The sequence below is a fragment of the Vigna unguiculata genome, chromosome 7, assembly GCF_004118075.2.
Source record: "Vigna unguiculata cultivar IT97K-499-35 chromosome 7, ASM411807v1, whole genome shotgun sequence".
Lineage (NCBI taxonomy): Eukaryota > Viridiplantae > Streptophyta > Magnoliopsida > Fabales > Fabaceae > Vigna > Vigna unguiculata.
The window spans coordinates 9,750,583-9,822,671 of record NC_040285.1 but is presented as its reverse complement, the minus strand read 5'-3'; the positions used below and the strand labels follow the sequence as shown (position 1 = coordinate 9,822,671).

The 72,089-nt window shown below is 30.4% G+C and overlaps 4 protein-coding genes across 5 annotated transcripts; 1 reads left to right on the top strand and 3 right to left on the bottom strand.

Moving 5' to 3' along the window:
- Positions 1-12,708: 12,708 nt before the first annotated feature.
- Positions 12,709-14,586, bottom strand: LOC114191145. The gene has a single exon (XM_028080328.1). It carries the CDS (start codon positions 14,584-14,586, stop codon positions 12,709-12,711), a length of 1,878 nt encoding a protein of 625 aa, XP_027936129.1.
- Positions 14,587-29,624: 15,038 nt separating this feature from the next.
- On the bottom strand, positions 29,625-31,131 carry LOC114191144. Its single transcript, XM_028080327.1, has 3 exons — positions 30,922-31,131; positions 30,609-30,709; positions 29,625-30,213 (listed from the first exon to the last, which is right to left on the bottom strand). The coding sequence occupies exons 1-3, from the start codon at positions 31,129-31,131 to the stop codon at positions 29,625-29,627; spliced, it is 900 nt and encodes a 299-aa protein (XP_027936128.1).
- A 1,183-nt stretch (positions 31,132-32,314) lies between these two features.
- Positions 32,315-37,687, top strand: LOC114189950 (OTU domain-containing protein DDB_G0284757-like). 2 transcript variants are annotated; one of them, XM_028078679.1, is made up of 11 exons: positions 32,315-32,438; positions 34,298-34,707; positions 34,805-34,962; positions 35,045-35,118; positions 35,381-35,435; positions 35,575-35,649; positions 35,768-35,841; positions 35,948-35,996; positions 36,581-36,665; positions 37,083-37,139; positions 37,311-37,687. In XM_028078679.1, exons 2-11 carry the CDS (start codon positions 34,380-34,382, stop codon positions 37,403-37,405), a joined length of 1,050 nt encoding a protein of 349 aa, XP_027934480.1. In that variant the 5' UTR covers positions 32,315-32,438; positions 34,298-34,379; the 3' UTR covers positions 37,406-37,687. The 2 variants fall into 2 exon arrangements, with proteins under 2 accessions (XP_027934480.1, XP_027934479.1); XM_028078678.1 differs by lacking the exon at positions 32,315-32,438 and adding an exon at positions 32,531-32,838.
- A 24,484-nt stretch (positions 37,688-62,171) lies between these two features.
- Positions 62,172-63,149, bottom strand: LOC114191143 (transcription factor TCP11). Its single transcript, XM_028080326.1, has one exon. The coding sequence runs from the start codon at positions 63,147-63,149 to the stop codon at positions 62,382-62,384; it is 768 nt and encodes a 255-aa protein (XP_027936127.1). The 3' UTR covers positions 62,172-62,381.
- Positions 63,150-72,089: the final 8,940 nt, after the last annotated feature.

Sequence of the window (72,089 nt, the reverse complement as noted above, 5' to 3'; positions counted from 1 at the left end):
TCAATTGATTTATGATTTTCCAAGCCTATAATTTCCCTTAAGATATTTAATTCTTCAATTAAATCAAATTTATCAATATCTAACGAATTATCATGTTTTAAATATTTTTTAAGGTTTAAGTATTTTTCTTTTAAAAATGAAATACACAAGACATTTGCTCTTTTTTGTTCATAGCTTTTTTTTTATTATGCAATTAAAGTCTCAATTTTTTTTTTAATTTTTAAATAGCGTGATTCAATTTTTCTAGTTGACATATCTATATATTTTTATATGAAATAAAAAAAATGATAGTATATAAAACACTACTAAAGATAAATATATAAAATGAATTAATTAAAACAGTAAAATCTGGTTGTGGTTATCAAAGAAAATAAAATTTATGGTAGACTTGTAGTATCTTGAAGTCTCAAGTTTCTTCTTCGTTCTTAAGTTTTAATTTTTTCACAAACTTGCAAAGTTGTTTGTTTTAAGATTAATCATTAATAAAAATAATTAAAAAAATATTGCTCTTAATAGTAACTCTTTTTTTTTCCCAAAACTTGAATTATCTTTCTACATAATACTCAACCTTGAATTATGCTCTAATTAATCTATCATCCATCAAAAGATTAAACCATAGTCTAATTAATAATTTTGTAAAAAAATTCAGTTTCTCCTCAAGATATATGCAAAAAAAAAAAAAAATCTTTCAAAACTCGTAAATCTAAAAGTACCGAAAAATAAAACTAAGCAAAATAAACACATTTCTAATTCTAATACAAATCCAACAAAGAATAAAAATAACAACATCAAAAATAGAAAGAAAAAACATATTAACCAGAGATGATGATGAAAAAATTGATACATACGAACAACATGAGATTCAAGAGATTTAAAGGATATAATCTGCTAAAACCTTAGAAAAAAAATTATTAGAAGAAAATAAAGTAAGGAGAGGTAAGAGAAGTTGTAAAGAGATAAAAGAATAAAATAGAATCCAGATCGATTATAAAAGAATAAAAATAGTTAATCATTCTCTTTCTTGGAAACAAAATTATAATTTAATAAAAGAATGTTCAATTCATCAATTACAATTTTTACTACCAATAAAAATTAACATACATTAATAATAATTTAATTAAATTTTATTTTCAAATATAAACTTATAATTAATTTAATAAAGCTACATTAGTAATAAAATCTTTTTGTAAAATCTTTTTTATCTTAAACATAATTTTATAATTAGTTTAATAGAAATATATTGATTAGTACTAAAAAAATTGAGGCCTCATAATTTATAATTAATTTAATAAAAAAATATTAAAAATAAAAAATTATTTTTGAGATCTTCTTATACTGGAGAGAGTACTTTATGCACTTTACTTTACTTTACTATTGAGTCGACCGTGATTTAAAATATAGTAAAAAGAAGGTTAAAATATATTTTTGGTCCCAATTTTCGTCAAGTTTTTTTAAATAAGTCCTAATTTTGGTTTTGTGTTCAGATAGGTCCCAATTTTCGTCAATTTTGTTCAATTGGATCCTTTTTTGCTAAAACCGTTTAAATCATTAACGAACCGTGACGGCCACGTGTCACTTCGTGGTTTTTTTGAATTTTTTTATTTTTTTAAATTTTTTTAAATTTTTTTAAATTTTTTTAATTTTTTTTAAATGTACACATGTCAACCCAGGAGCGTGTCACGTGTCACTTCGTGATTTTTTTGAATTTTTTTAAATTTTTTTTAAATGTTCACGTGTCAACCCAGTAGCGTGCCACGTGTCAAAGTCAATGTTCTATATTCAATTTGGTCCCTATATTTGTTATATTTGTTTAATTAGGTCCCAATTTTTGTTAATATTAACCAATTTGGTCTCTCTCCAAATTAAAATCAAATTTAATTTTTATATTAAAATTCACATTTTTTATTAAATATTTTTATATAATATATTAAAATTCACATCATTATAACGTTGATATAAAAATTAAATTTGGTCACATCTTCGATAGGGACCAAATTGATTAATGTTAACAAAAATTGGGACCTAATTGAACAAAAATAACAAATATAGGGACCAAATTGAATATAGAATATTGATTTTGACACGTGACACACCTCTGGGTTGACATGTGGACATTTGAAAAAAATTCAAAAAAAAAAATTCAAAAAATTCAAAAAAAATAAAATAAAAAATTCAAAAAAACCACGAAATGACACGTGGCATGCTCCTGGGTTGACACGTGTACATTTAAAAAAAATTTAAAAAAATTTAAATTTTAAAAATATAAAATAAAAATAAAAAAAATTCAAAAAGACCACAAAGTGACACGTGGCAGTCACTGTTCATAGCCGTTAATGATTTAAACGGTGTTAGCAAAAAAGGACCCAATTGAACAAAATTGACGAAAATTGAAACTTATTTAAACACAAAACCAAAATTAGAACTTATTTGAAAAAACTTGACGAAAATTGAGAAAAAAAAAGTATTTTAACCTAAAAAAAACACGTAATAATAAAGTTAGAACAAAATTTATACGTCTTAACTGGATTTGTACATCCGAATGGATTTGGGAAATCCAGTAAACATAAGTACCGGAAGTCCAAACCCAGTACCTTAATCAAACTGATTTAAGATTTGCAAGTAGGGTTTCGAGTTCGATTTGTCTGAAAACAAAAATTTAAAAATGGTAACCAAGGCTACTTGTAAAAATAGATTTTAGTGCCATATATCGGATTTCAGTTTAACCGTTTCATTTTGTAAAAACCGGATTTTGGATTTCGAAATCCGATTTGTATTGTGCAGAACCAATTTTTTTAAATTATTTATTTATTTTGAAATGTTTTATAATTATTTTGAATTATCTTTTTAAGTTGGGCTGATTTTGTTAGTTTTATTTATAATATTTTATTTATTTAATGTATGTGTTTTATATTTGTATTTTTAGTTTTATTAATTGGTTGAAAATTGTAATAATTTTTTAATTTAATGTTAGTTATTTATTAATTGTGTTTTTATTAATTTAATAATAGTGTTTTATGTATTGATTTGTTTAATGCTTATTTTTTTATTAATATCTTTTATTTTTGTTTCTTTTTTAGATTTTTTATTATGTATCATATAATTCTTTTTATGTAATTTTATTTTTTATTTTGCAATTTCTTTAAAGAATTATAAATATTATTTTAAATTTTTATTATATCATGTAGATTATTACAATCTTCTTATTGTTATATAAGATGGAAGATTTTTGTTTGAATTTTTTTATTCACAAATAAATTTCATATACATGTTATATTTCTCTTCTTTTATTAATGATATACGTGATAGAGACTATACACCTAAGTTTATAACTTGTGAATTTTTTTCCACACGTAAAAATTTGATTAAGTGGATTTGAGAGATTGCTTAACATATTTAATATTTAATAATTAATATATTTTACTTCAATTAGTTAAATTTTATTGGATGAACAAATGCCTCTTTTGAATGATTTGAAATGAAAGAAAAATTTAGAATGGAGATGAAGAAGAAGTGCTGTGCAAACGAAATAATATATAATTGACTGTGGCCGGATAAGTATGTGCACAAAGAAATTAACAAAGTTACATAAATTTTAGGAAACAAATATATAAAATAAGAAAAGAGAAAAGAGGAGTGTAAATAAAATAACTTATGAGAATAAAATAAAAAAATAATGTTATAGTAGTCAACCGCACATGGAGAAAGACATAAAAATCCTTTGAGATCCATAATCTTCAGAAATTTTATGAAGGAAATACTAAGTTGTGAGCATGGGAGGAACTTCATCTACATATGATTAAATAGTTCTGCCATCAGATCGAAAGACCTAGAATTATGTCAATTTTACCCTCACAAATTTAATCTATATTTAAATGAAGTTGTTCTAATCCGTTAGATTTTTTTTCAGTTCACTTTTAAAAATAATTATTTTAATTTAAAAATTAAATTAATATTATTTTATATATATAAACAATTAAAAAATTATAAATAAAAATAATTATTATAATTTAGAATTATTCTTTTACGAGATCTCATGCAGTATTGATCAAATTTATTCACATGCCAAAAAATGGAATTTCTTTCCTTGACTAGTTAATATACTTTTTCAAGATAGAATTAGGTAGTTTCTTTTTTCTTTTCCATATTTCTTCCTAGACTCTCATGTAAATTTTTTTTTCTTCAGTTTTTCGTTTTTAGATTATACCATCCAGAAATTATTTTTAACCTTTAGATTACACAATTCAAAAATACATTTAAAAAAAAAAAAGTCTTACGAATTAGATAAAGTGATCAAAGCTAAAAAATAACTTCAAAATTATGTAATCCTGAAACAAAAAATGACTACCTTCTTAATTTTATAACCTGAAATTCATTTAACTTTCTGATTGTATAATCTAGAAGTCATTTGATTTCTGAATTACACAATTTAAAAGTCATTTTATCTTTTTTCTATTCTGTAATTCAAAAGCAAATTTTCTTAAAAAAAAAAACAACTTTCATATTGTACACTTCAGAAAGGCAAAATCGTATTTTTCCTTATATTAGAGTATAAGAAGAAATATATGATGGTGCAGGAAGAAACTACCATTCAATATACTAAAAAAGTATTGAATTAGGCTGGGTTGAGTTTTTGTATTATTATTATTATTATTATTATTATTTTAAATTCAATATAATCTAATTCACTTTTGTGCGAAATAAATGGAGACAAGTCAATTGAATAAAATAAATATTTTCTTTTGTTAAAATATGAAATTCTCAAATATCAGTCTAAGTTAAAAAATAATACAAGTTTTACAAAAATCACTTTAAAATAAGTAAAGTTATAACAAATTTGTCTAAATTAATTTAAAGACATAAAAAAAATATAATATAATTTCATCATAACACAAATATAAAAATAGATAATAAATTATATATCGAATCACTGTTATAAACTCATTACTCAACCTATATAAAAACATGTTAATTTCGGTTAGTCGGTTTTTATCTTAATTATATATAATGGTAGAAAAATTTAATTGATGAATATGAATTTTAAATAAATATTATGATGTTGACAAAAAAGTATCTTCATTTTTTAGTTATAACAAGACAAAAAAATATGGTATTGTATGGTCTTTATTCAAATAAAAGGTGTAATATTATCAACCTTTGTCTTTATCAAGTGTGGTGATCTTGTGTATGTATGCATGTGCCATCACCTTATTACACGGAAACAAGAGAATGAATCACATCAGAAATGACTTTTATTCTCCCTAAGAAATTGCAAGTGGCCAAGTCAATGCATGACTCATCCCTATAATTAACTATTAACAATATCAGGTTACTATTTAAGGTCGAGATAAGATCAAACTCATGATCTTGATTCATCTTCGTGCATGATCAATACCAGAATTTAAAAAGAAAAATAGCATGCTGATTTGATTGATGACAGAAAACGAATAAATAATTTGGTAGTTGCTATTTTCTATTTGCCAAAAGTCTGTGCAGAAAAACTAAAGAATCTCTTCTATTTAAACAATAACTAATTTTAGAAGTTAAAAATAATTATTTACTATAATAACCATATTAATTTATAAATTAAAGATTTATAGTATTTAAAATAGTTTGTGAATAAAATAATTAAATTAATTTGGGAATTAAATTTTAAATTAGTTATTAATATTAATTTTAAAGTTCAAGTTGGTATGTAAATTTGTCACTAATTAATTAAAAATTAATTTAGACACTAATTTTTTTTAGTTGAAAGTTTGGTAATTAATTTAATGACTAATTTAGTGTTTAATTCACAAATTACTTATAATTTTTTTTATCATAATAGTGATTATTTTAGATACTAATAATTTTTAGTTTATAAACTAATATCTAAATTAATCAATATAATGACAAATTATTTTTTGTCTCTAAAATTGGTTGCTATAATATCCCATTTTTGTAGTTTAAACCTAATAAAATAGGACACTTTATCATAGTGTTCAAAACAGGTAATCTAGTGTATAAAGTATATTAATAGTCTTACAAATGATAAGACTATAAAAATATAATGTTTATACAAACAAACTAAAACCAACAGAGTTCAATACAAAGATTAACACTAATAAAGCTCTTGAGACATTCCATTACTCTAACTAATGGTTCCTCATCCTTCAGAGGTAGCTCTAAACATGCATTTTCATCTGAACATGCATTTCCATATGCTCACATTGATATGGTGATCATTGCAAAAGAAAGAGACAAACAAACATAAGAAACACAAAGCACACAAAATGGTAAACTAGTGTACAATGGAGTTATCTAATACTAAAAAGTCATGTTATAGATACAATTTAAGCATAAATAGACACAACATAAGGATATGGACACAAACAAGATAATTCTAGACTCAATTATCCAAATGTATGCATTGATGTTAGTCTCGGGAGGTTTTACACTTGTGGTGGTTTCTATGCTCTTTAAAGCCTAGCCTCAAAGGGTTATAACCAACCACACACAAGGCTAGTCCCCTTTCGCATCTTATGACAGTACCTTGCCTTCAAAATAGGACCTCCTGCTACTCTCACTACATAACATATTCTACTCTATATGAGTGTGAACTATTATTAGAGTATTAGGATAAATCTCTAGCCATAAACTCCCTGTCGCAACCAAAATCGCGATGGGACGGCGAACCAAAAATTAAAATTTGTAAAAGAGGTTTTGGAGTCGCCACCATAGTTATTATAGGAAACTATGGAAAACCATAAAAAAGAGCAAGGTCTGCGAAAAACCAGATTTTGGGAGGTCCGGGAGTCGGTTATACGTGGGGAAGGTATTAGCACCCCCATAACGTCCGTCCTAAGACGGTACCTTTAATTAAATGTGCAAAAGTTATGTGGTTATTTCAAAATATTTAATTTTCCCCAAAAATATTAATAAAAGAATGTACAAAAAACAACAAAACTATTTTTTTGATTTTTTGGACCGACGAAGATTAATCCTCGCTCCTACGTATCTCCGTGTGAATGGAGAATCAGGGTTACGTAGTTCTTTTTGAAAAATCTATTTGGCAAATTATTTGAAAATGATTTAATTTGTTTTATAATTTTGAAAATCTTTTTATTTAAATTTTAGTATTATTTTAAAATTGGTGTCATGCGACGCGAGCGGCTGGATAGACACTTCAAATTTTTTTTTCTAATCTTTTATTTTTTATTTTTTTAATCATTTATAAAATTTTAATATTTTTTTAAAGTTAATTTAGAGTAGTTTTGGATGTCATTGCGACGTGATCAACCAAATAGATATAAAAGAGTAAACAAAGAAAGTTATATTTTATTCTTAGATTGATATATATTTTTTAGAAAAAAAAAGGAAAAAAAGTGTAAAATAGGTGTCATGCAACGCGAGCGGTCGAACAAACACCAAAAAAATGGGAAAAAATTTTTAATGATTTAAAAAGAATAATAAAAAAATTGATAAAAATAAATCAAAAGAAAAAAAAAATGAACTAGCAGTTACGTACCTTAAAAAATGATCAATATCTCCTCACTTTTTCTCTTTTTCTTATTCTTTGCCTCCTTTTCTAATATTTTTGTTTTTTTCTAGAGAGATAAAGATGAGAGGTGTGTCTATGTGGGTGGTAATGAGAGAGTGTAGAGAATTTTTTTTTTCTTTTTTCTACCTCCTTCAATATGTTTTTTTTTTTAAAAGAGATTAAAAAGAGGTGTGTATGTGGGAGTGGTGATGGGAAAGAATTAGAGTAGTGTAGAGAATTTTTTTTCTGCTCATGACAGAGTGCGTATTTATATTCATAACTTGCAATGTCAATGCAATCTCAGCCTTAATTGTAACGAACAATATAAGGAAGAAATTGGTCATGATAGTAGCAAATTATGAGTATCAAATTGCAGCAAATCAGAGCACAAAATCAATCATCATCAATAACAAATCATAACACAAAATTAATCCCAATTAATAATATTGATTCTTACAATTTGAAGAGATATTGGTTCTAATTGTTATTATATAATTAATTTCTCTATCAGGAACAAAGGTAGAAAATATTTGAGTTATTGGGCTCATGAAAATTAATAACAAACACTACCAGAAAAACGCTAATTACTGATGGTCAGAATCCGTCGGAAATGTGCATAATCCGTCGGTAATAACGTTTTACCGACGGACTTCCAATGATAACAAATCCGTCGGTAAACCGCGCGTTGGTAATCATTTACCGACGGATTGTTCAAGTCCGCCGGTAATTACCGACGGAAACATCCATCGCTCTGACCGCCGATTATTATCGACGGATTATGTCGTCGAAAATTACCGACGGCCTTATCCGTCGGTAAATCCATTCGTGAAGTCCACGCCATTACCGACGGATAAAGCCGTCGGTAATTACCGAGGGAAACATCCGTCAGAAATTACCGACGACCTTATCCGTCGGTAATGACGTAGACTTCACGACTGGATTTACCGACGGATAAGGCCGTCAGTAATCCGTCGATAAGAGTCAAAAATTGGTCTGGTTTTATTTATTTTTTAGACATTCCACAATACCTGCATATAGAAAATTCCAACATAGACAAATTCAACAGTCCAACATTCCAGCATTCCACTATATATATATATATATATATATATATATATATATATATATATATATATATATATATCAGATGACACACTAAATTGTTTATAAAATAGAGAAAACTGGTCTGTAGCACAAGAATGTTTACATAAGCACGATCAGTACCAAGAAGGAATAATAATACACAGGTTTATTAAGTACATGCTGAAGAAAGTTTGTCTTAAGAATAAGAAAAACTAATAATCTTCATAATCAGGAGAAGATTCTTCATTTACATTATCGTCCTCTTCATTATTTTGTTGCTGAGGATGAGGTGGAGGGATTAGGAGGGAGATATTGTAGAACTAGGGATTGAAAGGATTGAAACTCAGACCTTAATTGCTCATTTTCCTCCAGGCTGCGTGAAAGTTGCTGCCTAATATTAGTGAGGTCCTCAGTATTAGAAGAGGAAGAAGGTGGTAGTTGGTTCAGACTTTCATTTGGACCAGCATATTTTGAAACAAGTTGACCAACCCCATAAAGTCTTCCTTTCTTTTTCCCTCCTACTGTTTCAATCCAACACCTAGTCCTGATAGAATCATCCTGTGTAGGATCAACAGAGGATTGCTCTTGTGTTCCATCAGCACATGAGGAAACCTCAGATTTGACTTGAGAAAGCCTAGTCTGAAATTCTTCCTGTAAGTAAACAATGAACAATTATTATTCTGTGGTGGGATACATTTAAGAGTAAATAATATTGAACAGTAAAAGAGACTTACATTTGTCTTCCTAGACCTCTCATCCACATACTCGTCAGTACCCTTCCGGATATGTGTATGCTGAAAGACTTCATCAAGAAACACATGGTGTCCCAACTCACGTGCCTGCAACAAAATGTTATAGAGTTAGATTTGATTTGATTTCAAACTTTAAAAATGTAGTTCAAATGTGACAAATACAAATAGTTAATTATTTACCGTACGAAGGGCATGCTTGTAAGTGGTAATGGATCCACCTGTGTGTAGGGTTCCACCTGTTTCAGAAGCCCTATTCTTCTTAGCTGCAATACATTTGATCCGATAACTTGGAGAATTCCAATGTTCTAGCAGCCTTGTCCACACATCATTAGGAATCCATTCTGGCCTTTCTCTAGCCATTCTAGCATCTCTAAACATCTCAGATAGACGATGAAAAGCTCTACTGTTGAAATTTCTCTTAATGGCAATTTCATGCTCTGGTGCCCACTGAACTCTCCTCTATAACACAATTTAAACATATAAAACATTATAAGTATATTAAACATGGAATAACAATTAACAACTTAATTTACCTATATATAATAAGTTAGAACACGTTACCTTGAAACGTTGCCAAAAAATGTCCTTGTCTTTTTCAGGTATTGATCCCCATGATGGCCAAGGATTAAGAAATTGTTGCTTGATTGTCTTTGTGATAGCCTGTGAAGCAACTCTAGATGGAACAAACCTATAATTCATGGAAAATTGTCAGAAGATGAAAGAAGTTACATAATATAAACAATGAGAATAACTGAATTTAAATATTACCCTTGACCAACAGGTTCAATCATCGGGCGATCCTGTAGATGAGGGTCAAGTTCTGCATCCAAATCAGGATCAACCATAGGCTGTGGGGCAACTATATCACCTACAACTGGGGATGGTGCAGACTGCTGACCAATGGCAGAAGATGGGCCACCAATCGAGGCTGGAGATGGTACAGTATGAGGTAATGGGGATGCTCCAATGTCTGTAGAAGGGGTATGTAACCTAGTGTGTGGAGTTGAGGAAGATGAGGATGGTATATGTGAGGGTGGTACAGAAGGGGCCCTGGGAGCAACAACAGGGGTATGCAACCCTATGGGTGGAGGTAAAGAAGATGAGGACGGCATATGAATCGTCGGGATAGATGTAGGGTTATGTAACCCTATGGGTGGAGGTGGAGAAGATAAGGATGGCATATGTAAGCCCGGGGTAAGGGTGATAGGTCTGAGTGGAATCAAAAGCACATAATTATTACGTCTCTTTCTTGTTTTTGCAATACCTTTCCCCTTATCAACAGGGGGTGGTCGAGGTGGATCTCCCGATGACAGAGCATATGGAGTTTAGGATCTAAGTATCAAACAAATTAAGATGGTGTATGATAATAAACAAATATATCAACTTAATAACTATTCATTAGACATATTACACAAGTTGAAGTACAACAACAAAAAGTTCTAATGAAATAAAGAAAAAACAAACATATTAAAAAGTTCAGTACAAAAACAAAAAAGACAAAGTTAGTCATTATCATCACTTTCATCCTCATTGTCGTCCTCCTCTTCATCCACTTCTTTTTTAGTTTCATCTTCTTCTTCTTTATCTAGATCTTCCTCCTCCTGCTCATCCTCTTCTTCTTCTTCTTCTTCTTCTTCTTTTTCCTCCTCCTCCTCCTCATGTTCCAACTCTTCATCATGACCTTCTATGTGATGAAATCCAGATACACGTTCTACTTCAATTACTTCGTTGACATGTGACATTTCATCAACTTGGTAAGGGACATCGTCTTCCACCTCATTTGATTCAATGCGACCTCTCGACTTTGTTTTAATTGCAACACACCAACCACAATTGTCTTTTCGAGATGGTGGATATTGTACATAATATACTTGTCTAACATTGTATGCCAAAATAAATGGATCAAATGGTTGGTACCTTGAAGTCATGTGAATGTCCACAATGTTATATTTAGGATCCACTCTTGTACCTTTCCTTGAGGGATCAAACCATTCACAAAAAAAAGTACAATTTTCTTCGATTTATTAGAAGTATTGTAGTTTAGTTCATATATTCTATGAATGATCCCATAAAAATCATTTTCACCTCCTTCGGTAAGGCCCTTCACATGAACACCACTATTTATAGTCTTTTTCCCTTTGCTCCATGCGTTAGTATGGAACTTGTACCCATTCACGAAGTACGTGTGCCATTCTTTGACATATTTCATTGGCCAATTTGACAAATCCCTTAGGTCTTGGTTTCTAACACTTAATGGCTTGTTATAAACCTACAAATATAGAAAGATAGATGTAGAATTATGATACATTAAAATCCATTTGTTGCATAATTAATGGTACAATACATACTTGATATTGGAACCATTCAGGAAACTCTGAATGAATACGAGCATAAGCACTACTCTTAGGTATTTGCAAGCACATAAGGAATGAGTTGGTGAAAATAAATTCCAATGCTATCAGTTAACACATGAATCGATTGATTAACACATGAGGAATGAGTTGTTCACAAAGGAGGATATAACTTACTCAAGACAGGGTTTGACTTCAGTGCAATTGATTAACACATGAATATGAATAGATTTGAACTCTGCATCAGTGAACCAATGAATCGATTCTCTCCCTGCATGTCGACCTTTTTGCTGAAAAATAGACAACGTTGACACATCTCTTTGACATTCAACTTCATTCCTCCAATTGCGTGGTGACAACATGAAGTTGTTGAAGTAATGAGAACAAAAGTATGTTGTCTCACGGTGTAAATAAGATGCACAAATAGAACCTTCAACTCTTGCTTTATTTTTTATTGATCATTTTGAATCACCCATGAATCTATACAAATAAAAAAATACATCATGATGGAAAAAATTGGTCAGAAAATTAATTATAAATATGAATAGGGAGGTCCTTTAGTACCTTTCAAATGGATACATCCATTTGTATTGCACTGGTCCACCCAATAATGCTTCATGGGGGAGATGAATAGGAAGATGTTCTATGGAATCAAATAATCTAGGAGGGAATATTCTCTCTAATTTGCAGAGAATAATTGGAATATTTTCCTCCATTCTTCTTAGGCATTCCTCTTTTAATGTTGCAGAGCACAAATCTTTGAAAAAATGGCTAATTTCAGTAAGAGGATTTAAAACATGAATGGGCAAAGCACTAAATGCAATAGGAAGTAATGACTCCATGAATACATGGCAATCATGACTTTTCATTCCATGGATTCTTCCCTTTTCAACATCAGCACATCTAACCAAGTTGGAACTATAACCATCTAGCATCTTAAGTTCCTTTATCCACCAACAAACTGATTTAGCTTCATCTGGAGTTAAGGTGTAATTCGCTCTAGGCTTTAATATTTTCCCTTATCTTGAACCTTCAACTCCAAGGCTTTTCGCTTGCAATACAATCCTAAATCCCTTCTTACCTTCTCATTGTCCTTTGTCTTTCCCGTCACATTCATAACAGTATTGAATATGTTCTCAAAGAAATTTTTTTCAATGTGCATTACATCAAGATTATGCCTTAACAAATTATCTTTCCAATATGGAAGATCCCAAAAAATGCTTCTTTTTGTCCAATTATGCCACTTTCCATATCCATCTATCCGTGTTACACCATTTTCAGTGACTTTTGGAAAATGTTTCACTCTTCTCCAAACTTGTAATGGTGTCAACCTAGGAGGTGGCCCATTTGTTTCAACTTGCCCTTTTCGAAAGGCTTTAATATTTCTCCTAAAGTGATGGTCATTAGGTAAGAACCTACAATGTGAGTCAAACCAACAACTTTTGCGACCATAATTTAACATGAATGACTTATTGTGCTCCATGCAATGCGGACAAGCTAATCTACCATGTGTGCCCCAACCAGATAACATCCCACAAGCAGGGAAGTCATTAATAGTCCACATCAAACATGCCCTCATCATAAAATTTTGTTTCCTTGAAACATCATAGGTCAAGATACCAACCCACAACTTCTTCAAATCATCAATTAAAGGCTCCAAGTAAACATCAATAGAGGCCTTTGGATTGGATGGCCTTTGTATAAGACAACTCAAAAACATATAAGGTTTTGACATGCACATTTCTGGAGGAAGATTGTATGGAGTAACAATCACGGGCCAACAAGAATATGGTGAAGATGAAGCCTTAATGTAAGGGTTAAATCCATCTGAACTTAGACCAAGTCGCACATTGCGTGGATCAGACGTAAAGGTAGGATGTTTACGATCAAAGTGCTTCCAAGCTTCACCATCAGATGGGTGGCGTAACATTCCTTGGCTTTGGTTTTCATGATGCCAAGTCATATTTGCCGCAGTTTGCATAGAAGCAAACATTCTTTGTAATCTTGGGATTATAGGCAAATAGAACATTGACTTAACTGGAATTGGTTTTTTGCGCCTTGATCCCTGATGAAGTGGATGATATCTTGGTTTGTGACAAAATTTACATTCAAGCAATGCTGCATCTTTTTTTTCATTATCATTATCATAAAAGAGCATACAACCACTCACACAACAATCAATCTTCTTAGCCTTCAATCCCAACTTTGATACTAACCTCTTAGCGTCATAATAACTCTTTGGCAAACTCATATTTGGTGGTGTGAGATCTAACAAAAGTTTGGTGAAAGCCTCTAAGCATTGGTTGGGAATATTCCAATTAGACTTATAAGATAGAAGTCTAACACATACTGACAATTTAGAGTTTTTTGCCCCTTCAAATAAAGGTTGATTTGCCTCCGCCAACAAATTATAAAACCTTTGTGTGGATTCATTAGGACGCTCTTCTAAGTTAGTGTCGTTGGGTTGTTGGTTTGATTGAAATTGACACAAAGCGTTATTGACCATCTCTTCCATGTCACACAATTGCTCCATTTCAGCAGTATGTACACCATCTCTAGGGACAAAATTATCACCTTCAATTAAATCAACTAGCATATCTTCACCATGTAATGTCCAAATCCAGTAATTTGGTATGAACCCTTTTTTATAAAGGTGAACTTTTACAATCTCATCTGTCAAAATCCTTGTACAATCACACTTAATGCATGGGCATCTAATCCCACCTTCAAGTTCAAAATATCTAGACTGTCTTGCTACTCGAACAAACTCTTCAATGCCTAAGACAAAAGACTCCTTCAATCCCCTTCTACCACTATAACAACGATCATACATCCATGCACAACGATCATACATCCATGCACGATTCAAAGCAAGTTCGCCCATGTTCTATATCACAATAAATGGTTTAAATTAGAATGTAATGGGGAGAATTGAAATAAAGTGGAGACATGCATGTCCCTATGTATTGCTTAAGATCATGACATTGTCGGGATATATCTTACTAATTAAGTAAGATATCCAAATACTAACACAACTACAATGTCCTAATTTGAATGCAAGTCTCATGACTATGCAGACCATTTTAGCTAATTTTTTTTTCTTGTTGTCTTTAGTAGTCTATTATTAGGTTTTACAGTCAAATTTTGATTTCTTTGTTGTTTTGAGTAATTGACTTTATTTTAAGGAACATTTTACCATTTAAAACTTTGTTAGACACTTACTTTACATTTTCATTAACTACATTAATACAGTTCATTGACTACTTAAATTAGTAGCATGATAATACTAAGCAATAATCACATCAGGTGGAAAGAAATTATACCTCACAAAAGGTACTAGGCAACCTTTTAGGGAAATCCTTCCTTGCTACTGTAATTTACCTCCAGATCCACCCTTACCCTTTCCTCCCCTATCATAGTGCATAAATAATATTAGTCTTCATGCAAATGAATATATCAAAACAAGCATAACATCTACCCAAATAAAGAAGCATAAACAAAGGTTGATTGAATCTGTTATACAATTTGCAAATAAACTTCAGTTTATTTAAGTTTACAATCTGAAATGCAAATAAACAATTGATCTCATTGCATGAATTCAGTTTTCTATATATTAACAACGTATAATACATATTAACAACCTAATATTAGCACTAAACTATGCTAAAACTGACCAAATTTAGAGCTAAAATAAACTACTGCATAAAACTTTTATCAACACCCTTGGACAACTTTTAATTACCAAAAGAAATGTGGAGAAGACATCACAAAACAAAATTTGGAGGGAAATTCAAATCTGCCTACAGAAAACACAAAAATCAACTAGAAATTGGTCAAAATGAGCTTAAGACTATCCAATCAGCAAAGGAAATGTTGAGGAATGATGCAAAAATAATGTATTTTAGTATATGAAAGATGAAAACTAAGCTAAAAGTGAGCAATATCAAGGAAAACGAAAACTGAGGTGGAGACTAACTTGTATGGCTAGTTTATGAATCTCTAGTCTAGTTAAATACCTAACTTCATTATTTTTTCATTCAATTAGTGTGACTAAGTTGTGTGGCCTATTTTTATGCAGAAAAAGTAAACCAAGGACAGAAAAACTAACAAAAACAAAGAAAGAATGCAGTAACTTGGCTGAAAAGTTGAAAAGTTGACCAAGAGTTGACTTTTTGCCTTTTTTCTCTAATATGAAATCTATTATGCGAAACTGGTATAAAAAGGACCAAGAACCTACTCAACAAAGTTAAAATGACTCAGGGATCCTAAGGAACAACTCAAAACTGAAATCCTACCTAAAACTCAAAATTTCACTACCTAAAACCTCTAAACACACCCTAAAGATAGGCTAAAACTAAGTTTATGCTAAAGCACGGGTATAACTACCACTAAACTACCTAGACAAGGTTAAAATGACTTAAGAAAACTTAATCTTAAGTCACAAACTATCTCCTAAATGATTTACCAAAAATCACTACCTAAAACCAAGACTAGTCTACAAAATTGACCATTTTGTGTATGCATGTACTAAGCTAACCTATGGAAGTTTAATCTAACTATCCTAACATGTTTATAATGGCATAATATGAATAGAAAATAGCTCACACTACTAAAACTTACTACAACTCAAAATCTATCAAAAGAAAGGTTGAGAACAGATGAGAACTCGGAATTAACAACCTAATTTGAATTTGCCTAGTAAAAACCCAAAAAATGAACTAGAAATGGTCAAAATGAGCTAAGACAATATGAACTAAGTGAAAACACACTATTTTTTCAGATTTCAAAACAATTCCAATTTAAGTTTCTTTCTCAGGGGGTTTCTCTCTCCCTTTCTCAATGTGACATAAGAAATCAATGACCATTGCTTTGCAGAGGGTGTTGATGTAAAGAGATTGATGACCATTGCCTCGCAGAGGGCCTCGATGTGAAGAGATCGATGACCATTGCCTCGCAAAGGGCCTCAATGTAAAGAAAAGGAAATTAATGACCATTGCCTTGCAGAGGGTCTTGATATATATAAAAAGAGAACCTGAATTTTGCTTTTGAATTGTCGACCAACACCAAGTGAATGCCTAACATTTTTGAGACTTAAAATAAAATATCGTTTCTGACTTTTTCTTTTTTTTAATGATTTTCAATGATTTTGTGGAGTATGATGAATGATTTAATGATGCATGCATTGTTATGATTTTCTTTTTGAAATTATATGATATGCTTGCATGGATGCGTAAATGCATGAGTGAAATTTGCTCTATTTTTCATTTTTTTCATTTCTTCATAAATCTAAGAAATGTTGGAGGAGTTATGCATATGCACACGTTATGAATCATTGATGATGTATGACATGCTATGATTTTCTTTTTAAACTTAGACGATGATGTATGCGTGGATGCATGGATGCATGGGTGAAATTTGCTTTATTCAAAAAGATGAATTACTCATGTATGCATGACTTGGTATGATGTATGAATTACCTTATGTATGAATTTTCTTTTATATTTTTTTAAAAAAACAAATTTGAATTGTTCCCCATTTCAATATTATTTCGAATTCATGGAATTATTCTACTTTGATATTTTTTTACTTTTTCAAATCATTTCCTTGGTCTAATCAATTTACTAACAAACACTTTTTTAATTATTTCTTTGAAACACTATTTGAATGACATGCATGAAATTGTCAAGGGCTTGAAAAGGTTTGGACGAGGTGATGAGGATTAACTAGTTAGTTGCCCTAATTTGAATTTGTCTCGGGACACAAAATGTGTTTGGGCTTTTCCAGTTATTGATGGTATGAAGAAAATGATGGGGATTTCAAGAAAAAAAAATTGCCCCTAGTGTGAAAGCCTAGGATGGTCTTAGGGTGCAAAAGCGTGTTTGACTTTTCCCAAATGAGGAGATTAAGAAAATGATGGGGTCTTCACAAGTTGCCCTTAATGTGATCACAGTCTTCATTGTAAATAAATGCCCCAATTGAAAATGAATGATGGGAATATATGAATCACAAACAAAGTGACTGCCCAGTTTGGGTTTGGGATTGATAAAGATGGACTATGTAAGGTTGGTCAAAGTTTAGGCTTAGAGTAGAGTTATTGTTGGAGCAAAGATGGAGTTTCATGAAGAATGAATTAAAAGAGGACAGCCCAATTTTAACCAGATTGCTTGATTGCCCATGCTGATGTTGGAGCTTTGAAAACATGTCAACCAAACATAAACTGCCCTAATACCTAAATATCAAGGTCACTGGAGCTATGGCCCACTTCATGGCATTTCCCACGATAGTTGGTAAACAACTAGAAGTGGGAGTACCAATGAAGCAAATAAACTCTAGCTGGGGTTCTCACAATGACCACTTGGGAAGTACATCCACTATGACACTACTACACAATCCCCTCTAATTATAAGCAACTCAGACCCGGGTATAGGGCCCCACTCATGTAATGAATAAAATGTGTGTGTGCGTGTGAAGGGAGAATATAATGTATACCCAAACCCACACCTAACAATTATTCCAAATACAAAAATAAAGAAGAATATACAGATACAATTATTCTAAATAAAAAAAAAGATAAAAAACACATACCCAAAAAAATGAGAAAGAAAAAATATGAAGAAAAACCACATCAATTTTGCACATCCAAATAAATGGTCTGACTCTCTAGCATCGCCAGTGGAGTCGCCATCTGTCGCAACCGAAATCGCGAGGGGACGACGAACCAAAAAATTAAAATTTGTACAAAGAGGTTTTGGAGTCGCCACCATAGTTATTATAGGAAACTATGGAAAACCATAAAAAAGAGCAAGGTCTGCGAAAAACCAGATTTTGGGGGGTCCGGGAGTCGGTTACGCGTGGGGAAGGTATTAGCACCCCACAATGTCTATCCTAAGACGGTACCTTTAATTAAATGTGCAAAAGTTATGTGGTTATTTCAAAATATTTAATTTTTTCCAAAAATATTAATAAAAGAATGTACAAAAAACAACAAAACTATTTTTTTGATTTTTTGGCCCGACGAGGATTAATCCTCGCTCCTACGTATCTCCGTGTGAATGGAGAATCAGGGTTACGTAGTTCTTTTTGAAAAATCTATTTGGAAAATTATTTGAAAATGATTTAATTTGTTTTATAATTTTGAAAATCTTTTTATTTAAATTTTAGTATTATTTTAAAATTGGTGTCACACGACCCGAGCGGCCGGATAAATGGTAATGAGAGAATGTAGAGAATGTTTTTTTTTCTTTTTTCTGCCTCCTTCAATATGTTTTCTTTTTAAAAGAGATTAAAAAGAGGTGTGTATGTAGTGGTGATGGGAAAGAATTAGAGTAGTGTAGAGAATTTTTTTTTCTGGTCATGACAGAGTGCGTATTTATATTCATAACTTGCAATGTCAATGCAATCTCAGCCTTAATTGTAACGAACAATATAAGGAAGGAATTGGTCATGATAATAGCAAATTATAAGTATCAAATCGCAGCAAATCAGAGCACAAAATCAATCATCATCAGTAACAAATCAGAGCACAAAATTAATCCCAATTAATAATATTGATTCTTACCATTTGAAGAAATATTGCTTCTAATTATTATTATATAATTAATTTCTCTATCAAGAACAAAGGTAGAAAATATTTGCGTTATTAGGCCTATGAAAATTAATAACAAATTGGGTTCTTCCTCCTTATTTTTTCTTCTTTTTTTTTTCCCTTTTTTCTTTTTTTTTTCTAAAGTTGATGTTTGAAAATCTTTTTGAAGAAAATTTTGTTTCACATTTTTTTTATTTTCCATTAACTAAAAAACCCTTTTTTTATTATTTTTTATTATTTTTTTTGAAAATAAATTTATTCACCCGGACGAAATTGGGTATTGACAGCTGCCCCTCTTTACTTAGATTTTATTAGATAATTTGAAAATTTGACTTTTTCATATTATCGTAATAAAAGATAAGTAAAGATAAAAACACTAATTTCTTTTGGGTTTCAAGAGAAGACAAATTTGAAGACAAATTTGACCATACCAAGTAGAGGGTCTCAGTTTGACACACTAATTCTTTTTATTTTGTTTTTTTTTTACTTTTTGAAAAAAACCGAATTAGACCAATCCCGTTGAGAGGGTTTATTCAAAAGATTAGGTGATCATTACCATGTAGAGGGCCTCAATTTGAAAATTTTCTTTTTTTTAATATCTTTTGAGAAAAGATTAGACCAATCCCGAGGAGAAGTCTATATCCAAAAGATTCAATGACCATTACCATGCAGAGGGTCACGATTTGACAAACCATATTCTTTTTGTACTTTGACTTTTTGAAAAAGAGATTAGACCAATCCCGAGGAGAGGGTCTATATCTAAAGGATTCGATGACCATTACCATGTAGAGGGTCCCGATCCGAAAAAAAACAATGACCATTGCCTCGCAGATGGCCTCAATGTGACATAAGAAATCAATGACCATTTCCTCGCAGAGGGTCTTGATGTAAAGAGATCGATGACCATTGCCTCGCAGAGGGCCTCGATGTGACATAAGAAATCAATGACCATTACCTCGCAGAGGGTCTTGATGTAAAGAGATCGATGACCATTGCCTCGCAGAGGGCCTCGATGTGACATAAGAATTCAATTACCATTGCTTTGAAGATGGTCTTGATGTGAAGAGATAGATGACCATTGCCTCGTAGAGGGCCTCGATGTGACATAAGAAATCAATGACCATTGCCTTGTAGAGGGTCGTGATGTAAGGAGATCGATGACCATTGCCTCGCAAAGGGCCTCGATGTGACATAAGAAATCAATGATCATTTCCTCGCAGAAGGTCGTGATGTAAGGAGATCGATGACCATTGCCTCGTAGAGGGCCTCGATGTGACATAAGAAATCAATGACCATTGCTTTGTAGAGGGTGTTGATGTAAAGAGATCGATGACCATTGCCTCGCAGAGGGCCTCGATGTGAAGAGATCGATGACCATTGCCTCGCAAAGGGCCTCGATGTAAAGAAAAGGAAATTAATAACCATTGCCTCGCAGAGGGTCTTGATATATATAAAACGAGAACCTGAATTTTGCTTTTGAATTGTCGACAAACACCAAGTGAATGCCTAACATTTTTGATACTTAAAATAAAATATCGTTTCTGAATTTTTCTTTTTTTTAATGATTTTCAATGATTTTGTGGATTATGATTAATGATTTAATGATGCATGTAATGTTATGATTTTCTTTTTGAAACTATATAATATGCTTGCATGGATGCGTAAATGCATGAGTGGAATTTGCTCTATTTTTCATTTTTTTCATTTCTTCATAAATCTAAGAAATGTTGGAGGAGTTATGCATATGCACACGTTATGAATCATTGATGATGTATGACATGCTATGATTTTCTTTTTAAACTTAGACGATGATGTATGCGTGGATGCATGGATGCATGGGTGAAATTTGCTTTATTCAAAAAGATGAATTACTCATGTATGCATGACTTGGTATGATGTATGAATTACCTTATGTATGAATTTTCTTTTATATTTAAAAAAAAAAACAAATTTGAATTGTTCCCCATTTCAATATTATTTCGAATTCATGGAATTATTCTACTTTGATATTTTTTTACTTTTTCAAATCATTTCCTTGGTTTAATCAATTTACTAACAAACACTTTTTTAATCATTTCTTTGAAACACTATTTGAATGACATGCATGAAATTGCTAAGGACTTGAAAAGGTTTGGACGAGGTGATGATGATTAACTAGTTAGTTGCCCCAATTTGAATTTGTTTAGAGACACAAAATGTGTTTGGGCTTTTCCAGTTATTGATGGTATGAAGAAAATGATGGGGATTTCAAAAAAAAAAATTGCCCCTAGTGTGAGAGCCTAGGATGGTCTTAGGGTGCAAAAGCGTGTTTGACTTTTCCCAAACGAGGAGATTTAGAAAATGACGGGGCCTTCACAAGTTGCCCTTAATGTGATCACAGTCTTCAATGTAAACAAATGCCCCAATTCAAAATGAATGATGGGAATATATGAATCACAAACAAAGTGACTGCCCCAGTTTGGGTTTGGGATTGATAAAGATGGACTATGTAAGGTTGGTCAAGGTTTAGGCTTAGAGCAGAGTTATTGTTGTAGCAAAGATGGAGTTTCATGAAGAATGAATTAAAAGAGGACAACCCAATTTTAACCAGATTGCTTGATTGCCCATGCTGATGTTGGAGCTTTGAAAACATGTCAACCAAACATAAACTGCCCTAGTGTTTAAAAGAAAATCTTTGAACACACTTTTTCTATCCTTTTTTTTATAATTTTTTTAGAACAAACCTGTTAGCAAATAAAAATTTTCCTCTAAATTAAAACCTTCGAAAGATAACAACCAATCTTTGATCTGTGTGGACTTTATTAGGCTTGTATTTTGTCCAATGCTAATGGTATGGAAGTAAATGATAGTAAAGGCCCAAAAAGTGATGTGAGGGTTATTACAAATAAGGATCTTTGAATAATGTTCAGAATTCATTTGATTTCTTTTTGTTCACCTTTTGCTTGCCTTTTTCTTTTGTTTTCTTGATATAACCATATCATTTATTTCTTTTCCTTTTTTTTGATATTTTTGTATTGGTGAACTACCATTCAGATGAAACAAATGAAAACATTATCTCAACCCTTAGTGTGAGGGTGACCCTTGTTTAGGTTAATTTGAAATAAATTTTTTTGGAAGGCTCAAATTGGGTAGCAAAGGATAATTACTTTTATTTTTTCTGGATAAAGAAACATGGCCACACATCATTTCAAATCATGGTGGTTTTTTCTCAAACAATTTAATTCACAGAAAAATAATTTATTTCATATGACAGGATCCCTCTTGGTTTGTTCTTTTTTTTTCACCTTTTTTTGTCTTATATTTTGCAAACTTTTCTTCTTTTTTTGTTTTTTTTCTTCTTATATGGCTAATAATGGTGTGATTGTGATGAATTTAATATTACATACAAGGAAAGGTGAGGGTAAAGGACGCAAATAGTCTCCCTTTAGTGCCTTTATTTAACATGGGTTTGATGCTTAAAGTTCTAAGGGAAAGTATATGTGCTCACAAGGATAGTTCCCTAATACCTAAATATCAAGGTCACTAGAGCTATGGCCATTTCATGGCATTTCCCACGACAGTTGGTAAACAACTAGAAGTGGGAGTACCAATGAAGAAGCAAACAAACTCTAGCTGGGATTCTCACAATGACTACTTGGGAAGTACATCCACTGTGACACTGCTACACAATCCCCTCTAATTCTAAGCAACTCAGACCCGGGTATAGGGCCCCACTCATGTAATGAATAAAATGTGTGTGTGTGTGTGAAGGGAGAATATAATGTATACCCAAACCCACACCTAACAATTATTCCAAATACAAAAATAAAGAAGAATATACACATACAATTATTCTAAATAAAAAAAGATAAAAACACATACCCAAAAAAAATGAGAAAGAAAAAATATGAAGAAAAACCACATCAATTTTGCACATCCAAATAAATGGTCTGACTCTCTAGCATCGCCAGTGGAGTCGCCATCTGTCGCAACCGAAATCGCGATGGGACGACGAACCAAAAAATTAAAATTTGTACATAGAGGTTTTGGAGTCGCCACCATATTTATTATAAAAAACTACGGAAAACCATAAAAAAGAGCAAGGTTTGCGAAAAACCAGATTTTGGGAGGTCCGGGAGTCGGTTACGTGTGGGAAAGGTATTAGCACCCCACAACGTCCGTCCTAAGACGATACTTTTAATTAAATGTGCAAAAGTTATGTGGTTATTTCAAAATATTTAATTTTCCCCAAAATATTAATAAAAGAATGTACAAAAAACAACAAAACTATTTTTTTGATTTTTTGGCCCGACGAGAATTAATCCTCGCTCCTACGTATCTCCGTGTGAATGGAGAATCAGTGTTACGTAATTCTTTTTGAAAAATCTATTTGGAAAATTATTTGAAAATGATTTAATTTGTTTATAATTTTGAAAATCTTTTTATTTAAATTTTAGTATTATTTTAAAATTGGTGTCACGCGACGCGAGCGACCGGATAGACACTTCAAATAAATTATTTTTTTCTAATCTTTTATTTTTTATTTTTTAATCATTTATAAATTTTTAATATTTTTTTAAAGTTATTTTAGAGTAGTTTTGGATGTCGTTGCGACGTGAGCAACCAAATAGATATAAAAGAGTAAACAAAGAAAGTTATATTTTATTCTTAGATTGATATATATTTTTTAGAAAACAAAAGGAACGAAAGTGTAAAATAGGTATCATGCAACGCGAGTGATCGAACAGACACCAAAAAAATGGGAAAAAAATTTAATGATTTAAAAAGAATAATAAAAAATTGATAAAAATAAATCAAAAGAAAAAAAAAAGGAACTAGCGGTTACGTACCTTATAAAATGTTCAATATCTCCTCACCTTTTCTCTTTTTCTTATTCTTTGTTGCCTCCTTTTCTAATATTTTTGTTTTTTTCTAAAGAGATAAAGATGAGAGGTGTCTATGTGGGTGGTAATGAGAGAGTGTAGAGAATGTTTTTTTTTTCTTTTTTCTACCTCTTCAATATGTTTTTTTTTTTAAAAAAAAGAGATTAAAAAGAGGTGTGTATGTGGGAGTGGTGATGGGAAAGAATTAGAGTAGTGTAGAGAATTTTTTTTTCTGGTCATGACAAAATGCGTATTTATATTCATAACTTGCAATGTCAATGCAATCTCAGCCTTAATTGTAACGAACAATATAAGGAAGGAATTGGTCATTATAGTATCAAATTATGAGTATCAAATCGCAGCAAATCGGAGGACAAAATCAATAATCATCAATAACAAATCAGAGCACAAAATCAATCATCATCAATACCAAATCAGAGCACAAAATTAATTCCAATTAATAATATTGATTCTTACCAGTTGAAGAGATATTGCTTCTAATTATTATTATATAATTAATTTCTCTATCAGGAACAAAGTTATAAAATATTTGAGTTATTGGGCTCATGAATATTAATAACAAATTGGGTTTTTCCTCCTTTTTTTTCTTCTTTCTTCTCTCTCTTTTTTCTTTCTTTTTTCTAAAGTTGATGTTTGAAAATCTTTTTGAAGAAAATTTTGTTTCACATTTTTTTTATTTTCCATTAACTAAAAAACCTTTTTTTTTTTATTTTTTTCTAAAATAAATTTATTCACCCGGACAAAATTGGGTGTTGACACTCCCACATTAACACATACACTAAAGTAACGTCAGTATAAAATCTCCTCATGAGATCCCTAGAATTATGCCAACCGCTATATAATGCTCATACCCCTGAACAAGCTCATTATCATCACATTTTCATACATCATTATACTCATTCATATTTAACCATAAATTTATCAACCATTCCATATATAACACTTACACATAAATTATATTGAGTATTTAAAGCATGAACACCAAAACGTTTCTAACTCCACAAAATGCTCTATCTACACATAAAAACATCACAAGAATGATTAGGACATACCATTATGATTATTGATCAATAGAAACTCATATAGAAGATTAAAAAGACAAGTGAGAGTGAAAAAAAGGCTCACATGCAACAAAAAACAGAAGTAGACAAGAAAAACATTGAAACTCAACTTACACAAACTAAGAAATTGATCTATTCAAATTGAAGAGCTCGTCGCAAGGATCAATCCTGGTCTCGATTCTTCAATCAGATGAGCAAAGTGGAAGAACCCTTAAAGAGAAGCCAGATAACTCTAGAAAAGTGATTTCTAAAGAGATAGTGTGTTGTAAAATAATGAAGCTCATTTATAACTATTATATTTATAAAATTTTTTTAACATTTAAAACAATTAAGTCTCATTGTTAAACTACTATTATTTCTAAAATGTCATTTTCTAGATCTCTACGATTATTATCTAAAGGTCTTTTTTTTTTTGCAGTTATTTGTAATTTTTTATTTATAGTAGAGATTATTTTAGATATCATTGTAATTTATAAGATAGTATCTAAATTAGTCAATATAATGACTAATTGTTTTTTATTTTAAAATTAATTTTTATTTAACAATTAAATATTTCTTCTAATTAACATTTGTAGATAACAAAAAATATATTTTTTTAAAACATATCGTTGTGATAACTTTCTATTACGAGAATATTTAAAGGACTAATTTTATTACAATACATATTAAAATACAACGACAATTTTTGTTGTTGTAAAAGATACAAAGATTAAAAGCTAAAAGTAAATAAATATATATAGAGAGAAAAAAATAAACAACCTATAATGCGTACCGACTTAATTACGATACCCATGTGCCAGTTTTATTAAGTTTTGAGAGTGCCTTAAACCGATGTACTACACTATTTGACGCAAAGCTTACATCTACACCGTTTAATATAAATAAATAAAACACTAATTTTAGAAAGCTTCTCTTTCTTCATTATCAACGTATAAATCTTTAGATTATCATCAATTATGTATTGCTATATTGTTAAAATACTATAATTATGGATTAATTAGGAACATAAAAAATTGCAATGATATATTAATGAATAACCTTAATCTTATATCCCTCATCCAAATTTAAATATGTGGATTATTTTATTAAAATATTCTTTTCTTGGGAAAAAGATAAAAATATAGTTTATAAATTTAAGAACGAAAGTTTAAGTTAAATGGATAGTAAATAATTTATTATTTTATGAAGGTTATATATATATATATATATATATATATATATATATATATATATATATATATATATATATATATATATATATATATATATATAATATTATAACATAAATTCATTCTTTATTTTTTTTATATACTCAAGTTAGGTATTATTATAAATTTTTGATCTCTCAATTAGTACAATATACTCAAGTTAGGTATTATTTATCATCACATAAAACTTATCATAAAAAATAACAAATACAAACACACGATAACCACATCAAATCCTTGTAAAAAAGAAACAATTTCCTTTATACACCAAAAATAGGGAGTTAATACTTATTATAAAATAAATGCAAACTAATAATATGAGACATAATATAATATAGTCTAATTTATTTCAATCCCAAAGTTGGACAATCTCTTTCACAATAATTTTATTTATTTATTTTTTTAATATTTCCCTTTTTTAACTCAAGGAATATATGTCTTTTTCTATTTTTGAGACTTTTACTTCTTTCTTTAATCAAAGGAATAGGTTACAAGATGACATAGTATAGGATAATATGACTTGACTAGATTACGGTTGAGTAAGTTTTTTTTTTTTTTTTCTGAAATATCTAATTCCTTGCTTTTTGTAGCATGAATGTATGGTTCAGTTGATCAAATGTATGATATGGTCTAAAAAGATTATTTTCTAATCGTTTAAATTTGTAGTTAAGTGTTTTATTTTTTGGATTTGATCTTTTTTGGTAACAAGTTAAAACTTGTATACCTTTTTTTTTTCTGGGTTAAAGAGCAAAAGAGTTCAAGCAAGAGGAGCTAACCTAATTTACATGAAAATAACTAGTGACTTTATATATTCAGTTAGACTAACTCTAAGGTGAGATATTAGTTTGAATATGATTTAGAAATGATTGTTTTGGTAATGATAAATTGAGAAGTATATTTGATTATCTTGTGATGAAATTGATTGGAATACAAGTGTACCTATTTGATGAATGTTTTAGGTATAATCAAACTTGTAGTTTTTGAGAGATATTTTAACTTGAGTTGAGATATTTTTTATGTTGTCGTGACTTAATTAGTACTCGAATGTTTTTATTATTTAATAGCTTGATTATTCTCGATTTAATTGAATTAAAATAAGTATAATTTTACTAGTGTAGTTTTGACTTTTAATTCAAGTGATATGCAATCTATTTTAAAGGAAACGAGACATACAAAAATGTGGTGGCAATTTTAAAATTTTTGAAGCAAACGAGACATACAAAAATGTGGTGGCAATTTTAAAATTTTTGTGAACTTATAGACCTCAGTTACTAAGGAACCGAAGCCTATAAGTTTACAAAAATTTTAAAATTGTTAATCTCTTTTTAATTATGTTATTTTGACATAGAGGTATAGGCCTCGATTGCTACAGAATTGAGGCCTATACACCCTATATGCTTCGATTGATACATAACTAATGCCTATACACTCTATATGCTTTGGTTGTTAAGGAAACGAACCTATAAGTTTGCAAAAATTTTAAAATTGTCATTATTTTTTTTAATTATTTTATTTAATCGCAAAGGTATAGGCCTCAATTTTATGCTTCAGTTTTTTCTATGCTTCATAAGTCTTCTTGTTCGCGAAACGTCGTGTTGCCGCTCTATTCTCCATTCTTCTTCTTCTACCTTTTATGCTTCTTTAGTGGCGGATCTTGACCAAATATTTTGGATGGACCAAAGTAATATAATTATTTGATTATTAGATTTGATCATTAGTAGAGTGCTTCAAAAAATGACTCTTCTAATTGAACAATTAAATCATTAATATAATGCTTCAAAATATATGTGAAGAAATAAAATTTAGGTTAAAATACTCCGTTGGTCCTCGTTTTGGTTCAAAAATCTTAAATTGGTCATCGTATTTTAATTGATCTCAATTTCATCCTCATTTTTGTAATTGAGTATTAAATCAGGACAATCGTTAACTATTGGCAAACGACATTTATATGTGATGATGTGGCTGTAATATTCATTCTTACGTGTCAATGAGTTGTGGTTGGCACCGTAAACATCCATTGTTGTTTTCCCTTTTAAGAAGATAATATTGAGAAAGGGTAAATGTTTGAATTTGAAAGAGGGTGTGGAAGGTTTCCGGTCTCCTCCGTTTTGCTTTGTTTGCACCGGTAATGTCTCCCTCTCATTCTTGCTCGTCCTGCACTTGCAATGGTTGGGGAATGAAAAATTTTAGTGTTTCTTCTCATGGGGGTGTGGGGAGGAGGTTCGATTTCGCACCTCTTTGCTATTGCGGTGAGAAGGTAATCACGAGAACTGCTAGAACTGCTAAGAACAGGGGGAGAAAGGGATGGGGAAAACATATTACTAAATATCGAGAAATGTATTATGAGTTTGGAAAAATGGGTCAAAGTGTTGTTTGTAATGGTTTGTTTGTTGTATGTGTTAAACATATTCCTTTTCACAATGAAGTAAACCTGTTGATGTAATGATTCGAAATGAATGTGAAAGTTTCAGCATTGTGTTTGGAATATATTAAACCTGATAATGTAATCATTCACAATATATGAAATCCAAATATTGGAATATACTGTGATGAACCTAATTGAAAAGGAAATCACACCAAATGTGATATAAAACATTAATCTGGACATAATGTACTACATCACACAGATTATAAGAAATGGTAGTTTATATCCATATCCACTGTCAAAGTTGATCACGGCCAAAACATGAGTTGTTCAAAATACATTAAAATGGACTGCCCCAGAAATTGTTGAAAATACATTAAAGTGGACTGCCCCAAAAAGACAATGTCTATTCCTATCAAATACCCAAAAAGACGACATAACTAGGAGTCTTAAATTAACAAAAGTATCCATAGCAACTATAAAGTAGATTGAATCTGTTTAATACAAATCATTAGGGCTTCCAAACACGTCCCCTTCTAGCCTGGAGTTTGTTCCTCATTGGTTGGACAAATTGGTTGCTTGATGCACGTTGAGATTGACCTTGAGATGGTTGGGACTGATTGGCTGCAGAACCAGTTTGCTTTGAATGGGCTGATGGTGCTGCTGGAGCAGTGTGTTGTGATGGTGCTGATTGAGCTGCTGGACCAGTGTGCTGTGATGGGGCTGATGCTGTTGGTGGGCCAGTTTGCTGTGATGGGCCTGATGCTCTTCCTGGGCCAAATTGCTATGTTGGGTGCGGTTGTTGTGATGGGCCACTTTGCTATGTTAGGTGTTGTTGTTGTGATGGGTCAATTTGTTGTGTTGGGTGCTGTTGTTGTGATAGTCCAGTTTCTTGTGCTGGGTGTTGTTGCTGTGATGGGCCTGATGCTGTTACTGGCACAGTTGATTGACTTGGTGGTGGCCCAAGTTTTTTAGGACAAGCAGTTCTGTTGTGACCAATTTCCCTGCACACAGCACACCTTTTGCGAATTCCTCCTTTTTGTAATGTGGTGTCATCCCTTTTCAGCTCCCAAGGTTCCAATCTTCTTTTCTTTTTAGGCCTTCCAGTCATAATTCTTTTGGTTGGTGGCAGGACATCAGGATATGCAGTAACCTCCCACACCTCTTGACCATTAATAGGGAAAATTACTGAATTATACGTCTCCTTAGAGGTTGACTTCCTGAACCAATGGGCTATGAAATCCTCTCCTTTCAGATTCAAAAATTTCATGGCAGAAAGTGCGTGGCAACAAGGAAGTCCACTTATGCTCCATTTCCTGCATGTGTACTCCATCTTGTCAATATTCATCACAAATTGTTCCCCTAGATTTAAAGCATGCCTCACTTCAAACAACTTCTCAGCTGACCATCTGTGTGTAATACAACAGAAATGTAAACACCAAATCACAATCTGATTGTGTTGCTGACATAAATATATATTAATGTCATACCTTGGTATCTAGTGTCTTGTTAAGCTTGATTCCTTCTTAAGCCTGTCAACAATTCTGGGACAAACTGAACCTTTAAAGGATTTCACCTTAGATCTGTTTGTGGCCTATCTCTTCATGATATAAACACGAATGTCCTCCAGCATACTTATGATTGGCTTAGTTCAGTCTTCACTATCACACTGTTGAATGCCTCAAGGTGTCACACTAGGCTCTTACAGTGAATCTAGACCGTGACTAAAACCTAGTATCACATAAACAAATAATTACTTTTTAATCATGCAATAAAAATACTATAAGTATTCAGTATGTCATACCTTGGAGGAATACCAATCAAGTGTTTAAAGGCGTCTTCATTGACCTCTTTGATGTCCCTCATTATCTTCTCCGAAGCCTGTGGATGTGTCACTGAAGCAGCCTTCCGCATCAGACGTTTTAAATTTTTTCCAGGGAATTGCTTTCTAAAATTAGCATACAGGTGCCTAACACAAAATCTCTGGTCTACTCCAGGGAGAAGTTATTGTATAGCTGGGAGAAGACCCTATATTTATATATGAAAAAAAGACTCTAAAATTAGCATACTACATGATGTTAAAATACAAATTAATTGAAATAATAAAAGTGAATAACCTTTTGTTGGTCTGATATAAAAGTGCATGATGCACAAATTGAATCTCCACCAAGATCATTAATCAAAAGCTCCAAGAACCACTTCCACGAATCCTTGTTTTCCACTTCTACAACAGCATATGCTAGAGGTAGAATCTGCTCATTCCCATCTCTTCCAATTGCAATTAATAACTCACCACCATACTTGCCTTTGAGAAAGCAGCCATCCATCCAACATCAGAAATTCAAAACCAAGTTAACGTTAAAAAATTTAACATTGTTACCGATTGCCCTGATTTAATACTCAATTACAAAAACGAGGACGAAATTGAGATCAATTAAAATACGAGGACCAATTTGAGATTTCTGAACCAAAACGAGGACCAACAGAGTATTTTAACCTAAAATTTATATTGTTTTCGTCTTCACCAATAGCTTGTCTCTTATCAGGTGTAAAAAATGAATATATTATTTTATTTTTCATCAATATACTTATTTTTTTTAATAATATTAAAAAATAATTTCTAATAATCTAATAAAAAATTGAGAGACATAATTATTAAAAGAAAATATATTATAATCAAGTCACAATTAAAAATTAGTTATGAAAAAACATATAATACATTTTTTTCTTCTATTTTCATAAAAACGAATATACAAATATTCGTGAGATAAAAATGTAAATAACTATTAAATTAATATTTCGTTATCAAGTGAGACAAGAGAGAGTTACATTTTTTTCTCTCCAAGCAAGGAAGTAAACAAATGACAAATGAGAGCAAAAAGAATGAATTTTGTATCTAGTTTCTTTTTTTCTTCAAAAACAAAAAGAAAACATGAGAGTGAAAGATGAGTATAATTATTTTAAAAACTATAGTCTCAATTTATATTTTTTAATTGCAATTTGACATTTTTGGATGAAACTAGAGATAAAAAAGTAATTAAACTTAAATAGTTTTATTCTTTATTATATTTAATTTTATGTTTTATTATTTATTAACATTAAATGTTATGCTTTAAAAAAAAGACACAATTTAATTTTCATTAATTTCTAGATATACTATTAATAATTTTTGGTATTTGTAAAGGCATGAAGTAATTTATATTCTTTTAAATCCGTAAAATCTTTTTCATTTTATGATTTAATATTTTATAATTTTTTTAAAAAAATTATTACATTTTTATAAAATCTTTTAATACTATATGATATTTTTATGAGTATTTTTTTTCTAATTGAATACATGTGACGTGAGGAAGAATAATTTTGTAATAAATTGTTCGGTGTCTTTTGGATTAAGGTTTTTTTTTTTTTTTTTATTGTTGACTGTACAAAGGCACTAAAGAAGTTACTCTTTACTCTATTTAATATTTTTTCAAAGTGAAGTTAAGTGCATACGAATTAAATTGTTTCAAAGAGAGAATACCGATTCAATCAGAGACGTTGGTTTGATACCTTCGTCATTGAGCAACCACTCCGAACCATCAGCTCAACTCTCTACCCTCTGCCTCAGATTCCCAACCTTAATCAACGGTCACTGGTACAAATTATTCCAACCATTCCCTCATTACCAAAATTTAATATTGATGGTTAAATCATGAAAAATGGCCAAATGGGTAGCAAATTTATGATTTAGATTTTGACAAAATTATGGGGTCAAAGAAATACGTTAAAAAATGCCGCCCAGTGCTTCAAAATACGAAAACAATGAAGCAGCAGTGGCAGAAGGTGTTCCACCTTTAAAGCCGTGGCAAACTGTATATAAACACGTGAATTGCACCTTTTTTCGTCCAATTTTGTTCTCACAATAAATTTTCAACGTTTCATCCTCATCTATTGCCTATTGCATAGTTCGTACCACCCTTGTTGTTGCTGGGTGTCTCTGCACTTTTGTTTTCAAGTTTGAGGATTGCCTGAATTAAGTTGGTGCTGAATCCGAGGTGGGGTGATTCTTACTTTGATGTCTTGTTTGGTTAATTGGTTGTGCTGTTTAATTTCTTTGTTTTTTTTTTTGGCGTCGGAGTAGTCGGTTCTGTTCCAAATTGGAAAGGTTTCCTTTCCAGTGTTTCTGGATTTCTTTAGGATTGGTGTAAGCTATAACCTCGAGGGTTGTGATTGGATTATTCTTTTGTTGTTGGGAATTGAAAAGGCGTATCCTTTGTTGGATGCTATGGATTTCAATTATGGTTTGACTCATCCTAAAGTTGTTGTTGGGGGGATAGAGTAGCCAGAAACATGTAATCAGAAGTTTTGTGCGGGTTATCATTTTTTATATTGCATATACTGGAAGAGTGAGTTGATTAGGATCTAGGTAACAGGACCAGTGTGGTTGTGATTTGCTTTTTAAATGTTCAAGCAAGTCTTAGAAGATCATAAAGCCTAACAATGGTTTGATCTCAAGAACAAAATGGGTTGGGCACAAAAGCTTCAGTGTTGATGTTCTTTTGTGCGATTGAGGCACAGTTCCAAACACAGACAAAATTAGATGCTTGCTTATTCCTGTTTTTGTGTTTTACTCTCTCTTACTTCTTAGAGGGAGTCTCGAGCAAATATAGGATTGCTGCTAGATATTTTTTGGAATACCATGAAGATTCCTTACATCCTTGAGGTATTAGATTAATCTCTGCTTAGGTGTTAGCTTTGACTTCACCAAGAGGTCATTCTAGAGGTTTTGAGTCTTGCACTGCTGGTAAAGTTTATTGCCTCTTGTCCCGGTGATCATAGGATCTAGTTGAGTATACAGCCTCTCTACTCAAGGGGACCAAGGCTGAATACATTTGATATTTTCAATTCCTTCCCAAATCTTAGAATGCCAGAGCCTTGTGTGCCAAATCATTCTTTTCTGTTTTTATCAGAGCCAAGAAGGTGGATTATTACTTAAGTAAGCTTGAGTTTTAATTACTCCTGTATTTGAAACTGAAAGGCAGTCTTTAAAGCAGGTAGTTGTGTTTGTGACTGCATTATATGCAGGAAGTTAGGAACATCTTGTACTTTGTTTTTTCATAAAATCTAACGATAATGATTTGTCCATGTAATCAATCCTACTTAGTGGAAGAGGATTGATTGTTGTTGTTGCTATTATGAAAACACTGAAGTATAAATCTTCTAATATCACATATCAACCATAGGGCACATAATAATGCATACGGTAAAATTTAGGATTGTTGTTAAATTTACTTTTGGTTTTATTAACTGTTATAAGTACTCCATTTGTTTTTTAGGATCTAATTCGCATATTTGCATCAATGACTCTAAATAGATCTTTAATGATTCAGTTTAATTGGCCAAGCAGTACCTGGTCTGTTTGTATTCAATGCTATGATTTGTTCTTGATTTAGCATATCATTGTCATAATTGCTGGTAAAAGTCAATCTGTTAATGTACAGCTTATTTTGGCAGTTGTATTGTTCCTGGTGTGGAATAATTTGAACGTTGTCCGGGAGAAGACTTTCAGATTCCTAGTCTAGTTTCATACTGAGAGATGGGGTTGTATGAGAATTCAGATGTTATGCAGTGGGGTTTTAATCTTTTTGGCTCTGACCCTGCTTATAGCCCTGGATACTATTGTGACATAATTCAACCTAATACTGGTGATGTCTATAATAATGGGCACTACTTCCATAGCCACTATACTACTCAACATAACCAAATAGAGAATGACGAGATCATTGCACGAGCTCTACAAGAACAATTTTCACGAGTAGATATTGATGATTGTTCAAGATATTCACAGACACATGAAGAGCAGTTCCATGCTTCTGAGCCAGCATATGATTGGCGTAACTCGTCGATGATGTATTGTTCAGGAGGTATCATTTAAGGGTCAAAGCATGAATGTGCTTATTTTGGCTTGCAAATATCATTTTGCATGGATTTGGTTAATTCAATATTCTTTTTCATATTCAGGTCATGATTATACCTACGATGGAATTGGGGACATAAAACCTTCTAGTTCATTATGTTGTAGGCCTTGTGAAGCAGAGGAAAGCTCATTAGAGCTAACTGACAATTATTCACTTGACGATGAAATAGGGAGGAAATTGAGTCAGATGGTTCCAATTCCTGTATGTTTAGCCTCTTCTGATTCTCTTTTGATCTGTAGATTGGACTGTGGTGCCTAAAGTTTTCTTTGCCCCTCTTTTGTAGCATGTCCCAAAAATTAATGGAGAAATTCCTTCAATTGATGAAGCAACTTCAGATCATCAAAGGCTTCTGGATAGGTATTAGTCATAAGCATTATTCCTCCTTGGTAAAAAACTAAAATGGTTGTTATGATGCATATTTTATTGTCTTCCAATTTAATAATTGCCGGTACAATGAAATTCTAGTAACACATGGGTTTCATTGAGTGCTTTCTTTTTCTTTACCCATTTGTAATTTTTAAGGTTTATGGTGATTGAAAGAATAATTTATTTCATCTACTTTTTTCTTCTATTGGGACTTATAGACATGCCAAATTAAGCTGCTTATATTTTCAAACAGATTGCAGTTATATGACTTTGTGGAGCATACGGTGCAAGGTGATGGTAATTGTCAGGTTTGTTGCTTTTAATATTTATTCCTTCCAATTCTTTTGTTTATCAGCATGTGCGTAGCAGCATTCATCAGTTTTTGATCATTAGTTTCATATTTGCAATATGGTATCAAATCACAATTTCATTTGTTTTCCTCTGCAGTTCCGTGCATTATCTGATCAGTTGTTTAACACACCTGATCACCACAACACTGTGAGACAAGAAGTTGTGAACCAGGTGTTTACTCTAGTCTAGTGGATTATGCTTTATTATAGTTTCCTAAATCTTAATATCTGGTTTGATATTTTTGCATAACATTTTTGGATTCTGATTGTTGAATGCTGTTTTTAACCAGCTACGGTCTCATCCAGAGATTTATGAGGGATATGTTCCCATGGAATATGGCGAATATTTGGAGAAAATGTCTAAGTAATAACTGCTCTTTCATCTCTTTCTACCAAACTATCTATGTTTATTGTTAACTTGTTTTGGGCTAACTATAGCTCCTTTTACTTTCTCTATCAAATGAAATTAGGAGTGGTGAATGGGGGGATCATGTAACTCTTCAAGCAGCCGCAGATTCGGTATAAGTTTTTCTACTTACTATTCTTCTGATGTTGAACTTTGTTTAAATATGTTCCATTCTCCTCCATTAGCTATTACATTTTTTTTGCCAAACTTATAGAGAAATAACGAATTAGTAGTGAGTGATTTTTACAACAAGCAAGTTTCAAATTTGTCTGTTTGCGCGGAGCTTAAGAACTATTTTGTTCCGGTGGTTACTAATTCTTCTAGAAATATTGTATATATTAGTTTGGCTGTTAACAACCTAACTGTTGTGCCTACTTAACAAAAATGGACCAATTATTGTCTTATTGGTGTTGGAATATGTTCAGTTTTGGCAATTAGGTAGTGTTTGGCATAACTTCTTTTATGTTTCTCTTTTCCTAGAAAGGAGAACAGAGACCAAAAAAAAAAAAAAAATTGAATTATTCCTGAATTTTTCTGCAAATCAGATGATGCCATCATTTTTAGCCTTAAAACATATTGATGCTTTAGCAATTCCTACTTTTCAGATAAAACAAGATGATGCCATTTTTAGTTTATATCAATAATAAATAATATCTGAAAATGTCTAAATTTTTTTTTCCTTTTTTTTTCTCTCCAGTATGGTGTTAGAATATTTGTGGTGACTTCATTCAAGGACACCTGTTGCATAGAGATTCTTCCTAATTTTGAGAATCCAAGAGGAGGTAAGATTTTCTTCCTTCTCTTCCAAAATTTCCTTTTCCTTTTTGGGTCTCATTTTCTCATTAAACTTGTTTATTTCCTTGATTAACTGTCCACATCACTTTGTTCTTGAAATCTTTATGAACCTTGGCCATAATTTGACATTCTTTTATAAACCTTTGGTGCCCTCACAAGATGCTAATAAACAAAACTGTATCATCAGTATCTATCTGTTATATAGAAACTTAATTATAGAAATTTATTGGATAAACTTGGATTTGTGCCTTTTTTTATCAATATTTTGTGTTATACTCCTAAATCAATGAATCTATAAACCATTGATGACTTTGGTATTTATTGGGTATTGAGCACTTTTCAACCATTTTTCAATGGTCCATCAATCATATATTATAAACTTACATTGTTTGTTTCTATTGCAGTGATTTTTCTTAGTTTTTGGGCAGAGGTGCATTACAACTCCATCAATCCTCAAGGAGGTAATTCTATAATTTTTTCATATTCAACTTGAATTATTTTTGAACAACCTCACCAATAGTTTCAATAATGTGGTTGGTATTTTTATATATTTGACAAATCCTGTGGCTACCAATTAGATTTGTTAGCATTTACATATTTATTTATTTGTTATCATTTACCTATTGATCCAGATTCTTTCAAGAAAAACAACCCTATTGACTCAAATATACCTTCAAGTGAATCAAAAAAGAAGAAAAGATGGTGGAACTTTGGGACCAAACATTAATAATGTGGCTGACATAGAACCGCATTATGTAACCAAAAATCTGGTGCCTCTGCATTTTGGACTATATATATCAAAATTCATCCAAGATTCAGCAAAACAGCCAATAAGGATGCCTTCAACTCAGCAGGGATACCAAACTTTTTGGGAGCTCAATTTATATTCCCATTTTTTTTTTGTATGAATAGTATGATTTTCCTTTGTCAACTATAAATCTGAATGTGCTTATAAAGGATTATAGTATATACCAATTTATGTGGTTAGTTTCATCTTGATTTACCAGCTTATGAAATTGCAGTGTTTAGAGTTTGGTGGGTTCAAATAAGGTAGTTTTGTTTGAACTGACTATGATCACAACAATTTGTTCACAATTTAAAAGTTTTTAATATATTTTAAAATTTTAAAATTTGTTATATTTGATATAGATCATTTTTCTTAAGGTTTGATTTTTAAGTTCCTATCATTTCCAACTTGTTAAGAAGTTGTCCTTATCAACAAGCTTACATTTTAGCTTTGGTTCATACTCTGAAGTAGAAATTGTAACATCCATAAATTTTATAATACAATCTATTAATATCACATTATTTAGAAATGTTTTATTTTATTAGAAATAATGATAGTAATATATATATATAGAATAATAATAATAATAATTAATAAGTAATACTATAACGATGATAATAAACATTTAAAATGAAAAAAAATATAAAGATAAAGAAATTAAGCTAATTTTTTTCTAAAAAATAAATAATAATAATAAAATAAATAATAAAGAAAATTTATATATATATATATATAAATATATATTTATATTAAAAGAGCCATGCGTCGTCGTGTGTATATATATATTATAATAGGTTTTAAGCTTTTAGATCTTTATTAAATGAACATACGTAGAGTGTTATAATATAAATATATTATATGTGAGTTGTATTTCTTTGGATGCAGAATGCAAGGAATATAGTAATAGCACTCATGCTCGGCTAATCACGTTGGCTGTTGGATAAACCTTAAGTACATAATGTCAGAACATTAAATGTTGGGAGCTTCGGATAAATGGAGATAACCCAAATCAGAATAAAATCTAAGAGCAATTGAATGCAAAATTATATCTATATATGTATGTATAGATTTAGATGGCTATAAATAATGGAGATTCAAAGCTGAAAAAAAAAAAAGACAGTAAGAGTGAAAGGAAGCAGAGAAGTGAAAGATATACAAAAAGAAAACAACGAAGGCGTTAAAAAAAGAGTGCTACAATCCGAGTGTATAAAAAGGAGAAACGTGCATTTATCTTTTTCAAAATTTGAGGTAAGGGAAGGAGACATCTATCATTTTATCTTTTTACTTTAATTATTTTTTTTATCTATTCATAATTATTTTTATCTCTATATTTACCTTAAGTGAGGTGTCCCTAACCTCATTCTAATTTATATTTAATTTCCATTCCTATTTATTTATTTATATTCATCTCTAGTTGTGCACTAATCCTATTTATTCAATTTATATTTACTCTCATTTACTTATTTATATTTATCTCTAGTTATGTATTGACCCTTTTTATTTATTTATATCTATTTTAATTATTCATTGATCCTATCTATTTATTTATTTATTTATATGGTTTAATATTGAAAAAAAAATTATGATAAATACAGATTTGATTATTGTAGTTGGAGGTATGACCTTGGGGATTTAAACGAGTTAGTATTACTCAAGATGAGATGTTCTTGAGTTATTTTGTTGGCCATGAGCTCATTTATCCTGACTAATCACTATAAAAAAATTAATCAATATCTTTATAAAGTATAATAAAATCCAGTTTTATAAAACTTGGGAGAATTTTCATTTCACTTTATTTTATTATGATACGCTGTAGTTCTTTTTTATGTGATATCTGTCTCACTTCCCTATTTTATGATTGTGTGTGAAAAACAAAATTTTATAACATTATCATAGATGGCTGCTCCAAACATGCCTAATCCCTTCTTCTCCGACATTGTTGCTGTTTTTCCGGGAAACGCATGGCAAACCAATGCAGTAAACAATTCTGTAACATTTCAGGGAACGGAAAACTCTACCATTACTTTTCTCTCTGCTCTGAATGCGCCTATTGTCATCGAAGGACAAATCGGAGTTACCTTTTATTTACCCCCAACAGTCCAAGTGAACCCTATCCATAACTTTTTCCCTCCACCTGTTTGAAAGCCAGTATATAAGGGGAAAACTGTAAATAAATAATACTTTTTCCCCTTGTAGTATAGGAAATATAAGATGTACTAAGCAGTGCAAATATAAGATGCATATAGTATTGTGTGTGTATATATATATATATATATATATATATATATATATATATATATATTTGAATATTTGATGTATAATTTTGCTTTTAAATTTTATTAGTATATTATAGGAAATAATAATAATAATTAAAAAAGAAATTGTCGTCACATTAGATGGTATCAGAGCGACGTTTCATGCGAGATCTGTGAAATGTGCTCATTATTTTTTTTTCTCTAACTCATATAATTCCAGATGGCAAACATTAGGAGGAACAATGAATTAATTGAAGCAATGCAAGCTATCCGAGACATGGCTGCTGCTCTAATGAGGAATCAAAGACCTGAAGGAAACCCTGAATCACAAGGTTTAGCTGAATTTAGGAGAAACAAACCCCCACAATTTTCTGGAGGATACGATCCAGAAAAAGCTGAGTTGTGGATTAAGGAGATAGAAAAAATATTTCGAGTTATGAACTGTGCTGACAACCAAAAGGTGAATTATGTTGTATTTATGTTAATAGGAGAAGCTGAATATTGGTGGGATGGTACTAGGAGATTACTTGAAGGAGGAAGAATAGTTATTACCTGGGATGTATTTAGAACAAAGTTTTTAGAAAAATATTTCCCTAATGATGTGAGGAGAGCAAAAGAAATAGAATTTATGCAGTTGAAGCAAGGAAGTATGATAGTAGGGGAATATGCTTCCAAGTTTGAAGAGTTAGGAAAATACTCTACTTTCTTTTATCACCCAGAGGAAAGGATGAAGTGTATAAAATTTGAAAATGGACTTAGAGATGAATTGAGAAAAGCAGTAGGAATACTAGAAATTACTGATTTTCCTACGCTTATTCACAAGTGTAGATTTTTGGAAGATTTTGAGAACAACCAAAATATCAAACCAAAGTATTTTGGACCCCAAACAAATAAAAATAAACGCAATGAGGGAAAACCTTACAATCGCCCACAATGGAGGACCCAATCCAACCAATCTTCATCAGGAAATTCTAGTAGACCTATATATGATCATATCAGATGCTTTAAATGCGGACAAGGTCATCATGCTAAAGATTGTCACCTTAAGGGACCAGTTTGTTTCAAGTGTGGGAAACCTGGTCACCTATTCTCTGAGTGTGGACAACAAAAGTCACATTTCAATCCAGGTGCAACCAATACAAGACCTACCACAACAGGAAGAGTATACACCATGACTGGAGCTGAAGCTGCTGAAAACCATGATCTAATTCAAGGTATGTGTTTTATTAAAGGAAAAACTTTAAATGTACTGTATGACTCAGGTGCAACTCACTCATTCATTTCCAATTATTGTGTTCAACATCTTAATATGTCGACCTCTTTTCTAAAAACTAGTTTGGTTGTTTCAACTCCCACAAGTGACTCAGTAATTACCAATAGAGTTTGTTTAGACTGTCCACTGTTCATTGAGAATAGAAAATTCCTTGTAAATTTAATATGTCTACCTTTATCTCAATTAGATGTAATCTTAGGTATGGACTGGTTATCTTCCAATCGAGTCCTTTTGAATTGTGCTAAGAAATCAGTGATATTTTCAAACTTTGAGAATCTTCTAAAATCACCTACCAATTCAAAAACTGAGCCTTTAAGGAATGAAATTCAAGGGTACTTCTTATTATCATCTATGGAAATAAAAGAGGAAGTTGAGTTGAAAAATATAGCATTCGAAATTTTCCTGAAGTCTTTCCCAATGATATTCCTGGTTTACCACCTTACAGAGAAATTGAATTTTCCATAGATCTGATGCCTGGAATTGGACCCCTCTGAATTAGCAGAATTGAAGAAACAGTTAGAAGAGTTACTTGAAAAACAGTTCATTCGTCCTAGTGTGTCACCTTGGGGAGCCCCGGTTTTGTTAGTTAAAAAGAAAGATGGAAGTTTTAGGTTGTGCGTAGATTACCGTCAATTAAATAAATTCACCATAAAGAATAAATACCCCCTTCCTAGGATAGATGACTTGATTGACCAATTGAGAGGAGCCTCTATATTTTCTAAGATAGATTTAAGGTCAGGATATCATCAAATTAGAGTAAAAGTAGAAGACATACAAAAAACCGCTTTCAGAACTAGGTATGGTCATTATGAATATCAAGTGATGCCTTTTGGTGTGACCAATGCCCCTGCAATATTTATGGATTATATGAATAGGATCTTCCATCCTTTTTTAGATCAATTTGTAGTTGTTTTTATAGATGACATTCTTATTTACTCTAAGACTCTTGAGGAACATGAGAAACACCTTTAGATTGTCTTGCAAATCTTGAAAGAAAAGAAATTGTATGCCAAATTGTCTAAGTGTGAATTCTGGTTAGAGGAAGTGAAATTCCTAGGACATGTGATTTCCAATAAGGGAGTGTTAGTGGATCCGACCAAAGTAGAAGCAGTTTTACAATGAGAACCACCAAAAACAGTGACTGAGATTCGCAGTTTTCTCGGTTTAGTAGGATATTATAGAAGATTCATTGAGGGATTTTCTAAAATAGCTATGCCTTTAACCCAACTCACCAAAAAGGGCCAAGCTTTTGTGTGGACAGAAAAATGTGAAAATAGTTTTCAAGAACTCAAGAAAAGATTAACCACTTCTCCTGTTTTAGCATTACCTGATCCTACTGGACACTTTGTTATATTTTGTGATGCTTCCAAAATGGGATTAGGTTGTGTTCTTATGCAAGATAGAAAGGTAGTGGCATATATTTCTAGGCAACTAAGAACACATGAGAAAAATTACCCAACCCATGATCTAGAACTAGCTGCCATTGTTTTTGCACTTAAGATATGGAGACATTATGTTTATGGTGGTAAGTTCGAAATTTTTAGTGATCATAAGAGTCTCAAATACTTGTTTGACCAAAAGGAATTAAATATGAGACAAAGGAGATGGATGGAATTTCTAAAAGACTATGATTTTGAATTACATTACCATCCAGGAAAGGCAAATGTAATGGTAGATGCTTTAAGCAGAAAATCTTTACATGTCTCTTCACTAATGATTCATGAAATGAATTTGTTAGAAAAATTTAGAGACATGAGTTTGTCGGTCACCCTAAGCCATGATAAAATGCAATTAAACTCCATTCACATCACTAACAATTTACAAAAGCAAATCCATGAGGCACAAGAAAGAGATGAGTTAATTAATAAGAAAAAGAAATTGATAGGTCAAAGGGGTGGGGAGAATTTTGGCATAGATAAAACCGGAATTTTGAGATTTAAGGACAGGATGTGTGTACCCAATAATGAGGAAATTAAGGAAATGATTCTAGAAGAAGCACATAAAAGCAAATTAAGCATACATCCGGGCACAACAAAAATGTATCAAGATCTCAAGAAAATGTTTTGGTGGCCCAAAATGAAAAAGGAAGTGGCACAATATGTAGCAAAATGTCTAGTTTGTCAAAAGCTAAAATAGAACACCAAAAGCCAACAGGAATGCTACAATCCTTAGATATACCTGAATGGAAATGGGATAGTATAGCAATGGATTTTGTAGTTAGCCTCCCACGAACCATTCAAAAATTTGATTCCATATGGATTATCGTTGATAGGTTAACAAAGTCTGCTCATTTCTTACCCATTAACATTAGGTATTCATTGGAAAAATTGACTGAATTGTACATAAAAGAAATTGTCAAGTTACATGGAGTTCCAACAAGTATTGTGTCTGATAGGGATCCCAGATTTACTTCTAAGTTTTGGGGAAGCTTACATCAGACCTTGGGGACTAAACTCCATCTTAGCTCAGCATATCATCCCCAAACTGATGGACAATCAGAAAGGACAATCCAATCTTTGGAAGATTTATTGAGAGCTTGTGTATTAGAAGATTCTGGTAGTTGGGATCGATGCCTGCCCTTGATTGAGTTCACCTATAACAATAGTTTCCATTCCAGTATAGGTATGGCACCCTATGAGGCATTATATGGAAGGAAATGTAGAACACCTTTGTGTTGGTTTGAGACCGGTGAGAATTCAGTATTAGGTCCTGAGATGATTCAACATACGACCGAGAAAATCAAAATGATTAGGGAAAAATTGAGAACAACTCAGAGTAGACAAAAAAGTTATGCTGACAAGAAAAGACGACCTCTTGAATTTCAAGAAGGTGATCATGTATTCTTGAAAGTAACACCAACCACTGGAATTGGTAGAGTGATGAAATCAAAAAAACTCACTCCTCGGTTCATTGGTCCTTACCAAATTCTTAAAAAAATAGGTCTTGTTGCTTATCAAATTTGTTTACCCCCGTTCCTTTCCAACCTTCATAATGTTTTTCATGTGTCTCAATTAAGAAAATATATTTTTGACCCGACTCATGTGATAAGACCTGATACAGTACAATTAAAGAATAACCTTACATTTGACGCAATACCTGTACAGATTATGGACAAGAAGGTCAAAGAATTGAGAGGCAGACAGATCCCTCTAGTGAAGGTCATGTGGAATGAAGCTAATGCAGATATTACATGGGAATTAGAAGAAAAAATACGAGGAATTTATCCTCATTTATTTTAGTAAATAAAAGCAAAATTTCGAGGACGAAATTTTTATAAGAAGGGAAGAATTGTAACATCCATAAATTTTATAATACAATCTATTAATATCACATTATTTAGAAATGTTTTATTTTATTAGAAATAATGATAGTAATATATATATATATATATATATATAGAATAATAATAATAATAATTAATAAGTAATACTATAACGATGATAATAAACATTTAAAATGAAAAACACTATAAAGGATAAAGAAATTAAGATAATTTTTTTTCTAAAAAATAAATAATAATAATAAAATAAATAATAAAGAAAAAAAAATATATATATATATATAAATATATATATTAAAAGAGCCATGCGTCGTCGTGTGTATATATATATATATATTATAATAGGTTTTAAGCTTCCAGATCTTTATTAAATGAGCGTACGTAGAGTGTTATAATATAAATATATTATATGTGAGTTGTATTTCTTTGGATGCAGAATGCAAGGAATATAGTAATAGCACTCATGCTAGGCTAATCACGTTGGCTGTTGGATAAACCTTAAGTACATAATGTCAGAACATTAAATGTTGGGAGCTTCGGATAAATGGAGATAACCCAAATCAGAATAAAATCTAAGAGCAATTGAATGCAAAATTATATCTATATATGTATGTATAGATTTAGATGGCTATAAATAATGGAGATTCAAAGCTGAAAAAAAAAAAGACAGTAAGAGTGAAAGGAAGCAGAGAAGTGAAAGATATACAAAAAGAAAACAACGAAGGCGTTAAAAAAAGAGTGCTACAATCCGAGTGTATAAAAAGGAGAAACGTGCATTTATCTTTTTCAAAATTTGAGGTAAGGGAAGGAGACATCTATCATTTTATCTTTTTACTTTAATTATTTTTTTTATCTATTCATAATTATTTTTATCTCTATATTTACCTTAAGTGAGGTGTCCCTAACCTCATTCTAATTTATATTTAGTTTCCATTCCTATTTATTTATTTATATTCATCTCTAGTTGTGCACTAATCCTATTTATTCAATTTATATTTACTCTCATTTACTTATTTATATTTATCTCTAGTTATGTATTGACCCTTTTTATTTATTTATATCTATTTTAATTATTCATTGATCCTATCTATTTATTTATTTATTTATATGGTTTAATATTGAAAAAAAAATTATGATAAATAAAGATTTGATTATTGTAGTTGGAGGTATGACCTTGGGGATTTAAACGAGTTAGTATTACTCAAGATGAGATGTTCTTGAGTTATTTTGTTGGCCATGAGCTCATTTATCCTGACTAATCACTATAAAAAATTAATCAATATCTTTATAAAGTATAATAAAATCCAGTTTTATAAAACTTGGGAGAATTTTCATTTCACTTTATTTTATTATGATACGCTGTAGTTTTTTTTTATGTGATATCTGTCTCACTTCCCTATTTTATGATTGTGTGTGAAAAACAAAATTTTATAACATTATCATAGATGGCTGCTCCAAACATGTCTGATCCCTTCTTCTCCGACATTGTTGCTGTTTTTCCGGGAAACGCATGGCAAACCAATGCAGTAAACAATTCTGTAACATTTCAGGGAACGGGAAACTCTACCATTACTTTTCTCTCTGCTCTAAATGCGCCGATTGTCATCGAAGGACAAATCGGAGTTACCTTTTATTTACCCCCAACAGTCCAAGTGAACCCTATCCATAACCTTTTCCCTCCACCTGTTTGAAAGCCAGTATATAAGAAAAAAACTGTAAATAAATAATACTTTTTCCCCTTGTAGTATAGGAAATATAAGATGTACTAAGCAGTGCAAATATAAGATGCATATAGTATTGTGTGTGTGTGTATATATATATATATATATATATATATATATATATATTTGAATATTTGATGTATAATTTTGCTTTTAAATTTTATTAGTATATTATAGGAAATAATAATAATAATTAAAAACGAAATTGTCATCACAGGAATGACAAAAATATTCGCGTCCGAGGGTATCTGTGGATAAAATCTGCAGGGGATAGTTAGTACCTACAGATATTTATTATTCGCAGGTAATAGGTAGCGGGTATTTTAATATCTGCTTATAAACAGATTGGGTGTGAGTATCATATTTTTCGTACCGGTAGGTACCCATTATATGTAAAAAATTAAAATTATACTTTACTAAGTTAAATTTAATTAAAATTAAAATTATATTTTATTAGATTAAGTAATTAAAATTAAAATTTAATTTAATTTAATTTATATTTTATTTTATTTTATTTTTTTCATAATTCTATTTAAATTTTATTTAAAAAATTTTAAAAAAAATTTCTAAATAATTTACAGGTATGCAAGTATCTACGGGTACTCTCGCAGGTTTTAAAAAAATTTGCGAATATTTTTTAAACGGATACCCAAAGGGTAAACAAGCGGGTAGCAGGTGGATTTTTTTGCATATCAGATTGTAGATAGGTGTTATCCGTATCTGACCCGACTCGTTATCATTCTTCTGGTGACTAATTTTAGTTGTTTCAAAATTATAGAAACTCTGTTGAATTTTATGTATATAAGATATGAGGCTTGTTGGTTAGAAACTGAAAAACAACGTAGTGATTAATTTTTAATTTTTATAAGTAAAAAAATACCTTATTTGTTTTGAAGGAAGTAACTTAACTTTATAAAAAATTGTTCAAAATAGTTTCTTAGCCATATTAATTTAAACCTGTTTCCAATTTTTATTATTTTAAAAACTTAAATAAACACATTTTTTTTTAAATGAATACTTTTTAAAATAGGTGTTTTTTCATATAAAAATGTAATAGGCTCATAGTTTTGAGGAGTTAGTGGGTTGGAAACAAATTAGGGTTTACTTAATTTATACTTAACAGATTATATGTTAATACTATTATTAATTGAGATCGAAAGACTTCATATAAAAATATAGCATTTGAAAGTTCAGGTAAAAGAAATTGTTTGGGAAATAAATTTAATAAATTTTTTTAAGCGTAAAATATGTGTTCAATTATTTTGTTGTTTCATTAAGAGTTTGAAGGTTAAACATGATCGCATGTGTAAGACCCACTTTATTTCTATTCCTTTTCTATCCTAAGTCTTAAGGACTTGTCCTAAGCAGATGGGCCTAATGGCTGGCTCATGGGGTGCCAAGGCCCCTAAAGCAGCCAAGACTCACTTTCTGCTCTCACTTTTCCAAATCAAGCCTTGACTCCTTCCCCTTACAGAATAGAAGCTCTACTAGGGTTTAGAGCTCCGTCATCTTCAAGCTAGCTCGAAGCCGCTTTCTACTCCATGTAAGTACTTTTACTAGCTCGTACTAGTCTCCGTTATCCCTCTTCGTGTTTTCCAGTTAGGGTTTCATAGTAATCCATCTCGTGTTCCTGCTCCATTATTTCTTTCAGCTCCTCCGTTCGTTCCTAAAGCTGTTGTGCTCTTTACACTTGACTGCCAAAGCCTCTTTTAACCCCTTTCAAGTTAAGGGAAGTTAGGGTTTGCGTCTTAAGCTTTATTTATAAGTTTTATGGCCATTTTCGTGATCTTGAATGTATGATTGAAGTTTTGGTGCTGTGAATATGTACTGAATGATTGGTGTGACTAAAATGGTTGGTCTGTGCGTGCGTGAACAGTGGAGGGTCCTGCATATCTCGCCCAAGCGACCTATCTCACCTAAGCGAGATTAGTAGTACTCGTCCATTTCTGCCTATGCAAGCTGTCGCTCAGGCGATGATCTCCAGCTTTGAGCGAGGGCACGTCTCACTCAGGCGAGGAGGTCTCGCCTAAGCGAGAGTGCGTGACAGCGCCACTATTCCTCTTTTCGAGCCCTCGCCTAGGCGAAGGGGGATCGCTTGAACGAGAGACCCTCTCGCCTCAGCGAGACTCCTCTGCCTGAGCAAGAGGCTGGACGAGAATGCACCAGGTTCTGTTTCCTTTGCTAATTCTTGTGTGATTAATATATTTTGGATGATTCGATCTGCTTAAAGCATGGGATGCATGATGTGTATGTATGGGATTGGTTCATGGATTTAATATGATGGGATGTTTATGGAGTTGATATGAAATGTGGAGGGATTCATGGAAAATGAATGATGATCCTTGGCATGGTATTGGCATGATGTACGATTCTATTTTCATGGCTTTAGGAAGGATGAGCTGTGGTTGACTAAATATGAGATACGAATGAGGGATGGTTACAAAGATTGACATGATATTGACATGTGTGGTGAATATTTCATGATTGATTGAATATGTATAGTATTTTGTCAGTGCGTAAATCCTTGAGATCTCTAGGTGGGATTTCAGGGTAGTGCTTCAATGGTCGGGACGTAATTCCATGGCCCTTGTTAGTGGGTGTCCATGGTGGTGCCCCATCTATATGGTCTGGTAAGAATTCAAGGTAAGATTGCATCTTGACACTCTAAGGAGTCAGTTAGTCTCACTTAGAGCGGACTGACTCTTGTGTGTGAGGGAATTGATTCATTATAACACTTGTAACACATAGCTCGAGGTGAGCAGCTCGATGGTGAGTAGAGGTATCCACCACAAGTGCAAGCATTCGTTGAATCCGACCAGATTGTATGTATCCGGATGAGTCAGTCGAGTCTTAGTGTATTTGTTTGAGAGTCAAAGCATGCTTGGGTGTTGTATATGTAGTTGACTGCGAACGTGTATCAGATTGCATGATGAAATTATTTTGTGTTCTAGCTTACTCTACTGTTTGTGGTTGTATGTTTTGTGGCGTGGTATTTTCTTTTGCAATGATCATCAACATGTTGATATGAGCAGAGGTGAGAACTCCCCGAACTAATCAGGATGATGGAGGTTCCGCTTCTTAGTCCACTCGGACTGGATTTGAAACTTTATGGGCTTTCTTTCCGGGCTATGGCCCATGTACTAGTTGTATTTTAATTTCCTATGTTGACTCTGTTGCACTTTGTATTTGTTTTAGTTTTGGACATCGTAGTGTGCCTAGGATATTGTAGGGGTTATGTTTAAGACCCCTGAAATGCGCTGCTATACTATTTGTATGTGACGTTTCTTTTAATTATGCTTATCAATTAAATGGGACGTTACAGCATGCATTCTACTTTGTTTAGATGGAAGAAAGAAATGGAGATATACTTGATGAAGGAGAAATTATATAAAAGATAAAATACTTTTTGGTATTTTACAATATTAAAATTTAATTCTAGCCTTTTTATATAAATCTTATACAAAATAAGAATTATTTTGTTGTTCTATAATAGTAAGTTTTACTTAAAATCTTAAGAGAATTTTCCCCCATGCATATTTTCTATTCATAAGACGAGTTTTGGATTATTTACAAAGTATTTTATAATATATATATATATATATATATATATATATATATATATATATATATATTAATTAGGTTCATCTATTAATTAGTCTGATCCAATAAATTATCTAATTACTAATATAAATACAACCTATAAAAAGTTTTAATTATAAACTCTCTTACCATAATTATGTTATTGGGTTTTTTATTTATGTGCTCATCATACTTTCCTCGAGGAAAATTTAATTTAGAATTTATCTTTTTTTCTTGCCTATATCAAACGTATAAAAACAAGTGTTGAATAAACTTAAATTTAAAATAACATAAAAAGTACATAAAAAATTGAATTTGAATTGTACATAAAAGTACATTAATATAATACATTAATATCTTATATTAATCTACTTGAAGATTTTTCTCCATGTTAAAACATTAACTTATATAAAGCATAAAAAAATTGGAGAATGCTAACTTGTGTTTTTATGGTACTGATTAAAGAATAATTAATGTGTATTGATTTCAACATTTTTATATTAAAAATGAAAATAATTAAATATATTAATTAAAAATAGTATAAATACATATAATAGATTTTATAAAGATCAAAATACCCTTTTAAATATTTGGAGAATAACTTTCTGATACAAAATAAGGACTTTAGAAAATTTAAGGTCTTTACTAAAACACAAAGAAAAAAAAATTCTACTTTAATTTTTTTTTTGTAAATTTTTTAGGTATTTAACACATTTCTTGCTATTTTGTTTGTTAATTTAAATTTTCTTATATTTAATTTTTAACAACATTAAAATATAATTATTTTATTATTTAATTGTTTTTAAATTTTTATCGATGAATATTAAATAAAATTTTAAACACACTATATAATATTTATGAGCATTTTTATTCTTTAAACAAAATAAAATTACATTAATAGTTATTAGGTAGATTTTATTTAATATCACTCTTAAATGTATATTTTTGTAGAATTCAATACATATTAATTATGTTTAATCAATGTCTTTAGAACACTTATTAACAAGACCGTAACTAATTTCCTAATCACAAGTTTCACAATTAAACCAATTTAATGAAAATAATGAGTAATCAATTTAATGCAAATAATGAGTAATCAATGTTATTTTCAATGGATGAGACTTTAGCTTTAACATTATGTCAATACAACGGCTAACACGCATACCGAGAGGAACGCTTATCTGATCATTCAAGTCTACATAGTGTAGAGTTAACTCATGTTTTGAAAACTTTACATCACTTAATTCATGTAATAAGTGACTTTAATTGTTGCATATCCCAATGCTTAGTCGTGACATTTTTTTTTATTCTCTCGTTTCTTTCTCTTCAATTTATATTTTTCCCTTTTCATGCATCTTGTTAACGAGAACACCCGTTAACAATAATTAATATATATAGAATCTTATAAAAATTCATAAGTTATGATATTAAATGAATTTTAATTTAATAATCATTATTATCATTTTACTTTATTTAGAGGACAAAATATGACCATAAATATTTTAGAATTGTGTTTAATATTTTTATGTTTCTAAAAATTAAAACATATTTAAACATAAAAAAATTAAATTAACATAAAATGAACAAAAAATAATGTTAAACATTTAAAAAGTTTACAAAAAAAATAATTAAAATATAAATTAAATAATAAAAAAAATATATTTTAATGTTGTTACAAATTTCAAAGAGATTTTTTTTTTTTTTTGTAAAAATTAAAACCATACACTTCAAATGTTTCAGGTCTTCACATTTTAAGTTTCCACAAGGAGACTTCTCAGGTGTGAGAGAAATATTTTTCTTGCTTTTTAGTATAGACCTTAAAAATTCTAAAATGCTTATTTTATGTAAGAGAGATAATGATTACAAATTTCCAAGGATATTTTTGTCTTTATAAAATCTGTTTATGAATTTATAATACAATTAATTAATAGAGCTAATTATTTTAGTTTTCAGTATAAAAATGATGAAATCAAGGATTATTAAACATACCTTAACTAATGCCCTTAAGGCACTAGTTAACCTTCTCCTTTTCTTTCTAATTTTTCCTAAGCTCTTTTTTATTTATTTTTTTAATGATTTATTATCTCTTTCTCCTTCTCTCTCAATCTTTCTCTAGTATTTATAGTAATTCTTAATGTCATGCTCACTTGTTGGTTTCACTGTAAAACATTGATGACAAGTATATGTTCATAACTTTCACATCTAAAACATATATAAAATTATTTTTAATCCTTGAACTTGATGTCTCTTTATGTTTCTAAACATTGTGTTTTGGTATAAATTTCTCAAGAATATCATCTTTAGTTGAATTCATGCCTACATGTAAAAATGTTATAAGTGTAAAAAACAAAAAAATATATATATGAAGAAAGAGATTGTGTAGTATTGATTGTGTATAAAATGTTACGAATGTAATATATATATATATATATATATATATATATATATGTATATATATATATATATGTATATATATATATATGTATATACATGTATATACATGTATATACATACATATATATGTATATACATGTATATACATGTATATACATGTATATACATGTATATATATGTATATACATGTATATACATATATATATATATACATATATATGTATATATATGTATATATATACATATATATACATATATATATATATATATATATATATATATATATATATATATATGAAGAAGGAGATTGTGTATAAAATGTTCCAAGAGGTGTGCTATATATACACACAAAGCTAACCCTAGAAGTTACAAGTAAATGAGTCTAAAACATGGGTATATGCTAACATTCTCCTCAAATTCACAATGTGATGACTAAATGCATTGAGAGTTTGTCATACAAAAAATGAAAGCATAAAACGAAGTGTGGCATGGTAAATATATCTGCAATGTATAGAGTCAAAGGAACAAATAGTAAATATATAGTGTCAAGTTGAAGATGATGACAAGTAAAATGACAATTTGTTTCATTATGCTTGGTTCGCTCATGAAAAATAGAGTTGTGAACAATATGAATAACACTTTTATTGCCACAATGTATAGGCATATGATCTTTCAAATAGACACACATAGGTCAGCAATATACTTGGATTGAGTTAGAAGATAACCTTTGGAAGAAGAAACAACCTCAATACCCAAAAAGCAATGAAGTACACCCAAATCTTTTATAGAAAAATGATGGGATAATGCAGTTTTTAAAGATGCAATTCTATAAAAAAATTATCATTAGTAATAATCATATCATCAACATATAAGGATAGCACAATACGTCTTGCATTGGTTTTCCTAACAAATAATGCATAATCATGATGACTAGCAACAAAACCAAAAGAGACATTATTGTAGAAAAATTCTAAAACTAAGCACGAGGTGCTTGTTTAACATCATAGAGAGCTTTTTGAAGTTTGCAAACTTCACCAAATTTGTGAGAGACACTTGGTGGTGGAATCAGAAGACTTCCTCATGTAGACCCCCATTCAAAAAGGAATTTTTTAAGGTACAAACAATAGTCATCTTTGCCACAAGAGCAAATGTTTCCTCATAACTCATGCCATATTATTGGGTATATCCTTTAGCAACAAGCCTAGCTTTATACCTTTCAATTGAGCCATATGATTTTGTCTTGATTTTATATACCCAACAAGATCTAATAGGAAGTTTTCCTGGTGGCAGTGAAAGTAGACCCCATATATAAGTCTGATGTAGAACAGTAAGTTCCTCATCCATAACATTCTACCAAAATCGATCACAAACAATCTCTCTATAGGATGAAGGCTCATAAAGACGATGAATAGAGGCAATAAAAGCAACAAATGAACCAAAATAAGAGGAATAAACACAATCTGGTAGTTTAGTATACTTATGATTATGACTGGGTCGAACAGGTGGTAGAGGAACCACAACCTCAAGAGAAGACTGAGCATGCGTAGTAAGGGAATCAACAAGTATAACCTTTGGTGCAGTATATGTAATTGGTGCTAAGACAAGTTCTGGAGTTGGAACGAAAGTAGGTGTAGTGTCATCGATATCAAAAGGATTAATTTTAATGTCATCATATGTAGACAAATAATGTGAGCTAGTTGGAATAGAAAAGAACGAAATATGTTCAAAAACACAACATGACGTGAGACATACAATTTTTGATTAACTAGATCAAAGCAATGATATCCCTTTTGACCAAGACCATATCCCAAAAAAACACACAAAGGAAACTTAGCTGATAATTTAGTACGCTCAACATGTGGTTTTAGATCAAAACAAGTACATCCAAAAACACACAAAGTAGAGTAATCAGGTGTATGACCATACAATTTTTCAAAAGGATACAAACCAAAATTATGTGAAGTCAAGATTCGATTCATAATGTGAGTTGCTGTAAGAATAGCTTCCCCCAAAACGTCGATATGATTTTCTCACAATTTTCAAACATTTTAATGCTCATGTAAAGACTCAACACTTTGCTGCCATAAAAATCTTTCGTTGTGACTTGGGGGGTTAATACACTTCTAATTATTTTACCAATTTACTTGCCTCTAATGGAATTATACATCAGACCTCTTGCATTGACACTCCTCAATAAAATGACATTGTTGAAATAAAACATATTCATTTTGTTAAGACTACAAGATCAGCCTTGTTATCTGCCAATATTTCATAAGAAGACACTTGGAACATTGGTAAATAATAAGAATGATCTTATAGACATAATAAGATGACGATGTTTTCTTTCAGCACCGCTATTTTATTGAGGAGTGCTAGTGCAAGAAGTCTTATGTATAGTTTCTTTAGAGGCAAGTAAAGTGGTAAAATCATTAGAAGTGTATTTACCCACCAAGTCACAATAAAAGACTTTTATGGTAGTAGAGTGTTAGGTCTTTACAAGAGCATTAAATTTTTGAAAATTGTGAGAAAATCAAACTGACGTTTCATAAGATAGATCCTAGTGAAACAAGTAAAATAATCAATGAACGAGGCATAATATCTAGAACCTCCTTTGGTAGATACAAGAGAAGGTCCTCACACATCAGAATGGACAAGATCAAAAGGAGTAAGAGAAGAAGAAATACTTTTATTAAAAGGTAAAGCAGAAAATTTTGTAGGCTTAGTCAAGGCAAGTTGATCCTATAGGGTTGTCATGACAGAATAAAAGTCTTGAATGCTATGTCATTTTGCTTCAATGCACGAATATTTATCTCAAGTTGATACTATTTGACAAAGTTATATTGTGTATATATTCAAGATAAGTGATCTCATACATCATTTGCAGTATCATATTTTTCCAATTGAGCGGCAATCGAGTGTGTGACAAAATTATTGACCCAAGTGATAATTTTAGAGTTATCAACTTCCTATACCTCTAAAGCAGTAGCATAATCATTAGTTTTCATGTTAATCAGTTAAAATATAATCCCACATGGACTTTCCACGAAGAAAGTTTTTCATAACATAACTCTATTTTGGGAATAATTTTTACCATCCAATTGCACACCAATAGACTAAGAGAATCACCTTTACAAGTCGCTATAACAAATCGAACACAAAAAAAAAATATGAATCACACAGCAGATTCAATGAAAAAATAGAATACAAACCAATATTAGAGGATTGTAAATACCTTAAAATGACATAAAGAACATGGTGCAGAACCTCCAAAAATGCCTTAAAGCAGAAAACAAAATTGCGATAAGGATAAACCTAAAAATTTGAAAGAGGCTTAGAGCTTAGGGCTTAGGGCTTGGGATTTAGGAAAGAGGAATTACTGCAAGAATCCCTTCTTAATCATAAAATTTTTTAAAGAGGCTTAAGGCTCCCAATCATAAAATTTGCGAAAGAGACTTAGGGCTTAGGGTTTAGAAAAGTGGAATTACTACAAGAGTCTCTTCTCAATCATGGATCATTTGGAGCTCTTGATACCATGTAGAAAACAAAGAAATATATATAGAAGGGAATTGTGTATAAAATATTATAAGAGGTGTGTTATATATACACATAAAGCTAACCCTATAAGTTACAAGTAAATGAGCCTAAACCATGGGTTTATGCTAACAACAAGAATAATAATTTAAAACAAAGAAATAGTTAACACAAGTAATAAAAAAGAAATGAACATCACCATTTATTAAATGTTTACATTCAATTCAATCATAGGATACATTCTTCTACTTAAATTTAGCTTTAGTTCGTGAGAAGAAGTTTGAATTAACCCATCAAGAATTTACATTCAAAGTAAAATATGAATTTAAATTAAGAGGTCAAGGAAATGAAAAACTCTATGACAAAACCATTTTTTCTAAAAAAAAAAATACTTACAAGAAATAGGATAAAGCAAATGGATTAAGATATATGAAAAAATAATTAAACAAGAATAAAAAATTACCACAAGAAAATTATAAAACAGAAACTAAGTAAATAAAAAATTAAGTTGAAGGAACAAACTAAAACTACTTAAAAGATTGAAACTAATTTGAACATCCAATAAAAAAGCTCAATTAAAAGTAAATGAAGTTGTAATGAATGAATCAAGATTACTTATATAGTTCGAAACAATTTGAACATTCAATATAAAACCCAATCAAAAATATATTCAAATCTCTAAAGAAATGTATAACACCTAAAATTAATATTTTTAATTAACTTATCACATTTGAGGTGAATGAAAGCTATATAAATTCCTGTGCATTTTGCATAATTTGTGCTTTCAATTTCTCAAATTTTAAACTCAAATTTGAAGGAACTATCAAAACATAAATGCTAAGGCTTAATTGAAGCATATATTGAAGGCGTTATTTTTGAATTAATTTCTCAAAACCTTTCTTGCTTATCCATTAAACAAGAATCTTGAATAAATTACTCTCATTAATTAATTGCATTGAAGAAATATCTAATTATGTTTCAGTTTATGTGAGTTCAAACAAGCACCCAAAACTCTCTATACATTAAAATCTTGAACATATGTAACACTAGATGAACTCATACGAATCCTCAAGGTACATGAAATAGAAATTCAACAAGATGCTCAACAAACGCAACTCATATAGCATAGTTTGATGATTCCTTTGTAGACCATATTCAATTAGTAGATGATATACTGATTAAAAATGAGACATTGAGAAAAGTCATTTCCCAAATAAAAATTGGAGATAAAAATCTAGGATAAAATCTTGATTTTCCAATAAGAATGTTAAGGAAACTTCAAAAGAGGCAAGATTTGAAAATACTAGAAATAAACCTTACGATTAAGTCATGCACATGTTAATTATGTCTTGTCTAGTAGCATCCCAAAAATGAAATCATCTAGACATACTAACATTAAAGAGTCCAATATATGATAAAAAAAATATTGATGATACTCTAATATTTACTACCAACGAACAAGGTAATTTATTCCAGGTTGAATTAGAGTAATTATCATCACAAAATGTTTCATGTCTCATGGTCATAAAAAAATACCATTGGGTCAAACATAAAAAGTGTGCACATGTAAATTTGAGGTTAATTCTGAAATAGCAAAAAGACACCTAGTAAAAGGATTTTCAGTAATGTTATTGTAGGGTTTAAAATCTTGGTGTTTGTGTGTGTTTCTTGTGAGTTTTGTACAATTTCAAAATATAGTGGATTTTTCTAATAAGCGATAAATAGATAATTGAATATAACTCTATTATGACAATAAACCGGTATAATTTTGGGTGTTTTTCTTCTTTCTTTTACTACTATATATTAAATCTGAATTGAAACTTGTTGTGTGCTCATAGTTAAAGAACATTGTCATTGACATTCTTGAAGTTGAAATCTTTTTTCTCTCATAAGGTTTATCTTGATTCAAATAATAGTATGCATTCATTGGTTAAAACTTTTCAAATTTCAATAACCAACTCAATCTTTAATTCTAACAATTTATATTTAGATTATAAATCGTATAAGTCTAGAACAAATAAAAAATCCTCTATACATAGATGAAACACATATTATGCTTGGGTAAATTGTGTTTATAACTATAAATTTTATCGGATACTATTCTTTATAGTGTCCTTTGTTATCCTTTCCACATTTATGAAAAAAATATTTTGTTTGAAAAATTTAAGACATGATCTTGGATCAGGGATTATAAAAAGGACACTCTAAGTAGAAAATCATGGAGAAAAATAGATCTTCTCTCCATGCATGTTAATTTGTTGTGCAAAGTTATAAATAGTGTACCAACTAAAGCAAGATAAGAAAATTGTGTTATATCAAGAAAACTAGTCAATAAAACATAATAAATTTGATTTAATATACTATCATGAGATTTTCTATCCTTATCAAATCTCAAAGAATACCCTCTAAAGAATACTTCAAGTATCTCATAACTACTATCTTTTGAGAGTTTCATATTTAAGCGCTAAAAATTAAAAGAGACAACAATTATAATCCCATGGTGAAATCAATATTTGTTGAAAGATGTATTATTATCTCTTTGAATAATTTATTATTAGCCTTAGCTTAACCTTTACATTCTTTTGTTCAAGGCACTTTGGTTAGTAATACCTTATTTAGTTTATCTAGGAGAGTATAAAAGCACAAAGAGGTTATTATTTAAAGAAAACTTTGAAAAATTTCATGGAGTAGCAAGTAAAACAAAATACTTGGGTTTTTGGTCAAAAGTGATTGTAAAGAATACTTGTGGAGTATGTTTGGATCTTAATAAAATTTAAAGTTTTGTATACTTGTTCTTCTTGAAAATTTGTATACTTGTTCATCTCAAACACAAACATCAAGGTCTTGGAAACACTGATGTTCCATTGTCTTAGATACAAGTTTTTTATTTTTTTCATTCTCACTTCCAACCTAAAGTTTTACTCGTTTCTCCGAAAAATAATTAAAACATTATTTATCTAGTAGCCTCTTTTGACTTTTAACCTCTTTCAAATAAGATGAAAATAATACAAACTAATGGTATCATTTGAATAAGATAAATATTAAAACTCTCGTCTAGTCTAGTCTAATATAACTTAGATAAAATAGCTCATAATATTACAAGTTTTAAAACATATTGAAGAATACTCAAAATAGGTCAACATTATGTGCACATCACTTGGTCTTTAAGAAGTTTTTATCTTCTTGTATACGTGGAGAAAATGAGGTATTTATAAAATCTAATTGTTGTCCAACATTGAAAATCCTTATATTATTGCTTCATCTATGTTTTGGTGAAGACACACAAGGTCATGATCATGCATTAAATAGCTCTATGTTAATGCATTTCATTAATTACCTTATTTGAAAAGATAAAATAGTCTTCTTATCTAGTTGTAGGTGGTAGGATTTCTCTCATTTGCATAACAAAAGTGAGCTATAATAAAGTAATTTATATTGTTTTTCACTTCACTACTTAAAATGTGCTTGACTCCTACTTTTAAGTTGAGAGGATAACGTAGAACACTTTGAAGAAAATTATTATATAAACTATAAATATGCAAACTCATTCTCAAATAATACTTTTTCTACATACATACAATACTTTATTTTATTGAGTCCACATATGGATATATCATTTGAATGCAAACAAAACAACATTAAATGAGATTAATTAGACTACACTTCCTTTAATATCTTAAAATATGTTTATTATATGTTATCAATGAATTTGAATTTTTTTTGTTGGATTTTGTTGTGTAGTTCTTCTGTTGTGCCTTCAAAAAACCTTGATAACTACTGATTTTGAAAATTTAAAATATATTAAAAATATTTTTAAAGTATCAATATAGTGTATTTTTAATATTTTTTAGTGCTCAGCAGATGACAACACCGTAGAGAACGTGGACTCGTTGTCAATCAAAAAAAGAGTCTTCACATATTTTTTTTCTAAGAGTTCATATATTTTACAAAACGTATCTTCAATTTTCCAAGTTCACGTGCTCACTACTAAAAAAGCTCATACTTCCTGCCAATTTGTTTTGAATTTTTGTTTTGTAGGAATAGTTACAAATTTTGTTATGAAAAAAATTTGCAGGAAATTGCTGACAATTTTTTTGCAAAATATTTTGTATAAAACACTTTTCACAATAAATTTTGTAGGAAATACTTATAAATTTTATAATTTTGTAAGAAATAATTATCCACGAAAGAATTACCTACTAATATAGATCCTCAGGAAAAATAGTTTTTTCTTGTAAATTTTTTTAACAAATCTGTAAGAAAATTTAATATAAGAATTTTTAAAAGTGATTAATTCAACTTTTCATTTATCTCTCTTCTTGCCGCTTGTTCTCCATTCCATATCTTAATTCAGATTTTTGTTTTAATATTTTAATTCCTTTATGATATAGCTATATTTCCTCACTAATCCATAAGCGTTTCCTTACGTTTCATTGGTTCCTTGAGTTGTTCTTGCACATTCACACATGAATATGAAACCTATTTCAAGAACTCAACAAATCATTCATAGTAAGCATGTTCTTGTCAATTTAATCGATTGAAGGTTATAAATTTAATTCTTGAATCTTGTAGAACTTCTCCATTAAAATACGTTAACATTATATAAAATTTAAATTTCTTAATTTTAAAATAAAACTCAAGTCATAAGACTGAAAAAGTATTTCTATCTTAAGAACATCTTTTTCTGTTAATGGCAAAACAAAACATTAACCAAAATATAGATTTTATAAGATCTGCTTTCAAACAAAAAAATCTTATAATAATTGTATGAACTAAAATAAGTAAATTACATATCGACTCTTACAATAAAAAACACGCACATCTCCTAGGTCTCAATCTTTCCTATTTTTTTTTTTATTTTCATTAATATCTCTTTCAACTCATTATTTTCTTGTCTTTTTATTTCGTCTTCAATCTTTAGGGATGTTAAAAATATCCGTACCCGCAGGTATTCGCGCATAAAATCCGCAATGGGTGGGAAACAAATATTAAAAATGGATACCCGCTACCTGCGGGTACGGGTATTTTTGATACCCGCATGTTAACGGGGCGGGTATGGATATCATAGTATTTGTACCCGTGGATATCAGTACCCGCTAAACTTTAATTTACAAAAATACCCTTATATATATTAGTAAAAAACATTGTGATCTAATATTTTCTAAGATGCACATCTTATCTTCTTCTGTCTTCATTCTTCCAGCTTTAAGTATTAGTACGTTATTTTCTTTCAAGTACACCCCTTTGACATTCTTCTCTTTCCCTTTTTTGAAATTGGCCATATACATCATAGACAGTGACGTTTATGGTATGCTTGTTGTCAAATGATGGAATCAAAATAAGAATACTTGGCAAGGCAGTTGGGGTTTATTATTTGATTTTTTTTTCAGGAATCAATCGAAGACTTGTTGATCAAAACACTAATTAAAGAATTTTCATTGTGTTGAACATCATTTTATATTTATTTTTATAATTATTTGAACTTGTATGAATATGAGTTTATTTGAACTTTATTTAAAATTTATGACAATGATGTATTTTATTTTATTTAAATTTATGATTAAATATTTATTTTTTAAATACTCGCGGGTACTCGTGGATACTTGACAGATATAAATACGAATGCGAAACGGATAAAACACGGAAAAGCTACTATCCGTAGCCTACCCGTTGACATCCCTATCGATCTCTTTATTTCTAGTCTCTCCATCAATAATATGTATTCTTGAGAAACACATGTTTATAATACTTATTACATAATATTTTACAAAAGTTATTCTGTATTATTACATAATAATTCTTAAACTCACATGAATAACTTCTCATCATTCCGTAACTAAGTGCCATATATTCTGTTTACGTATATTATCAGCACATGTGTTGTCACCTCAAAGTAGAGTTTCACACCAATAATAAATGTTATCACGTCAGCAATTGACTACCGAAACTCGTGATAAGAAAAAGGCAGAAAATCAGCACCATCTTCAGAAATGAAGACAAAATACATAAGTAACTTGCAAGAAACAAATAAATTAGAAAGAAAAAAACGATTAAATCTAAATAATTATCACAAAATTTGCAGCATGTCATTTCATTGGCCTCACTCCCCAAATCCCACACATTTTTCATGTATACATTTTCCCACCTGTTTCATCTAGATCTTTCCTCTTTCTTTGTCATTTATTCTACACCAGTTAAATCAAGACTTTTGAATCACAGTTTTTATTAAGCATCCTTAAATTCAAACACTAAACAAACGTATGCAACTGCATGAAACACTATCCCCATTTTTTTTCCAGAATGGATCTTCTCCAGCGAAATTAAGAACATAGATCAATCATATTCTCTCTCCCATTTGATTACTGTCATATGATGAATAAGGAACAGACATTTTGCAGGTCCTTTGGAAGGAAGAAAAGTTGACAGAGGATCAAAATTCCTTTTTTATTTATTCTAAAGAAGTAATAAAGATCTTTCTGGCCTAAACTTCTGCACAACGTAATCACATAAACACAACAAAATTGAGATCATTCAATCACATTTGGCATACGGATTAAACTTTTGGGCAAAATGAAAAACATGGTCGTCTTCTTTCTACTACCGATCATCGTCGAAGTCGAATTCAACTTAAGCTATGAAAGGTGGGTTCAAATCCTAATCAAAATTTTGCACATGTTAAAACCCAGAAAGGTTCAAATATATATATAATTCACATTCAAATAGTTTCTAGTAATAATTTACATAATCGTTACATTTCACTCCGTTCTTTCTATCACAGAACAATGTAACCGCAACCAAACACACCCACATTGATTTCACGCAACTCCAAAACTAACCCTGAAATCAATTAAATTAAAGAACCTCCCCATGGTTCCAACCGATATCATTGTTCGCCGAGAGAATCGTCGTTCTGGTTATCGTCCGCCGTAGCCGGCTGCAACAGCAGGGCCGTGAACGGCATGTGCCGATAGCCATTGGACGCCGCGAAGTCCAACCCCGGTGGCGGAGACAGGTCGAGGCGGCAACTTGGCGGCGCCATGGAGAACATTCCCTGGCCGCCGACCACCGGTACAGAGACGGAAGACTCGGAGGAGGGAAGAGAGGTTGCGACTGAGGAGATGGGAGCAGCGGGGACGGTACCGGAGCCGGTGGCTGCAATGATGGAAGGCTCTGCGTGGCGGAGGAGCCACTCGATGGTCTCACCGTCGGAGCGGTGGCCGAGCTCGCGCGTGAGCTGGAAAATGCGAGCGGCGCAGAGCGGAGGCATGCGGACTCGGCGGCCGCGGCCGTTGACCTTGGTGTGGCGGTCCTTAGTGGAGCGCGTGGCGGCGGCGGAAGACCTCTTGGTGACGGCGAGTGACGGCGCAGTGGGTTGAGAATCGGTGGTGGTAGTTGTTGGGGGTTTGGTTTCGGAGTGAGGGAAATTTTGTAGGACAACTTGTGAGGTCATTGTAGGGTTTGGGGAATTTGGGAATTTAGGGTTTTGTGTGTTGAAATTGTGACCCCACAAAGCAGAGTGAGTGAGGGGTTTTATAGTAATAGTTGCGTGGATTTGAGGTGAGTGGGCCTTCAGTTTTGCGTTTTCAAATCTCTCCACTCTCCCCACCCTGTAACTCAGATCAACTACAAAACTCCTCTCACTCTTTACCATTTAGATTAATAATTAAGGTATAATTAATAAATATTAAATTTTATAAAAAATTATAATATATTTTTATGGGTTTTGCTGACTAGTGTCATCAGAATATTCTTTGAGTTATTTAAGGATAATCATATTTTAATTTATCTTTTTTATCCATTTTTAATCCACTAGTTCAATTATCATTAGATATCTATTTTTATTTTTTTTTGTGATGTGATGATCTAATGGTGATTAAAATGATGAATTAAAAGTTGGTCAAAAAAGTGAGTTAAATATTATTATTCATTGTTTAAGTTGTAATTATTGATCATTAAATTCTATAAAAATTCATAGGTATCTATAATATTAAATGAAATATGACTTTAATAATTATTAATGCACTTTAACTTTAGATAATGGACAAAAAGAAAATGTTCATAAGTATTATATATTTGTAATTGATAATTTATTTGATGCACACACAAAAAAGTTAAAAATAATTAAATAATAAAATAATTACATTTTAATGTTGTAAAAAATTAAAATATAATTAAACTTAAATTAACATAAAATAATTATTATTTGGTTTCTTAATAAAGAAGATAAAATGTAATTAACATAATATTGTCTGTATTAAAAAGACAAGTAATATTTTATTTTTTGTTAATTAGTTTTTTATGTTTAATTATATAATTTAAGTTTTAATAACATTAAAATATAATTACTTTTTAAATATTTATGTGTGCATCAAATAAATTATCAATTACAAATATAAAATTTTTATGGAAATTTTTATCCTCTATATAAAGTAATCGTGTACTAAAGTCCTGCCTCATTTAATATTACAATTATTTATAAATATTTATAGAATACAATATTCATTAATTACACTTTAAACAGGTTTTAATGACACATTTTTATTTTAGTTAGAGGACAAAATACTAAAAAATATTATATATTTGTAATTAATACTTTATTTGATAAAAATAATTAAAACATAAAAAAATAATCATAATTTAAAGTTGTTAAAAATTTAAATATAATTAAAAAAAACTTAAATTAACAAAAAAAATATTATTTATTTTGTTAATAAGACAATATTATGCTAATTATTTTTTATTAAAAATATAAATAATATTTTATTTTCTATTAATTTAATTATTTTTATGTTTAATTATATTTTAAATTTTAATAATATTAAAATATAGTTATTTTATTATTTAATTATTTTTTTGTGTAGTAAAATAAATTATGAATTAAGATGTATAACATTTATAGACATTTTTTTCATTTAAATAAAGTAAAAATGCACTGATAATTATTAAGGTTAGAATTTATTTAATATTATTGAATGTTACATACTTTTATGTTCATTAATTTACACCTTAAATACTCTCTTACGATACTAGTTAACATGACGCTTATTTTGTTTAAAGAACAAAAATGTTCATAAGTTATAATTGAATTATGATTTTTCATATTTTAATCATTTTTTTTTTAACTTTTTAGATATTTAATCTTTTATTCCTTGATAATTGATATACTTGATCGCTTACTCTCTTTTTTTAACTTTATTTTTTGTAACAAATAAATTATCAATTACAATTTATGAATATTTTTGTCTTTTAAATAAAATAAAACTACATTAATAATAATTAATGTCAAAATTCATAAATATCATTTTTTATTTTGAATTTTTTCAAAGTTCAATGACCATTAATTATTCTTAATCAATGGTTTAATGACACTGATTAACAAAACCTAAACATAATTAAGTTGCTTACTCTTGTTTTCATTGGTTGTTTTAATTTAAGTTTTTTTTACCTTTAATTATATTTTAATGTTTAATAACATTGAAATGAAAGAGAAACGGTTAAAAAGGAAGATAAATGATAAAACAACATTTAAATTATTTAATTATTTTTTAACTTTAAATATTTTTGTCTTTTAAATAAAGTAAAATTGTATTAATGATGATTGAGGTCATAATTTATTTAATGTCACAATTAGCTATGAACTTTTGTAAAATTTAATGTTTATTAATTATTCTTAACCAGTGTCTTGTTCTAGGACACTCTTTATCATGACCCTAATAATAATTAGTAAATATTAAACATATAATAACAATTAAGTATTATGCTAACAAGTGCCATTATAATACTAGTTAAGGTATATTTAATAAACATAAAATTCATTGTTAACTATGATATTAAATGAATTGTTAATGTAGTTTCAATTTATTTAGAGGACAAAATTATCCATAAATATTATAGAGTTGTAACTTATAATTTATTTGATGCATAAAAAAGGGTTACAAAATAATTAAAATAATTTTAATTTAGTTGTAATGTATTTAAATAAAGTTACATTCAAAATATGAACATTATAACACTATTTGATTTAAAGGAATATGAAACAGAATGAAATTTATATATAATAATTTTTATAATGAAAATAACGAATGCAATGTCATATTAAATAATAAAAAAGTCGTTAAATAATTTTATTTTAACAAATTAATTTTATATTCAATTATATACAAAATTATCTCTATTACAAGTTATCATTATTCAATATTTTTCATTTTCTTTTTAATTTATTTTATTATTGGAGGTGATTATGATTATCTTACGGGTAATGATATGTTTGTGAAAATATTTCTACAGTGTTTTACTTTTGATTAAACCCAACATGTTATGATTTTACTACCTAATTCAAAATAAAATAGAAAGTTAAAATGAGGGACGAATAAGAAAGTTAATTATAAAAGTTCACTGATCGATATTACATAACGAAGAGAAACTAAATTTGATTACATTAAATTTATTATTTAATTATTTTAAAGGTATAACTATGTTAAAATTATTTTATTATTTAATTATTTGTTAAAATTTTGTATGCATTAAATAAATTATAAATGATAATAGTAATAATCCATTTAATAGAGAATAAATCTTATAATAAAACCTCACATATAATATAATATAAAGAGCAACGCCATGAAGTATATGTATTAACCATCACAGTTATCCAGAATATAAAGAAAGACTAAGGCACACCAAGATGCCATGAACAAAATATAAAAGGTTCAACAGATGTTCAAAAGCTTGCTCATAGGGAAAGAGATTACAATATAACAAAGGTCCTTCAAACATGATCCCAACATCGGCCCATGATCGACTACACTATAGCATTCCCATCGTCACTGCGATCACCAAGGTTCCCATATTTGCTCACACCAAGGAATTGGTCATCATTGCAAAAAGGAAAAATCACACAAGAAGACAAACACAAGCAAGAAGGGTGAGCTAGAGTAAAAAGGTTTTATCATACAACTAAGCATGCAACTTTAAAAATCAAGAACATATCAATCATCCAAACATGTGATAGCAAACAAGTAAGACTAAGACTCAATCTATTTGGATACATATAATCGGTCGGATTCACTGGATGTTTGCACTTGTGGTGGCCTCTACTGCTCTACAAAGCCATTACCAATGTGTTTCACCCTACCACGCACAAGGTTAGCCTTCAAGCATCTAAGGCCATTATCCTGCCAAAGACTAAGGCCTCCTGCTACTCTCACCACTTGAGTCAGTCCGCTCTACATGAGACTAGCAGACTCTTTAGAGTTTCAGGATGCAATCCTTACCTGAATCCTTACCTAATTATATACACTACGGCACCACCATGAAACCTTACCAAGAGGTTCATAGAATTATGTCCATCACATACGGCACCGTCATGAGATCTCACCAAGAGGTTCATGGAATTACGTCCATCACATCCAACACCACCATGAAATGTCACCAATAGTTTCATGGAATTACGTCAATCTCATACCATAGCCATGTCTCACCAACCAACCATAGATTAATCAAGCATAACAATCTCATGCCAATATCCAACCAATCAACCAATCATGATTCATGCACTTATTCATACCAAACTCATCAATTCGAGTCCCATTATATCATATAGATCATACAAGGCATTATACTTAAACTTTTTAAAACAATAAAGCAACCAATCATTAGAAACATACACTTATCCAACCAACTTTGTCAATCTCGCTCAAGCTAAGGAGCTTTCGCTCAAGCGAGAGGAACCCCTTGCTCAAGCTACCAGCCCTCGCCTGGGCGAGATTGCAAACAGAGATTACTCTCGCTCAGGCGAATGGCCCTCGCTTAGGCGAGCCCTCGAAATAGAGAGGGAGATGGGTTGCAACTGTTCTCGCTCAGGCGAGAGCTCCTCGCTTAAGCGAGAGCTTTACATTTGAGCGACTACCCAGCTCGCCTAGGCGAGTTCAGTAGAACCCACCAGCTCTCACTCGTGCGAAGCCAGATTCAAATCACATCAACAGTAAAAGCAATGTATTTTCACACAACAAACAACATGAATTAAACATCCATAACGTAAAGCAGACCAAGCATGCAAAAATAACTTAAAAACAATGAAACCCTTATTTGCCTTACCTGGACAGAGGCTAGCAAAAGACATAGGCACTCAACAGATGAGAACTACAACTCCAAGAGCATATTCAAGAGCTGGAAATACTGACACCAGATTGAAAATGAGGTTACCAAGATGAACCCTAGTTGGAATCACGAAAATAAAGCTAGAGAAGAGATGGTATGGGTTGAGGATCAACTTATGTGGAATAAAAATGGAGTTTAACTAGCTTGACGAAGAACGGAGCCAAAGCCTAGCAGAGCTTTGTTGGAGAAAAGAGAGAGTGAGAAAGGAATTGTTTTTGCAAAGTGAACAGAATGAAAGGAACACGTGGCTATAAGGGGGGGGGGTCTTGGGGTACCCTATTGGTTAGCCCTTAGGCCCAAAAGTTAAGGCTAGACCCTTAAACATTAAGAGAAGAACAAATGGGCCTTGCAACAATTGTATAGCCTTTATGAATATTTTTGTCCTCTAAATAAAGTAAATTGCATTAATGATCATTGAAGTTAAAATTGAATTATGAGAATCAATTACTGATTTGGGTCTTGGTGAATGGTTATGAATAAGTAATAAACATCAAACTTTAACTTTATTTAGAGAACAAAAATGTCCAAGTATTATACACATGTAATTGATACTTAACTTTTGTAAAAATATTTTTACTTGATACATTTTAATCTTGTAAAAAAGGATTAAAAAAATATTTTAATTATTAAAAAGAATTTGATCAAAATTGAATCAGAGACCCATAAGTAGGGACTGGGTTGAATCAATGAGACATATATAGGAACTAAATTGAGATCAATACAATGAAATTTGATAGTGACACTAACACGTGACATTGTCCTGCCACCTGACACTAACAATGTCACGTGTCACACCAAGGACATATCATGTGGCATTTTTTTTGCAAAAAGAAAAATTAAAAAATACAAAATTAAAAAAATCACAGATTGACACGTGGCACATCATTAACAATGTTAGTAATTTTTGTCCGAAAGAGACCTAATTGAGACATTTTTTTGAAAGTTGAGATGCAATTGATTTTTTTTAAAGCGGGACCAAATTGACACACATCTACCAAAGTGGGTACCATCCGAGTAATTAAACAAAAAATAGGTTGAAATACTATATCGGTCCCTGTTTTGGTCTAGTTTGTTCAATTTGGTCCATCTCTTTTTTCGCATTCAATTTGGTCTTTATTTTGCTAAATTATGTTCAATTTTGTCATTTTCGTTGACGCCGTTTAAATTGATAACGACAAAGTGTACATGTTGGCACTACTTGCATTACGTAGAGTGTTTTAATTATAATTGTTTATGTTTTGTTCAAATAAATCCCTATTTTAGTTAATATTTGTTTAATTTAGTCTCATCCTCCATTTCATTACTCTCAACCTCCACTTCATCATGACCATCACCATGAACTCCTTCATCACCCCCACTATCTATTTAATGACTCTTCACCAATCACCATCATTGTTGTTGCCACCACCACCACTAATGTTGTTGTCACCACCACCACCACCATAACAACCCAACCCCTAAAATCACCACCACACTAAAATCACCACCACCACTACCACACTAAAACCATATTCACCACCATCATGCTAAAACCCCAACCACCGTGAGTGTTGTTGTTGGTGGATTTAGTGTAACGGTGGTGAATGTGATTTTAGTGTGGTGGTAGGGATGGTTGTGAGTTTAGTTTAGTGGTGGCGGTGGTTTTAGTGTGGTGTTTGTTATGGTTGTGATGGTGGTGGTGGTCGCGACGACAATGGTGGTGGTAGTGGCAATGGTAAAGGGTGTAGTGGTGAATGATCATGAAATAAAAAGTGATGGTGATCAAGTGGAACAGGATTGAACGGGATCAACGAAAAGAACGGGATTGAACATAATTTAGCAAAACAAGGACAAAATTGAATGCGAAAAAAGAGAGAGAGCAAAATGAACAAACTGGACCAAAATAGTATTTAAACCTTTATCAATTATTCTTAACCATTGTCCTGGGACACTCGTTATCATGACCCTAATAATAATTAGCAAATATTAAACATATAATAATAATTATTAAATATTAAACATATAATAATAATAATAAGTACATTATTTTTAGTATACATATCCTTTAAAATATAATTCAACATCCCCCGATTATATTTTCTTACCAATATATTATTTTTTCATATGATAAATATTGAATCATCTAAAGTTGTATTTAGTGACAAATATTGAGCAATAATTTTGGAGAAGACAAAATAATCCATTCAAACTTCATATATTTAATTATTATTAATACAATAAAAATGAGTACATAATTTAATATAACGATAAATATAAAAGAAATCACATAATATTCTTGAATTAAACAAGAATTGAATAAGAACTAAAATTTTCAGCTATTTCTTTTTCAAGTACTAGTATCATGATTTATACTATTTCCTCTAATTGAACAATTTGATCATTATTATTATGCTTCAAGATATGTGAAGAAGTTGAATTTGTTTGTTTTCATCTTTACGACCTTTTATCATATTTATAAAGTAATATTTTCTTTTATTCTTTATCAATATACTTTTTTGTGTATAAAATCAAAGTTTAAGAATAAAAAACTATTTATAATAATCTAATTAAAAAATCAAGAGACTTAATTATTAAAAAAATCTATAATGATCAAGCGACAAGTAAAAACTGGTTATGAAAAAATACACGATACATGAATTTTCCTTCTATGTTCATAAAAAATGACAAAAGGCAATGAATTAAAAAATGCTTATTATAAAATTAATGTTCCTAGGGAAACAATAACAAGATGTCAGGGAACACAAATCACAAATCACATCTTGTCTATTGACTTCTCGAACTAGTTGTTCCTTGGCTTGGATGTGTCTTCTCTTAACGTTGGCGGTTCGGACCCTTAAGGGGTTATCTGTGGAAAGGGTTCCGACGATCAAGTCAGCAAAGGCTCTCAAAAGTCAAATATCATATTAGTGAATTAATGAGAGTGTACCTCTTAATTGTTGGGGTCCACATGTATTATTATAGAGTCATTAATTATGTTTGCCCCTTCTTATGGGCTGGGTCCCCTTAGTTGCGTTGGGCCAATATTCAGATTCTGGATGGGCCTGGGCCAAGCCCAAGTCCTGTGTTAGCGAGTTGACACTAGAGGCCTTGCTGTAATTTTTCCAAGTTTGGGATTAACGGTTCTTTCATATGTGTTGTTCTTTGGAGTAGGGGGCCTAAGCCGCCATGTGTGCTGTCTTGTTTAATTGACCATCTTTTTACCATTGAGCTAGACATAGACGGTTTAGGCCGGATAATTACTCAGAATCGCCTACGTCTAGTACAATTAATATTTTATTATCAAGTGAGATAAGAGACAAATATTTTTTTCTTTTTCACAATGGAAAAGAACATATGAAAAATGACAGAAAACATAATGAAGTAATATTCATAAGTAACTCAAAAAATAACAAACAATAAATACAAAATTTTTTAATAAATTTTTTATTTTTTAGTATATTTAATATTATATTTTATTATTTATTAACATTAAATATTATATTTATAAAAAAACTAAAATCTATCTGATTTAATTTTTATTAATTTTTAATATATATTTCGTACAGTTTAATATTCTTAAAGAATTTGGGGATCATGTGTTTATTAAATAATAGAATGATTTATACGAAGATATAATATTTTTTTCAATTAATAAACTTAAGCAATTGGTATGTGACATAAAGATACTATTTTTTTTTTATAATGATATTTTTACAATTGTTTTATTTAATTTTAATTCACTACTTTAATTATTATTTGATTATTACATCACATAACAAATCAAAATAAATAACCGAAGAGAAATTTGAATTTGGAATTAAAAGTGAGTCAAAGGTCATTATCTTATTTTTTTCAAGTGGTTAAAATGAAGAAATATTAAATAAGTTATATTTGCTTAGTGTCATAAATATTTTTAATGTTTTTTTTTTCATCTTTTAGTATTGGTCTTAAGTATTAATAAATTCAATAATTAAAACGGATTAAGATTTATTACTCTGACTTTCTGAAACTTGAATTTGTTAGTTTATTCAAAAGCATTCTTCTTTAGAATAGGTCATGCTGATCAATGTCTCATGACATTTGATAATTAATAAATATTAAATTTTATAAAAGTTTATAATTAACTTTGACACTAAATAAATTTTGACTTTAATAATGGTTAATATAATTTTATTTTATTTAGAAGATAAAAATGTCAATAAATATTATATAATAACTTATTTGATATATATAATAAAATTAAAAATTAATTAAATAATAAAATAATTTTAACATTGTTGTATTGTTTATTTTTTTAACTCTTTCTCTATAATTAAATATAAAAAAGTAAAACCTTAAATTAATAAAGAAAACAACAAACGAAAACTTTACAAAAAAATAAAAATAAAAATAATAATCATTTATTATATTTATACCTTGATTAATTAAATTAATTATTTTAATTAATAAAATT

What these genes read in the sequence shown, in the direction of transcription:
- LOC114191145 (XM_028080328.1), bottom strand. Translation starts at nt 14,586, where the DNA reads ATGGGCGAACTTGCTTTGAATCGTGCATGGATGTATGATCGTTGTGCA.
- LOC114191144 (XM_028080327.1), bottom strand. Translation starts at nt 31,131, where the DNA reads ATGGATGGCTGCTTTCTCAAAGGCAAGTATGGTGGTGAGTTATTAATT. An exon ending in TTATATCAGACCAACAAAAG is followed by an intron (nt 30,710 to 30,921) that starts GTTATTCACTTT and finishes CTGATGCGGAAG; the next exon opens with GCTGCTTCAGTGACACATCC. An exon ending in TTGATTGGTATTCCTCCAAG is followed by an intron (nt 30,214 to 30,608) that starts GTATGACATACT and finishes TATTACACACAG; the next exon opens with ATGGTCAGCTGAGAAGTTGT.
- LOC114189950 (XM_028078679.1), top strand. Translation starts at nt 34,380, where the DNA reads ATGGGGTTGTATGAGAATTCAGATGTTATGCAGTGGGGTTTTAATCTT. An exon ending in CATCAAAGGCTTCTGGATAG is followed by an intron (nt 35,119 to 35,380) that starts GTATTAGTCATA and finishes ATTTTCAAACAG; the next exon opens with ATTGCAGTTATATGACTTTG. An exon ending in TTCAAGCAGCCGCAGATTCG is followed by an intron (nt 35,997 to 36,580) that starts GTATAAGTTTTT and finishes TTTTCTCTCCAG; the next exon opens with TATGGTGTTAGAATATTTGT.
- LOC114191143 (XM_028080326.1), bottom strand. Translation starts at nt 63,149, where the DNA reads ATGGTAAAGAGTGAGAGGAGTTTTGTAGTTGATCTGAGTTACAGGGTG.